Raw genomic sequence first — 72,089 nt, forward strand, 5'->3', positions numbered from 1 at the left:
CAAAATGGAGAAGAAGGCTTTTGGAAGCTTCTCTCCCACTAATTCTACTTTATCAATATTAGAGAAATTATCATTAGGCTAATTAATCTAATTTTTTTCTCCTTCTTAACGGTGGTGATGAATAAATAAGAAAGTTTAGTGGAAATCCATGATGGAAAATCATGTTCATCCACTAAATTTCATATATATATTAATCAAAGCATCATACAACTGAGATTTAAGGTTGAGAAGATTAATGGCAATCCATTGCTATGATCAAGGTGCTCACTAACTTCAATAAGTTTCTAGTCTAATTACACCTTAATCCATAGCATAATTCATTTTCAAGTCTTAAATTCTCATAGCACATTTTCCTTACTCTTACATTAAACTTATCCATTTACTAATATTCACAATCTCGTCCATAGGTCATATAATAAAATTTGAAATTCAATTGAAATTTTTATAATTTTCTCAATATCATATTTAATTAATAATTAATTATGTTAAAACTAACACTCGTATTTGGGAATTTATTTCACACAATCATTGAGACAATGTAAATTCTGACATGAAAAATTTGGGGTGTTATATGGAGAAAGTAATTGCATTATTCAATTATTTAGAAGAGGAATATTCGAGTGTTTTGTATTTTCACATTTGTGTAACCGTTAGTAAGTAAGGTGAGTGGGGGAGAGTTCATATTGGAGATTACAATAGTTTAAACTTAAATCATTGCTTGTATCATGTGATTTCATAGTGGAATATTCTCTTAACAAGGCTCATAAATGTAGGTTAAGTTTGAACTGCGTTAACAACAATATATTATGTTTGCTCATTTTATCTACGCATGCTATGTGACAAAAAAAGTGTATCAACTTCACTTGTCACACCCTACTAATAGACTTTATTTGTTTTTTAAAGACTAACAACAAAATTGTTAATTATGAAAGATTTTATCTTCATATAGAATATAGTGACTATCATTTTGGCCATTCGCATGATAGGACGAACGAAAATGGCGTTATAGGCTATTGAGTGGTCTACTATAAAAAAATTGTACAAATTTGGTGGTCATGTGCTCTCCATCCCCCACAGTAACAACAAGGTTATGCATCCTTTCACCTTTACCGACTGACTCACGAAGCCATACAAAGGGCTCGCCATCTTCAGAGCTTGTTCCTTCAATCCCATCTTACTGTATGCCTCCCACGTTAGCACTTTCAACGGGCTTCTGCTATCAACCAAAAGCCTCTTACATTGAAATCCTACCACTATTACAGAAACAATTATCAGTTCATTTCCTTCTTTATCCTCTATGCCAAACATAATCTTGCACTTCTCTTGCTGATGTGGTTATTTAGGTCTATTAACCGATATTACACTCCTAAGGTGAGCCTTTATCTTAGAGTTAGAAATTGCCCAATCATCATTAGTACCTACAATAACATGGATGGTACCTCTAACATGCTATTTACTTCTATTCATACCTTGCAATCCTGACCCCGAAATTGAAGCATTCTACACTACAAATTACTTTGACTCATTGTTTCTGATAGCTTCTTCGATAACATCTTTTAGGGAAAATAATCCTTCGTCTTGTGTTCCCTATCATTATGAAAGTGGCACCTGTCCTTGGAATTGTACCTTGCTTGTAACACCCCTTACCCAAGTCCAAGACTGAAGCTGGGCACGAGGCATTACCTGACTTAAACATATGCATTCAATCTTTTCTGAAATGTAAAACTAGGTCAAATTAAAACTTTCCTTTCATAGTCCGTTGATTTTTAATATGCGTCTACGAAGCCCAAATCATACTTTGGAAATTGTTTGAGATTAATTCAATTGCTTATGAAAACTTTGAAAAATATTACTTAAAATAAGGCACACGCCTGTGGCTAGAGGCCGTGTCCTCCACACAGCTAAGACACACGGCCGTATCTCTGTTTGTGTGTTTACTACCATGAATTCTGACATGCAAATTTTACGTGCAAGGGACACACAGCCGAACAACACTCCCGTAGGCTGATCGTGTGTCACACACGGCCTAGACACATGCCCATGTGTCTACTCGTGTGGACAATATAAGGCTATCTACCAAGCCTTTGCCACACTGAAACAAAATCTAACATCAACCAACACACCAAAGATTAACTTAATATGATTTCTCAATCAAGCAACCATAACTAAGACCCCTATACATTACATATAATCAACCATGCTAACAAGTTCACATTCATGAAAGGCTAGTTGCATTCACATAATAACTTTCAATGTTAGCCATTTTCCATGGCCTTATACAAAATGAATCAAATGCTAAAGTAAGCCAACATATTTGGCAAGTTAACAATGACACAAAACTCAAAAGTCGAGGTCCTATACATGCCATAATCAAAATAAAAGGTCTAACTATACCAAGTGCTTCGGATAATAGTGTGACTGGTTTCTCCGACGTAAAGATGATCCTCGAGCTACTATGGCAGCACTATAAGAAAATAAAAACGGAAATAGGGTAAGCATAAAGCTTAGTAAGTTGCATAAAAATAAACAAAAACTACTTATCATAAAGCAATATGCTCATAATCTTTCATAGTGGATTCATGATTACCATAAACGTAAGTACAACTTACTCATCACCATTCTATACAACTCATATAGCATACGCTAAGCCCATAACTCATACATTTCAATTAGGTACCTATACAACTCATCACATAATCATAACTTTTCTCATTTCGATATAAATCATAACTCTTTTGTTGAACCATTTGGAATACTATCGGACACTTAGTAACCTTAACATGGGTTAAGATGCTGACGCCATGTCCCAGACATGGTCTTACACTGGCTTTCATATAGTGAGGCCGATGCCATGTCCCGACAGGTCTTACACGGGCTCTCATCTATCAGTGTCAGTGCCATGTCCCAGATAGGTCTTACACTGACACACTACAAGCTAACGCCATGTCCCAGACAGGTCTTACACTAGCTTATGTATCGCGAGCCTGATGCATGTCCCAGACATGTCTTACACTAGCTCTCGTCTTAATGCCAATGCATGTCCCATACATGTCTTACACTGGCTTAAATATCTCAAAGTTGATGCATATCTCAGCCATGTCTTACACTGGCTTAAATATCTCGAAGCTGATGCATGTCTCAGACATGTCTTACACTAGCGCACATATCACCCATTATCATGGTACAAATATCCAAGTCTATTTTAAAGGTTCAATGAAAGTCTTTACTACGTAGGTTTCTCAACATGTATTCTCATATTTCAAAATCAAGACGATTTGGGCCATATCAACTCAAATACACATTATAAAGATATAGTTGCATTATTGACATATAACTTACCTTGGATTACAAAAATGTAGACGGCTAGACGATTTACTCAACTTGCTTAGTCTTCCTCCGGTCCAAGTTCAGTTTTCGTGTTTCTTGATCTAAAATAATAAAAGTTCACTCATTTAACCTCTAAATAAATTTAACCAATCATAATTTCACATTTTTGGCAAAATGACCATTTTTTCCTCAGACTTTCAAAAAATGACCATTTTAGCCTTAGGCTCAAAAATCATTTTTTATCGAATTTATTCAAATATTAAGCCTAGAGAACCCTTATTACTCTTATAGTGACCCAAAATTCCATTTGTTTCACAATATTACCATCCATTTTACAAACTTTACAAAATGGTCATTTTTAGGGTTTTCATAAGAAGTTCTTTCACAAAAGTTGTTCACTACACCCCTAAGATTCATTTTCTTCCAAAAAAACTCAGCAAACATCATAAACCATTTCATGGAAAAACCTTAGACTATTAACCATTTTGCAAAATGGTCCCCTCATTAACTAGCTCATGTTACAATGGTTCCAAAAGTGCAAAAATTATAAAAAATAACCTTCAATTTGACTTACTTGCAAGAGGATAGCTTGGCTAAAATTTTTGGAGCTTAAAAACCCCTCTTTTTCTGGTATGAATGGTGGGAAGAAGATGAGAGAAAATAAAATATCATTCTTTCCTTATTCAATTTTATTTTTAACCAATTTAGTCACCAAAACCTACCTAACTGAGTCAACTTGGTCAAATCTTGTCCCTATGGTCGGCCAAGCTTCTTTTAAAGGTCTATTGCACTTTAAAGGCCTCCAATTATGGCTCTTTAGCTATTTAGTGTATCTATCAAGTAAAATAGAACTTTTACCCTTTATTCGATTTAGTCTTTTTTCAAAATTAAGCTTCCAAACGCTAAAATTAATTCACCATATTTTTAATGCACCTATATAAACATGCTATAACTCTAATATAATAATAAAATAATTTCTCTGATTTCGAATTGGTGGTCTCGAAACTATCACTCCGACTGATCCTAAAATTGGGCTGTTACATCACTTGGCTTGGTCGCATAGGGGATGGGCTCGCCAATATTCCTAGGTTTGTGACCTGGCTCAAGATATAGGCATGCGAAGTATTTAATAGGGTATAAGTTTCAAATCGACCATGAGGGACATACCTTCTTGTAAGCTCGTGTTGGGGCTTCTAAAAAGTTTGCGAGGAACCATTTGGAGAACCTTTGTACTATCCCCCACCCTACACATGTAGCCATGGGAAGAAGGCCCCTGTTGACCCCAAAAATTTTGTCGCGATCTGACTTTCCTTTCCTGTAATAACCTGATAGTCATAGGTGTCGGAAAATACATTTTTGAGACTCTGTTTTCGTAAATTAGACTTGTAAATATTTCTAATAAATATTTACGAAGTTAGTTGTATGGTTAATTAGGTTTTGGTTAGGTGAATTTGCACGAATTAAGAGTAATTAGGTAAAATGACTAAATTGCATAAAGGGTGAAAATTGAATTATAGATTAAAAAAATTTAAAGGGACTAAAGAAGCAATTATGCCATTGGCATTAAATGAGGTGGCATAAGATTTAAAACATGTGAAAATTTATTTTATATATTATAAAATAAACCTTAAGGGTGCGTTTGGTTCGCTGTATTGGATTAGAGGTGTATTGGATTAGAAGTGTATTGGATTAGAGGTGTATTGGATTAGAGGTGTAATAGCAAATCAACTGTTTGGTTGAATGTAATGGAATAGAGGCGTAATAGTAATCTTGTGTTTGGTTGAATGGAATAGAGGTGTAATAGCATAGTGGAAAAAACTAAAATGACTAGAATACCCTTAGCATAAATTTGTTTTGGTAAATGATTATTGTTATTGTTATTTAAATTTTAATAAGATTATTATTATCAATAATAAATATTTTAATCATATTTAAACATAATTATTATTAAATATATTATAATTAAAATATATAATTTAATAAAATTCTTAATAATTAATATTCTTATATGAATTTACTCAAATCATAATATATGATACCATAAAAGATAATTTGAAATAATTAATATTAAATATATTTTAATTAAAATATATGATTTAATAAAATTTAAAATAATTATAACTAATAAATTATCTTACATGAATTTGTATAATTTAAAATAATTATTATTACATATAATTTAATAATAATATATAATTTCATAAAATTCTTGATAATAAATTTTCTTATATGAATTTATACAATTTAAAATAATTAATATTAAAAAGAACTAAAAAGCACGTCCCGATGAATTTGGATAAATGATTGTCTAGATGCACTTGAATCAATAAATTCATTCTTGATGTAAAAACCTTTTTTATATTAATTTATAAAATTTAAAATTTCAAAATACTAATAATATAAATAACCACTTATTAAAAAATACATATAGAATGGATCAAGATAAATAGGTGTCCAAATTCAATTGTATCTAGATAATATTCAAATAATAAACATAAAACAGAATGGAATGAAGAGGGCAGACAGTAAAAATTTTGCCATAAAAGTATGACTGCGGATGCCTGCTAAATAGAATGCATGTCTTACAAGATCCACCTTGTTTCTCAAATGATTGGATAAATTTTTCTCACACAATTATTTTCTTATCATTACAGCCTAATCTTTCCAACCCAGATCACCGCACAAGAGAAAAAGGGGTTAAAACAACAGAAACGGTTCAGAAATTCTAGTCGAGACCAAAAGCTTGGCCATTAAATTCACAAAGATGTCAATAGCCCCAGTAGTCATTCCGGATCTCATCATCGAATTTCTTTTTAAGCTCTGGATGTTTCTCAAAGTACTCGTTTGCGGTCATGGTGCTGATCTTTTGCTGTTCATAAAAAAAGATAAAAAATTCAGCAATTGTGATTTGGAACACAACAACACACATTCCGGCATTGTTTTATTTATTACCTTAAGTTCTTGAACCTCGGCAATTTCTTTCTCCAATCGCTCAGACTCTTTCAAGGATTTCTCCTCTACCTCTTTCAATTCTACAAGCTATAACCACAAATAAATAGCACATCATTCCAGGAAAAAACTTGGAGACAGGGTAAAAGAGAGTCAATTATCCTGTTGATTCTCACCAATTCATCAAATTTTGGTTTGTATTGAGGAGTGACGGTGTCAACAAACTTGGGATCTCTACACCTGCAATGGAAGAGTATATAACATTTGTAACGGTGAATCCCTCAAAACTCCATCCAAACCTTATAACAAGCATGATAAATATGATTACTTCGACTGCTAGAAATTGCAGACAAGTGAGAATTGAGTAGCTAGATGTCTATATTTTCTTCATTCTACTTTGAACATAAGTATAGGAGTATCTCAAGTTTTGGTGTCCAGAAGAATCTGATCACATAATAGCATTATTGAAATGAAACATCTACGGCATTAATCTGAAATTGTTAAATGTTAATAGCATTCAACAAGTGAATTGCACATAAATAAGAATTGTATTTGCAAACAAAATAGCAGCCAATTTAAACAATGTCCTCATTGGCAATTGATTTCCATTGAACTTTCAGTGAAGTATGGGGCATGGAACTGATCTAGGAAAGATCAAGGAGATCTGGAGCTGGAAAATGATCAGAGAAATATAAAGCAATAGCAATATAAAGCAAAGGGCACAGAAATCCTCAGGAATCAGAAAGCTCAATCTGAAACTGCAAATTCCATTCTAAATACTATCACATGCTATGACCAGCAGAAGGGAGAGGAGTATCTTGGCTGAATGAACCATGCAGAAGATCACCTGTACGGTGGAAGCAGACGATAGTTGACAATTTCAAGCACCAGAAGTGTCACCGTAGGCTTGCTCAATAAAGAAGCATTCCTCTGTGCCAAATGCTGCAAAGAAGGCATTTTAAAGAAATCCTATTATTCTATTAGCAAGTGACAATATATTTTTGTAAATCCATAAAGAGAGAATAAGGAAATCAGACTTTAGCTTTGGTCTAAATTGAAAAAATCAGCAGTCAGACAACAACTAAGCCTTCTCCCACTACATGGAGTCATCTATTGATCATAAATCATCATTGGCTCTTATATAAGTTGCCAATGGATGGTTACAATGGGTTTGGAAAGAAATTTCCAAAGTGCAATTTTCTAAATTAAATGATTTAATAAAGGGTGAATTGTTACATTTAGTCAGTTAGTTGGTTTGGATGAAAAGTAGCATGATCTTGAACAGATGTCAGGAAATCTGAAAAACAAATATTATATTGACAGATAAAGTCATTATAAGTCAAAATTTGTTTTTCCAAATTAGTAGGATGATTGACTTACTTTCAGCCAGTAGCAAGAATGAGGTTACAAGTATATTGAAAGTGGCAATTACTTCTTAAGACTTCCATTAAAAATGAGATGGAATAACTTTTCCAATGGACAAAATTTATACCAAAAATCTCGAAAACTGCATGACACTAATCCTTTACTAAGAAATCTTCTAAAAGATAAGAAATAATAACATTAGAAGGGAAGCAAGTTACACTGAAGTGCGAACAAAATAACGAATGAGGTGCAATGAGCAACAATCTGGTGTATGTTTCAACCATAGCAATACTAGGAACAACCTGCGTCAAACGAATCAATACCAAGCATTAGAAATAGTTTGAAAATCAGTAGTGATCCAATTGTCAAAGACCAAATAAAAATTAATTAAGCCTACAAGAAAATAGTGATCAATTTATAAATTAGATTACATTACTCTATTCAGGATAATACCTGCCCAGCAAATAAAGATTCTTCCATTTGAAAGACCAACTTCAAATAAAGATTCATTGAAAAGCCAGATAACAGTGAAATAGGCAATGGACTAACTTCCCGCATCACCATGAATCTCTCATTGGGCTGTACATTTGCTTCAGGTAACAACTCTGTAACTCCACCAGAAGATAACCAATTCATGACCGTTTCACAAGCTGGCTGCGCCATCGTGTAGGAGACAACCCAAAACATCCCAATTGATTTATAGAGAGAATAAAAAAGGAGCTAGGGATTAGAGAGAAGAAAAAGACCTGGCTGAATTTGGTTTGTAAAGTAGAGTTAACTTCATCAAAAGTGCGACGAAGAGTAGCGAACTCTTTGCGAGCCTCATCGGAGACCAAAAGCTTAGCCATCCCTTCCCAATCAATGTTCTTTGATGCTTTGAACGCGACATCGACGACTTTCTTCCCCGGTCTGCTCATTTTTCTCGCACTTTCTCGCTTCCCAAACGCGAGACGGTGGAGATTTGGTTCGAAGAAAACTGCTGTTGATGTTGGGAGGGAGAGGGTGGGGTGGAGCAGCAGATTTTGGCTGGGGAGGGTAAAACAGAAACGATTAGCTAATCCTTACTTTTGAAACGGATTGGCTAATCGTTGTTGAAGCAGAGAAAATGAGGAATACATCCGTGTTGTAATAGGCCTGTAATAGGCAATACATCAAACCAAACACGGGGTTAAGTGGGGATTAGTGGGGCCCACGGATTAGGGGTGTATTGGCTAATCCAATACACCCAACCAAACATGCTGTAAATGTTAAGTAAATATGTTATATTATTATATAATAATATATTATATTATTATAATAAAACAAATAAATAAATAGAAAAAGGAAATAGAAAAAGGAAGAAAGATACAGAGAAAGCCAAACGAAACAAGGAGAAAAAGAAAGAAGAGGAAGAAGGAAGGAAAAATTAGGGTTTCAAAGTTCCAAGCTCAATTGGTTAGTCAATTTAGTCCATTTTCTTTTAATTTTTATGTTTTTGGAATCCCGATATTAAACACTACCCGACCCATGTCAAAATTTTAGAAATTATTGAGTTTTTAATTGTTGTCTATGTTGAATAATTTTAGTATTAGGGATTAAATTGATAGATTTTTAAGTTAGAAATGAAAAAGGATTGAATTGTAGAATAAATTGTAAATTTTGAGTAATAGGGACTAAATTGTGAAAATTTGAAATTTAGGGATTTAAGTGAAATTAAGGAGATAAATTTAGTTTAAATTGGAATTTGTATGAAAATATAGGATTAATTGTAAAGAAATAAAGTTAGTTTAGGTTTAGGAACTAAATTGGAATTTAAGTAAATATTGAGTCAAATTTTAAAATATTAAATATGAGATTAAATTGTGTTGTATTGATGAATTTTAATTGTTTTAATTCAATAGCTAACGTCGTACCGGAACCCTCGACTAAAAAAGAAAAAGATAAAGTCGACGAGGAATAGCTCAGAATTTCTAGTTTGTATTTCTATAATCCGAATTTAGTTATTAATTTTTATAATTCGATTTAATGTATATGGTAAATGTTGAGGTGAGAATTATTGTGTTTTGCAATTGAAATGGATTGATTTAGTTTGGGATGAATTTATTAAATTTATATTGATTGAATTGGTATATATATTGAATATATATTGATTATTTAAATTGAATTGAATATTGGTTGTATTTGAAAAGTGAAATTAAACCCTATTAACTGTATCGGGCTGAGTCGGATATAGATAGCATGATATAGGATTGGAAGAGTTCAGGGATTTATTCAACTTCGAGTTAATGAGACACTAGGTGTCAATTTATTACTTCGAATATATTCGATGAGACACTAGGTGCCAATTTACTTCGGTTTAACCAATGAGACACTGGGTGTCAAATTATTACTTCGAATTATCTAATGAGGCACTGGGTTCCAAATTGGTGTGTTTGGTTGGATCCGTGTATCCGTACGAGTCCGAGTCGTGTTAATAGGGGTAATTAATTGAAATTGCATTATGATTGATGTTAGATGATATTGTATGTGAAATGAAAATGGGACAGTGAATTGAAATATGGATTGAGACACATGAATTGTGAATTCATGAATTGGATATGGAATGAACAAAATTATTGTTTAAATGATATGTGTATTATATTGTGAAAAGCTATTTATATAGCAAATATGAGAATTAAGATATTGTGAAACAAATGAAATGTGATATGGTTATTGAAATATTTAGATTGTATATTCGTGATTTCATATTTTTTTATATTCGGATTATAGAAATACCACTGAGTTTTTACTCAGTGTACGGTTTTATTTTCTGTGTGCAAGTTATGTACTAAATTTTGATCGCCGATTCAGCATCCAACAACGGTCTTGAACTCAAATGTGGTGATGTTTTATCCTTTTGTGTCGACATGTACTTAGGGTGTCTAAATAATAATTATTTTGTGGTTTGATTGTAAAGTAAATGATATTATAAGTTTAATATTGGTTAGTTATATATATATAATATGCGCTAATGTTTGAGGTCATATTATGGCATATTTTAAGTTAACGCTAAAATGAACATAATTTAGGTAAAATAGATTAAATTTGGCATGTTTACAAGTTGGATTTGAATGATGTTCTATTGATATGTTTTATTGATATAATTGTAGTACCTATGAAGGTACATTGGTTAAGCACCTAGGATGATTGTTATGACATGTTTTGGATGCGTTTGATTGTGTTTTGAAATTATGTCTGTTTGATCGGTAATGTTCAGAAACTCTATTCTGACGACGGATGTGGGTTAGGGGTGTTATGTTTTCTCTCTATACAACACATTGCAAGCAGTCCTCTTCACCTCCTCCGCCCCCACGAATCTATGAGCCCTTTCGTACAATTCTGCCAGACTTTACAACCTATTGTCCTTAAACGAATATAGCAAATGCTCATTTATTACCCCTATAATAAAGATGTCAATAGGCTACAAATCTTCTAATTTCTTTGTGTTCAAAGTGGCTGCATAAAAATGTTTGATATATTCCTACAAAAACTCTTTCTCTCTTTGTTTAACCGACATAAGGCCCAATGGAGTACTCATTATTGTCCTATGAGCATGAAACCTTTCCAAAAACATTTGTCCAAGCTATGTGAAACTTCATATAGACCCTTGTAGTAAAGAAAAATCCCAATCCTTTGCACTCCCTCTCAAAGTTGTGGAAAATGCTTTACACTTTGCTGTGTTTGTGGCACCTAAAACATTCATGTAATTGTTGTACTACATCAAATGTGCATGCAAGTCCCTTTTTCCCCTTAAAACTTCATTTAGGACCCTAAACTTTGGAGTTAAGCCTACATCCACAATTTCTTGGGCCAAAGGGTTATTGGAATAGAAAATCCAATCCATACCCTACACGTCCGGATCAAATGCTTGAACATCCTGATGTAAAGTGTTGACTTCCTATTGCCAAGGTCTTCCATGCACACTGTAACATTTCTCTTGCAAAGGTACAATATTATTGTGGTGTTCAGAATGGTCCGATTACATTTTCCTCATCGCCTCTTCATTTTGCCTAAGCTGCTCTTGATGAAAGAGTTGTGTACCTCATATTTTGTTGTAGCATTTGCTCTTTTTAAACCCTAATCTAGTCTTGTAAATTCGTAGGTTGTTGTTGAGAGAACTCTTGGTCGGAAAGGTTGGCAGTTTCTTGATCTGAGGGAAAATTTAGGTTGAAAGATTGGTGGGCATTCTACTGTCTTGATTTACCTAGATTCTTTGGTTAGTTGGCAAACCAACCGACGAACAAATCAAACTCTCACGAGTGGTCTTCAATCTCGTCTCTTGCATTCCAGTGTGGAAATGGTTGGGTTGGGAATCTCTTGTTCAAGTGAGCCATATCGACTTCTGCTCTTCTTTCTGATGGCCAAAAGTATGCCCACGCTCACCGCACCTTGTTGAGTGTTTGCTTATTTATTCATTTCTTAGTGTAGCTCATCCAGATGTATATAAGGCAAGGTCTACTGAGGTGACGTGATAGGGTGACTAGGCATTATGCGTGGTGACACATTACCCCCTAGCAGTTGTACGTGTCCCAGATACCCCCTAGAGGATATGAGCGAATAGGGTAAGACCATGCAAGTGGTGAGCAGACATACTGAGCGAACTATTGGGGAGCTAGCTAGGTTGGTAGTGAGTAAGACCGTAGCTAGTTGAACCATACCTCGCCAACTAGGATGAGTGGCAAGCACATGTATCCGGCGAGCAGAGTTTACGTGGCATTCTCTATATTATTTGTATAACAGAACTCAATTGAAGCACATACGGTTTCAACTTAAAGTTGAAACACACAAAGTAAAACGTATATGATTATTATTGATATTTCAGTAAGACTGTTATTTATTTTCTATGAAATCATGTCTTTTTTAATAAAAGCTAATGTACTTCATAATACTATTAAATGAATTAAAATTAATATATTACTTCATAATATTTAAATGCTAAATTATTAAACAAGACTTATAATCTTTATTCCATCTTAAATAAATATTAATTATTTTTTATTTCATAATTAACATCTGGAAAATATAAAATTATTCCTACATTTATTAACAAATAAAAACAACAAATTTATACATTACACTAATAACATAGTGGGGGAAAATTTTTTTAATAAATAAAAAAGTATAAATAATTCTTTTTTAAAAAGTAATTCGGTTAATAGATATGAGAAAATCATTTTCATAATTAAGATTTGGGAAAATCGACTCTTTAATAGAAAAATGTAATAAAAAATAGTGTGAATAGGTGTGGGAAAATTATTTTCATAAATGAAAAATATATTGCGGGGTGCTGAATATAGTTAGATAAGTGTTTAAATAAAATATAAACAAATTCTTTTTTAAAAAAAAGTTCAATTGCCACATGTTTAGAATGGAAATTGGGAAAATAAAATTTTTAGGTCTACATTACAATCGAGAAAGAAAAAAAAGGCAAAAAGATTGAAAGAGTTTTTTTAGAAAAAAATTAATGACAATTTTTCTTTTTTTAAAAGAAAGTGACAAATTTTAACTATCCAAAATTTTATGGCATATTGACCGGTTAGTCCTTTCGTTTTTCAATTTTTAATATTTTTTCAGAATACTTGACTAACACGTGTTTTTCAACAAATTATTTGTAAGTGTTATGATGTTTAAAAAAACAAAATTAGTGTTGAAATATATTATGTAATTTTCTTGATTATTTACAACTATAATACATATAGCCCAGAATAACATAATTGGAAAATTATATTTTTACATAAAAATTAGATTAACCCTTATTTTTACAAAATTAAATCAATATGAATTTCTTAAATAGATTATTTAGCGCACACAAATGAGTTTAAATTGTAGAAAAGGTGAATGAACTTAAATATAGTATTAGATAAATGAAACAATTACCAAATATTCCTTATGCCTTAATATCACCAACTTCTTACTCATTGTAGCATCGGAACTGCTAAAAAGAAGGCGTCTTTGGTGTTGTTCATTGCCAAAAATAGTTGAAGCAACTACCTCAATCTTCAAAACCACAATTTGATTCCCTACTTTTCCTGTCCTCTCTCCATAATTTATCTTTATATTCCATTCCTCAACTCAATTCACTATCTCTTTGCATCCTTTTTTATTTACTTAACAAGAACAACAACAATAAATTAATCAATCATGAGGGTTTTCCCAGCGCTTTTTCTTGCATCTCTTGCTTTAGTGTTGGGCGCCTCTCGTGCTGATCCTGACTTGCTTCAGGATGTATGTGTTGCCGATCTTTCTTCTGGTATTATCTCACTCTATTTTAATGCTTTCTTTTCTTTTTTTATATCCTTAAAACCACTTATAGCTATTGCTCTTTTAGCTTCACCTAAGTGTTTTTTTATCATGTACTTGTGTATGTTTCAATATAAATAGGAATAAAATTGAATGGGTTCCCCTGCAAGCACCCTTCAACTATAGGAGCAAATGACTTCTTCTTTGCCGGTCTAGCCAATCCAAACTTCCCTAACAACACTTTGGGATCGCTTGTTACGGCAGCTAATGTGGAAAAAATCCCAGGTTTGAACACCCTTGGAGTCTCCATGTCTCGTATCGACTATGCCGTTGGTGGGGTCAACCCTCCCCACACCCATCCACGAGCATCAGAGATTGCATTCGTGTTGGAAGGAGAATTAGAGGTTGGCTTCTTCACTACATCCAATGTGTTAATATCAAAGCATATCAAGAAGGGAGAAATATTTGTGTTCCCTAAAGGATTGATGCATTTCCAAAAGAACATTGGGAAGACACGTGCATCTGCTATTACTGCGTTCGATAGCCAGTTTTCAGGAACACAGTCCATTGCTACTACCCTATTTGCAGCCTCACCAACAATTCCAAATGATGTATTGAGCAAGGCATTCCAGATTCATCCTAGAGAGGTTGAGAGAATCAAGGTCAAATTGACACCTAAAAAATAGATTAAATCAAGTTTAATATGTTGTGTTCTTAATAATAAGAAATAAAAAAAAAAGAAGCAAAGAGTTATGGTTATATCTAAAATAGAAAATAAGTATTTATATGATATTCAAATTTATTATTATTGTGATACATAGAATATATAAACTTAAACTATGTTAAAAATATAAAAGATTAATTTATTAAAAATAATTTTCTTCATTATACTCTTACCACCACATTTTTTAGGTCTTTAGGTCCCAATATTATACTTTAGAAAAAAAAGGGTTATATTTTAGATATCAAAATCAAGCCAAATATAACAATTAAAAATGGAAATATACAAGGCTATATTTGATATAAATTTTTAAAGGGGAATAAATTAGAATGCATAATGTTACAATGTTATATATATTCTAACATACATTGAGGACAACGCACATTTGCAAAAGTGAAAAGCTACCAAATTTAGTTTGGGTTAAAACCTTAATTTAAAAACAGGGATTGGTTTGAAAAGTTTATTGTTTATCATTTTTTTCGTTTGGGTAAAAGTATTTAAAACACAATATTTTGGATTGAATGACATCCTAAAATAATGAAAGGTTGATATTGATGCTGCTAGGTACTAATTCTGAACTTACGCTTCTTGAAGATGTTTCTGATATGTGTTGGTGATTGGAAACTATTTTGATATTGATGATTATTATAACATTCCAAACCTAGTCTAGACATTTTGACCAGATTTGAAGGAATTACATTAACTTGTTTAAAAACTTTTGATTTAATTTAGTTGTGCATTTTGAAAGCATAAAAGTCGACAGAATTCTCACAAATGTTTAGGAAAAACTTAAGTCCGGAATCACTTATTTTAAACCCAGAATTTGAGTTCAAATTTGTTTGCTTTGAAAGATTCAATTTTGGGCAAATCATTTCCTACTAACGCTAACATTTGTTAAAAACTATTATTTATTTACAAGAAAAAAAAAGAACACTTAGGTAATTACTTAATTATGCAGCGGAAAACTTTCAAAGTTTTAGTTTTGAAATTCGAATCTTAGTTTGTTAACTTGTGTGATTTTTTTCTTCAGTTTTTCCGTTTAAAAATATCAAATATTGGCGAATAAAACAAAAACCAAATCAAGGCCCAAAAATGGATTATAGTCTCAAAGGTCTAAAAAAATTACTAATATAAATCACCATATTTAATTAGTCAAGAGAACAATTTAAGCTCCTGCACGCTGTCTAGTCCTCAGTCCAAAGATCACCTGAAATGTATTAAACAAACAAGTGAGCTAGAAGCCCAGTGTGTGACTCGGTCCATAAACATAAGTTTCTTGTAACAAACACAAATATCATATTAAAATGTCACATTACCAGAAACATATATCAAATCAGAATGTCATATTTCCAGAAAAATATACCATATCAGAATGTCATATCAAATCAGAAAAATCCTACCCCATCCGTTACACACCAACTTCGTCCAACCAATCACACCAAATAGGACTACAAGAGTCCATCCATCCAATCACACCGGGTAGTGGTGGTATGTAACTCATAATGGTGCAGCTGAGCTGCCAGGCAGACATTGCGGTTTAACCGTCAGAATTACAATAATACTGCCAAAATACACTTCCCCCATCATATCAAAACCCACCCCAATGCATATGCATAATCACAATAACATACATGCATATCATATGATTGGTACAACATGCACACCTAACCATATCTTACAGATCATAACATATTATATAGCTTATATTAACAGTTATTCCACATATAGGTGTCATGTATGTGACTGCTCTAATTTGACCTTAGTCGGGAATTGGTTTCGGGACCACAAAACTGAGTCACAAAATTATTTAAATGCTCTTTTCTATGTTTATTATATGTGAAGTATCATGTGTGAAAGTATCATGTCTAAATTTTGTCATTTGAATGTGAAATTATGAAAAAGGACTTATGTGATAAAATTGAAGAATGTGTTAGGAAGAAATGAGGAGACCGAATAATGCATGGCTTATTAAAAGGGAGGACTTGCATGTCAAATTATCCAATTTAAAGTTAGTGGTCGGCCATGATGATGATGATTTGTAATATATGAATTTTATATATATAAGAAATATAATTATTAAATGTTTTATAATAAACATAAAAAATTAATAACAGAAAAGAAAGCCATACATCATTGCCTTGTTCTTGCCGAATGTTTGAGAAAGAAAGAAGAAATATGCTTTGACGATTTCGGCAATGTAGCAAGCTAAAAATTTAAGGTAAATTTCATGTAGTTTTTGTTAATTTTTAATGGATGTGTGATCCTTGTTTAATTAGTGTTAAAGCCCATGTTGAAATTTTGATTTCGGTTGAGGTATGTGCATTCGGTCATAGAGGAAATTGAATCAAATTTGGTTGTTTGTCTTAATTAAGGAGAGAAATTTATGAATCTATAATTATAAGTGACTAAATGGTAAAATAATGAGTTGGAGGGACTTGTATGTGAAGAGATGGCATTCGGTTAAGAGTATCTTTGACAAATTTGGTTCTTGTTATTTTGCATGAACTTAGATTAATTTGTAAGGACTTGAAAATACTAAGGAATATTCGGATGAAGTGAAATAGATAGAATGTTGAGTAATTACATGTTAAGGATGTTAAGGCTTAATTGTTAATGTCTGAATTCTATAAAGGGGGCTGTTATGCGAATTAATTTTAAGTTGTGTTATTTTATATATATATAATATATAATCTATGGGGTAATGTTAAGTGGATCAATTGATCGATTAAATAGTTGCTTTACTTTAATTCAAGCTCAAGACCCAAAGAACCGAGATTTGGATCGGGAAAGGCAAAGTTAGCCGAGTAGTCGACACTATTGTACAAAGTTGTCGAGGTAAGTTCTTAAGTAATTTAAATTCAATTCGGTATGCTTAGAATTTAAATAAACATAGTAAGGTAAAATGCTTGATTATATAGATGTATAAATATAATGTGATGGATATATGTTTGGAGAAATGATTAGAGCCGAATGTGGCTAAATTATTAATCCGAAATAGACATAGAAATATAATTTGCTGCATGTGTGTTTGAATAAATAAATTGAGCCGAATGTGGCTATACTTTTTGAATTGAAATAGACATTGAGACAAGGTGCCGAAGGTATTTTCAAATGAAAGGATTGATGAAATTGATGTGTATCAAAGTAGTTGTGTTATGACTCATACTATGTGTAATCTTAGCAATGAGCTAAGTAGTGAATGATTGTAACATCGGGCTAAAATCCTAGCAGGCATATTGCCGGTGATATGATTCAGGTTATAATTCTAGCAGGCTACATGCTAGTATGATTTTTCGTGACTAAGAATTGATGTGTTATTGAACAAGTTAAAAATGAGTGTAAAGCCAAGTATGAGTTAAATTGTTATTAATTCGTAATAAGGTACGCATGTGAATAGTTATGAGAATTTTTGTATGTAATTTATGATTGAATGATGGCTATGATTTAAATGATATTGATTTGGTATATCCAATTGAAGTATAAGTTATGAAAGTATGAAAGAACAGGTGAATTGTTTATCGAAATGTGATATTCGAGCCTCGACCTAGCAAGCTTTAAGCTGGTGAATAATATTATCGGGCTTCGGGCCTAGCAGGCTATAATGCCAGTGAGATAATATCGGGCTTCGGGCCTAGCAGGCGAATGCCGGTGAATGAGTTCAGACTTAAAGTCTAGCAGGCTTCGTGCCGGTAATGAATTCGGGTTTAAAACCTAGCAGGCTAAATGCCAGTGATTTGATGAAAGTCTAAGACTATGAGACCTTGTGTTAAATCAGCAATTGAATTCGTTCAATACATTAAGTTGGCCAGGTATGTGATATATACTTATACATGTTAGATCGATTGGAATTGAATCATGAATGTGAAATGAGAAGCATTGGTGAAGATGTCATATGTGTATGTGTGTATTCGGTCACGGTGAAAGGTTATATGAATTATGTGAAATACCATTTAGATATGAATGACGAAAGTAACTGTGGTTATGAAATGATACAATGGTTGAATTCGGTTGAATTAAAGTTGACATTTAAGTATTTAAATGCCTATGTCATATATGTAAGTAAGGGTAAAACCATCGTAAATTATCGATAAGGGTGGGCTATGTGCGGAACCATCTTATAATTACTAATTTGAACGGTTGTGTGCGAATAATTGAGCATGATGTATTGTATTGAGATTATGCTTAAGTGAAATTATAGATATGTGATGAAATTGATTGGTGATATACATGTTTAAATAATATGAATGCAAAGAATGTGTGAAAGAGTAAATTTGTAATAAATCTGCTTGGGATAGCAGAAGTAATGTGATTTTGAAAAATCACCATAAATTGTGGGAGTTGAGTTAGAAGCTGGATAAATTATGTAATTAAAACTTAATGAGTCTAGTTTCTTATAAAAGAAACCGTGTAAGCAAAAGAATTTCTGATAATGAGATATTTGAAGTGGCGTGGGATAGAGTCAAATGACTTTGGGGTCCCCTATTCTGTATTTAGAAAATCATTGTAATTTGTAAAAAAATAGTTATAAGATAAAATTTATATGATTATACTCCTTAATGAGTCTAGTTTCAAATTAAATCAACGAAAACATATTTTGAATTCTGTACAATGAGAAATTTGATTCGTAGTGAAGAGTGGTCAGATTAGCCAAACAGTGAATCAGGGGAAACTTTAAGAAAAATCTGGTATTGATTGGCCAAACGAAAAATTCTTAAAATTTTCTGGATATAATATATATGAGTCTATTTTCAGGAAAAATTAACGGCAATTGATTTGGAGTTTTGTAGCTACAGTTATAAATAGTTTAGTGACTGTTGCCAGGAAGACAACTTGTAGTGAATTTGTGATTATGTTGTAAACATTGATAAAACTTGTTAATGAGTTGCTTATTGTCTTCTTATGAACTTACTAAGTGTAAATCTTACTTCCCTTTTCTTTCCCATATTCCCTAGGGTTGCCAGGTTAGCTTGGGTTGGAGGCCGTCAGAGATATTATCACATAGTCGAGTCTACGCTATCGGCGTAAGTAAATCCTAGTGTTTCGAGTCTATGGCATGTATAGGGTTGTAAAGTTGAGTATGTAATATTATTATTAAGCCAAAGACTTTGGCTTGCTATTAAGGTAGTTTGATTATTCATATGCTTGTATGTTATTATCTCCTGTGATGTGGTTTATAGCATGTATATTTAGAATTTGAATTGTGATTCATTGTTGAGTAAGTAAATGATACAATACTAAGATATTGGTAAATATTTAATAATACCTCATGAATGTTTTGGGGCCTTGTAAGCCCAATTAAAGGATAATATACGCGTGTAGGAAAAGTTTAAAATTGATCAAAAATTTTTACGGCCTGGTTTTATATAAATGGTTGAGTTTAAATCTGGTAGCACCTCGAACCCTGTTCCGGCAAGGGATACGGGTGAAGGGTGTTACAATGTATGTTTTTACACGTAATTATGCTTGTTATCAGTACACAAATAAGACACAAAAGTTTTTCACCTAACTTAACCATATCACATATTGATAAATGTCACATTTTGAATCTTATTTAAGCCAAATGGACCCCATTTGAGGTCTAATTATGAATTTTTGAGTCAAACAGGCCTAAATAAATTTTTTTGAAAAATAAGCTCACACGGCCTACCTAACCTACTCGTGTGATCCCACACAGCCTACCTAAATTACCCGTGTAATTGCACACGCCCGTTTGCTCCACACGCCCATGTTGTGCACATAGCCTGACACACGACTAGCCACATGGCCATGTGACGTAGAGCAGTTTCAAAAATAGACTCTATTTTTAAGTTTTCCTGAGTTCTAATAAACATTTTGGGTTAGATTAACACAACTGATGTTATTTCTGATTGACCACACAATAACGCACTCTGAATCCTACATATGACACCAAAACACATCGATTAACAAACACAAATTAACCCCAATACTAATACCGAAACTTGTATTCGACAAAAAAAACTTAGCAATATCAGTCCCCAAACTGATATTAACCCCCTTACCACGGAATTCACAGTAACATCAAGCCTTATTTGACCCCTAAAAGAGTTGATGTTTCACGAACTTCACCTAGAGGAACCCAAAACAATTAGCATCGAATGTTTACAAGAACATCTTAAATCCCCTAACGTAACCACAAAATAGAATTAATTCACCTTACCAATGAAGAACACACCTATGAGACTTACAGTAGATCAAAAATATGAATTCCTCACTCAGAACTCGACATCAAAATGATGATCCGCCATAAAAGAACAGTAACAGAGAAACGACAATAGATGAACAACAATTGAACTTGTAAATATGAACCAAAATAAGAGAACAAAAATGAGGCGAAAGGGAGAAAGAATGGAAAAAAGAAATTTATAGGCACAAAAGAAAAATGGCTAAAATAAAAAATGGGAAAAATAATGCAAACAAAAATGGGACGACAGATTAGTGGAAAGAGTGGGGAGAGATTTTTGGGTTAATTTCAAAACTACCCACATCCCACTAAATCACATTAACTAACCACCTATTAGATTTCCTCAGAGTTTGAAAACAAAACAAAAAAATTCAATATGCACACATATGGATTCAAACACAAGACCAAATGGTAAACTAAAGCCTTACCACTAAACTAACAAGTTCATTCTTGTCAACAATTGAGCGAAAATATTATTTATTCCAAATGTTTAAGGATAGGGGTTAAGACAAAAATAACAAAAATTCAAGGGAAATATTTGAATCTAGAACCTCACATACACAAGCACAACATCTATCTGCTGAAACATATCACTTCATTTAACATAATTCACAAACTTAACTCAAAAATCAAAATGTGACCACACTAAGTTTCACTAACTCAATTTCTTCTAACCTAATTTTTGGGATGTGACAATTATGGTACTTTTAAATTGAGTTATTATTTTTGCTATAAGTCTGTATGAAACTTGGTATGATGAAATTGCTATGGAACCATGTTATATGATGGATGATTTTACTTTATTGTATTTTGCCTATCTACAACTTAGATATAATTGAACATTTTGATTGTTGATGTGAATTTTAAACAATGCATTAATAGTTGAATTACTTTGTTATGCTCTAGGAAAAGTATAGTAGGGTGAGGTTTGTGTTGAAGGGGAGTTATGGATGTCTTTGATAATTAGTTTCCTATATCATTTGATTTTGTTGAAAAAAATTGTCAAAGGGGAGACTGTTGAGGCAAATTGTGTGATATGTGCTGAGTAGCAGCCAGCAGTGCCTATTGCAAACTGTCACTGAGGTAGTGAAGATGCTTGTCATATTTGTGTTGATAATTTTATACAGCAAAATCTTTGGACTAGTTATTGTGCTGATATTTTGAAGATACTAAAGTCTATATAAGGAAACTAATTCATGGCTAGTGAAGAATTGGATTGAATTCAAATAAATTAAGACAACCCTTATTTTGTGGAGATTAGGTTGGAAGGTCATATCTTCATCAGATTATGCTTTTATTGGTTGAATTGTAATTTTTATTTTCAAAGAGTTACTTTGTATTCATTTAGATTCTAGGTTAACAAATCGAAATTGATATATGTTATGAGGCTTGTCTAGGTTATATATGAGAGCATATTGAGAGCACTTGTATTCATTCATTGAGGAATTTTTTTGCATGAGAGTGTAAATTGATTTGTAAATTTTGAGTGTTTGTTGCCCAAGTTCTTAGGGGAAAGATTTGGTGGTGAGTATTCTAGTCTTTTAAGTACAAAGGTGAGATCTTTATACTTGTGGAGAGATAGAATGTAATTCACTTGTTCTATTGTGGATTAAAGATAGTGAAATTACTCATTGAGCTAAGCTTCGCAAACGTAAGGAAACCAAACTGCGTAAACAAACTTCGTTGATCTTTGTGTAAATTATTTTGTTCAAAATACAGTTTTCTAGACACTTGGCACTCTATCTGAAGCACATATTTCCAAATTGGGTAAATTATTCTTTTACTCATTACCTTTTAATTTTTTAAAGTTATTTAATGCCTTTTATTTAAATTTATTTTCTTTAGAATTTTTTATACTTTAAATATAAAGTTGGTTTTAATAAATTATCTTTTATTTTAAAATTTTACTTAATTAAATTAACTTTTAATGTTATAATATTAAAATTATTGAATATTAATTAAATTGTTAAGTCTAAAATCTATAATATATATAAAAGTCTGAGATGAAAAAACTTTTGAACTAACGAGAATATCCTTTATTGTTAATTATATTACTAAACTAACATTAAAAATAATTAATTAGTATTATTATGTGATAATAATAAAAGTAATATTAATTAATATGATAACATGTTAATGTAAAATTAATTAATTTGATCATATCTTTTAAAAGTTTTACATAAAATATCATAATATTAATAAAATTATAAAATTATGAAATCATTGAATATAATTAAATAAATTATAATTAATAAAAATCCTAGTTTTCTAATTAAATAAATAGAATACATATGATTTTAATTTAAAAATGATAATAATTAATCATGTTAAAATAAACTTTTTATAATTAGTAAAATTAAATCTATAAATATAGCTTTATTTTAAATATGATAATAATTATTTTTTAATGATATTATATTAAATCTTGAATATAATACTAAGAGATAGATTTTATGTTTATAAAAAATTATTAGTAATTATAATTATTTTATTAATAATGTTTTTATTAGTGTAATAATTTTTTTTTGGCTGAAAACATACTATCTATATTAAACTAACATAATAAAAAATTAGCTATCCTATCAATCTCAATAACAGGTAATAAATCTTCAGAAATTTCTTCAAACACTTGCATAACTGTACTCCTTATTGTAGCCATCTTTACAATACGATCTACGACTTGGTTTCTCTCCTTAGTAATATGCTTTATCTTCCAATGTTGTATAACTTGTAAGCTCATGTGAATCCTTTGTAACAAAGCTGAGGAAGAATCTGCTAATGAACATCTTGAATGGCTTTGCCTACCTTTAGATGATATGCGTGGATCATAACCTTTTGATATCCCTTTCTTTAGATGAGGGACAAATAATCTAGAATATCCCAGAGTTCAACATCAAAAACTGAGCACAGCCCCATATATCGATTAAATCCCAGGATCCATTCCCTTTCTTGTTTATACATCACTTTCCGACAGCAACAACTCCCACATCCATCTTAACAGATCCATTAGTATATAGTTAAATCCAATTACCTATCATAGAAGTTTCATAAGCAGTTTTAAAGTGTTTTAACGAATTACCTCTATGAGCTAAAAAAATATTATTTTACCTAGCTCATAGAAGACTTAATAGTTTCAACGGAGTTCCAAGTTATTCCTTGGAGGATAAAAAGATTCTTGTTCTTCCATATGCGTTAAACAATTATACCAAAAAGACTTGCCCAAAGACTACCCATATTCGGCAGTCAGATCAATGAGCATAAATTCATCTCCATCTACTTATATAGATCACTTGCGAAAAACATGCTTTGAATTTCCACCGGTACGACTTGAAGCCAAACTTCTCTAGCCATCGGACAATCTTGAAATACGTGAATTAAGTCTTCATTGCCAGGCTGACATAATGAACATGAACCATGTTGGTCGATACCCCTCCTTAACCATGTTAGAAAGGCTTGTTTAAAGACTAACCATAAAAATAACTGAATACGTTGAGGTCCCAAAAATTTCCAAATAACCTTCCACCATCTATCTTTAATATGCCAATAAATCTCTCAAAGTGATCTATAAGAACTTTTCATTGATAAAGACCTAGTGGAGGTGCCAATCCAGTTGAATACTAACAATAAAAATATCCTCCGACAACTAGACCCTAAATAAGTCCAAATTCCATGCCTCATCTCTATTTACCATGTCACATAGCAAACAATCTGACATGATATTATTTTGAGAATTTATATAAGTTATCAAATGACCTAAGTTAGGAATCCAATGATCCTTCCAACATCGGACAGAGTTCTAGGTCCCCCCAAACTAAACTAAGTTTTCGCGCAATAAATGCCATACGTTAGCAACGGCTCTCCAAACAGCTGAACAGTTTCCTCGTGCTATACTTTCAGGTACCTTATCCATTATCCTATATTTTTCTTGAAGAACCTGGACCCATAATGCATTATCTTTTGAAACAATATTAAAGGCCAACTTTAGCAAAAAGGAGGAATTTTGATCCTCTAGATGCCGAAATCTTAGACCACCATAAGAACGAGGTTGGAAAATAGATTCCCAATTAACCAATGACATCTTCCTAACACCACTAGAAGAGATATGAACTGTATTGCCAATTGTTCAATTTCATCACATATACCTTTAGAAATTTGTAGACTATATAAAGTAATTAGGGATAGAAGGAAGAACTGACTGAGCAAGAGCGACTCTACTTGCTAGTGATAGCTGTTTAGCCTCTCAGTTATTCAGTTTGCTCCACACCTTCCGACCACAAACCTCAAAGTAGAGCAAGTAACTCTGTTGTGGAATAACGAGACGCCTAGATAGGTGCTAAGAATATGTACCTATTAAAACCTAAGAAGGATACTCAATTTATCACTAAGATCAACATCCACTCCTCTAGAAAAAAAGATAATAGTTTTTTTAGCATTAACCCAATCACTTGAGATACCAAAAAAAATTTTAAGAATGTCCTTGAAGGCCATAGCATGCTTCAAATCCGCCTTAGAGAAAATCACCAAGTTATCTACAAAGAACAAGTGAAATAAATTAGGTCTCGAACGAGATAATCTGATAGAACTTCACTTGCTGCTAGAAATAGCCAACTGAATACCATGTCTCAACCATTCCATACATAGCACAAACAGATAAGGGGATAGCAGACATCTCTGTCTAATGCTTCTTAGAGGCTTGAACTTTGGAGTTGGCACTCCATTCCACAAAATCTGAATGGTAAAGTTCAAAATTGCTGACATGATCACTCTCTAAGGAACTTCGGTATGCCAGCAACCTAAAGGGAACCATTAATAAAATCCCACCGTAACCTATCATAAGCCTTTCCAAGATCAATTTTAACAACCATCCATCTTTTATTCTTAGCCTTCATAGAGTGTATGACCTCCAGGGCTATAAGGATATTATCTGACATATTTCTTCCCACAATAAAATTAGCCTACTCATGAGAAATATTTCTTTTTTTGAAAATTATTCGGAATCAATTAGCTATTACCTTCATAACAAGTTTATATACTACAAAATAAAGGTTAATAGGCCGAAATTGTGAAAACTCCTCTAGATTAGGGACTTTAGGCATAAAAATGATGTAAGTATTATTAAGCTCTTGATCAATAGAGCCTCCATTAAAAACTCTTTTAACCCAATCACAAATAGCCTCTCCAATATTGTCCCATTAATTATAAAAGAAACAAGCATGGAAACCGTCACTACCTAGAGTCTTTAAGAGGGTCATATCAAACAGAGCAGTCTTACTTTCCTCATTAAAAATTGGTCTCCTTAAAAAATCTTTATCACATTGATCAATTTAAGAAAATGAACTAGCAAGTAAAACTTCTCCAAGAATTGACTGTTCCCTATATAGTTTTTGGAAGAAATTGACTGACTCTTGCTGAATATTCTATGGATTGTAAATCCAATTCGCTAGTTGGTTTAGCAAGGCAGTAATATGATTAGCCTTTCTCTTTTAAATTGTGTGAAGATGGAATAATTAATATTTCAATCTCCCAAATTAAGCCAATCTCATTGGGATTTCTGCTTCCATATTAGCTCTTTATGATAAAGAATAGATTCTAACTCCTCCCTAATCTCCATCTCCTTATTAATCAAATAATCCAAATTTGAACATTCCAAAGCCCTCTGTATACTAGATAAGGAGTGGATCTACTTTTTTTTTTGTTCTCCAATAATCCCATAAATAGATTTGTTCCAAACCTTAAGGCTAGCAGACAAATTAGAAAGAGACTCAAACATATCACCATCATACTTCCAAGTTTCTTTGATGAAGTTGGAAAAGTTTGGATGTTCAGCCCATCCCGCCAAATAACAAAAAGACCGCCCCTTAGGCAAACAAAAAGTCGGATTAAAATTAAGAAAGAGAAGTCAATGATCCGATTTGAGCCTTGTGAGATGAGTAACCATACAATTTGGAAAGGCTTGAACCCAAGCATCATTACCCAAAGCACGATCAAGTCTTTTGAAAGTCCTTCCTTTATGCCAAGTAAATAATGGACCCCTAAAACTCAAATCATGTAGACCATTAGAATCAACAACCTCTCCAAAATAAGGACACCTTATCCCATTAGTATTTTCTCCTCCTTTTTTTTTTCTCATTTGAGGATAGACAAAGGCGATAAAAACATGCTGGGAAAGAATGTTGCTACGGTTTTGAACCAAAATGAATTGAGGGTGATTACAGACAATCTCTAAACTGACTGTGTAATAGTTGTTATCACTTAACTATACTTTGAATTCATATTAAATTACATGTAATGTTTTAGACTAATTATCACTTAATTAGTATTACAATTATATATCAATTAAAAAAATATTTAGCATTATAAATATATGTTTTGGCAAGGTATTTTCATTCAAATGACATCTAAAGAATTACTAGAAAAATCATATTTTAGGGTTTTGTTTTCATCACAAAAAAATGTATGACTTTCATTTATTATTTGATAAGTTTAGTTATTATTATTTGATATTCAATAGTTTTACTGTTATTTTATTTTAATAAATACTTATTCAATAGTTAAAGTTGTTTACCATTTTGTTTTTGAAATATTATATTAAAGACAATGAAGTATTAAAGTAATAGTTCTTTATAGGTATAATTTTTACTCATATTATAATCATAATTTATTTTATCTAATTACTTAATATTATATTATTGGTTACTTTCCATTTTTTTATTACTTTAAAATGTTATTTTATCATCTCAATTATTTTTCAAAATTAATAATCTTTTGGTTATTAAATTAATAAAATTAGATTATTTAATTTAATTAGTAAATATGTTTTTGAATTATACAAATATATTATTTAATAGATTAAAAACACATAAAAATTACATATAATACACATGACATTGGAACTAGTATAGTTAAAAAAAGGCACATACTAATAATATTTATGAAATTGAATTTATATATTTTTTTCAAATATAATAAGAGTTAATTACATTCATTTATTAAAGTAGAGAAAAAGTAATTATAAAATTATAAAAAATAGATTATTAACAATTTTAATATTAAAGCAAATTAATTTAACATTATGTATAAAAATATAACTTATAAAATATTTTAATAACATTATTTAAATCATTAAAAATTAAAATTAATATTCAAAACATGATGATTTTTTTTTGTTTTTTTAATATTAAATATTTTTAAGATTAAATAATATTAATATAACCAATTTTAAATTAGTTAAATATTTTGTAAGTCCATTACTTTTTAAATTTATTAATGATTTTAAACAAAAACTAATGTTGTAAAAAGAGGTAAAGTACACCTTCACTAAACTATTAGTAATTTTATGTTTTAGCATTCAACTTTAATAAATTACAAAATAGTCATTGAATTATTTGAAAATTTTCATTTAAGTCATTAAACTATTCAAAAGTTTTTATTTAAGTCATTAGGCTATTAATTTTTTTTTAAAAAAAAAAGCTTGACTGGAGATATCCAAGCAATGATTCGACGATTGGTACGGTGGAAGAATACCCATTGACGAATAGAAGAACATACCTTAGACCCAAGTCAATCTGATAGTCAGTGTTGGAGATTAGATAAAAAAGTTATTTGGATTTTGGTTCGTAGATTCTTAATACTCAAAGTTGTTTCATAAAAAAATTTGAAATGTAAAAGAGAAAAGAAAGAATTTTAATTGGTACAGGTGGTGCGAATAAAGAAGGTCATACAAAAATAATTTTAATAGCCTAGTGATGTAAATGAAAATTTTCAAATAGTTCGGTGATCATTTTGTAACTTTTTGAAGTTAAATGACCAAAACATAAACTTATTTATTGTTTAATGACCTTGGATGTAATTTGCTCAATAGAAACTAGACAAATATACAAAATTCAAAGTTATCCATATCTTGTATCATATTCACGGGAATTTCGGCTTCGGTAGTTGCTATACAAAGAAAAGGAAAGAACGGATATAGAGTGGAGGGCCTACGGCTGGGCGTCGAAAGAAGAAAAGGCTTTCTTGTTTGTGAGCGGATTTTCAAAATAAACTTTACAAATGATTTCTTTTTTTGGTAATAAAAGGAAATAAAGATTGGAAGAGTTGAGATAATTGAATTTTTAGAGTTTAGGCTGGTGCCTTCCACACGGCTTGGCTTCGTACCTGGACTAGCCACGCTATTTGTGGTGTATACATAAAAAGAAGGCGGACAAAGTGTTGCTTTTGTTGCTCTCGTAGCAAAACGATAATGGCCGTGAATAACGATGATACCAGAATGCAATATGCATGACCGATCCATCCATTCACGTTGAAAGTTAAAAGAGAGAGAAAATGATGGTGGCATTTCTTTTTTCTACAGCATGTGCTGCTTCTTCAAAAAGTTTAAGTGAAAAGTCATGCAAGACACGCTTCCCCAGTGGGCAGTGGACTTTCTCATTTTCCTTTCCGTTCAAACTTGGATCTTGAGGGGGGGGGGGGAATCAATCGTTTTGACTTTTGTTGAATGCCTATCTCCACTCCTGTTCTGATGTTCTCCCCTGTCTCGGAGAGAAGAGAAGCAAATTTCTTTCCTTTTTCCGTCTTGAAATTGCATTGCTTTGCACCACTCAAGTATAATAATAGAACAGATAGATCAAATCACAAATATAAAATTGAAAACTGTAAAAAATTTAATTCAAATTATAGTTACAAAATTATAATAGAAAAACTACAGATTTGAAATGAGACCAAGTCCTGCTCTAGGCCTACCATAAGCATGAGTTGTGAGTGTGGCGGAAATGATTGTTCTTGAGACGAATATATCTCCTCTTGCGCCCGCGACACAAGAAGGCAAATCGGAGTCTGGACAAGACCAACCTTTTGAGTTTACGGGCAGACCGTAGCCTAAGCCACATGACCCTCTTAACCCCCACCAAGGATCTCTTGATTCTCTCAGTCAGGGTCCTTTTCCTGCAGAACTGGTAGCTCCTCAGGAACAGCTGTCTCTTCTCCATCATCACCATCATGTTCTTGTGCTCCATATACCCATATGAGATGCCGCTAACTGATGATATAACATGATCATTATCACCACTTAGTAGAGCCATTTAACCCAGACCAAAGCTACTAGAGCTAGCTGTAGAGCAGAGCCAGAATCCGGCTCAAAACAAAGATGAGAAACAAAGCATACGCATTGAGGTTCGACGGAAGGTAGATAGAATATTGAATTCGAGGTAAGGTCTGCTCTGGTGGGTATTTAAAATGTGTAGAAATTTGGTCGCTTGCTTTGAATTTGGTTAAGCCTGGGAGAGCAGAGCGCCACCGCAGGAGCCAGCCAACTGTCAAATATCTGTCGACAAGGGCAGGCACTGACCCAACTTTTTTTTTTTTTTATTCTTCTTTGCTTTCTTCGCTTAAATACTGCAGCCGACGTTTACGGTCTGTTTCTGAGTGGAGTTGGTGTCTTATTGAGGTAATCTCATACGATCCAGGCCGCCTAGGTCTAGACTAATATCTTATAAGCACCCTATAAACAGTTAAAAGATAGATTCAGATCCACCTTTTGTCGCGAAGTAAACCGATTATCAAATACGTGTTTGGAAACTGTAAAATGATGGTGAAGAAGTCTAAATATTAGTATACTATTTACAATTGGATTTTAATTTCACAAACATGTTTGTTTTGCAGGATATAATTAAATCTTTAAATTTAAAAAATATATATATATACTAAAACTATGAACTTTCAAATTTTAGGGAGTAATTCTGGTCCTCAACAAATCTAGTAATAATTAATTAAACATGCCACACATATGAAATTATAATTATTATTTGACTTTCTAAACACATAGTAAAAGTTGAATTTCTTTAAAATTTAAGGTTAAAAGGCAAAATTGTCATTATATTATTGGTGAATATTAAAATTCGTTACTATACTTTATTTCCATTGATATTTACCATTATATTTTGAAATTATGAATAAATTTATCTTTCAACTTTTATGAAATTGAATTTTATCACTAAGCTTTGAATTTTTATTAAAATTTGTCACCAATTTTAATTTTTTAAAATTAAATTTTACCACTCAATATTAATTTTGATGATTTGAAAACATAATTTAATAAAAAAATACTTGAAAATATTTTATTTTAATAGCTAATGGTAATTTAACTTATAAATATTTAAAATTAGTAAACTAAATTAGAATTTCTATTTAATGAAATAAAAACTTGAAAAATAAAAATAGATATATGGTAAAAGAAAAAAACAGAATTTTTTATTTAATTTTAATATTATATATTAAAGTAAAAAATATATAAACTTTGCCTTAAAATTATTTTAAAATAAAAATGAGTAGTAAAATTAAACCTTGGCAAAATTGAATAAAATAAAAGTAAATCTATGGATAACAGGATTAGTTAAAATCTAAGGCATCTAAATTGAAGATGATTCATGAATATTTATTAAAAGAAGAGGTTGATAAAAAAGTGGGAAAGACCTAATACATTTTGAAGTTAATACGAATTAGGATGTAAGGTCTAATATTAGCACTATGTTTTGCATTGCAAGTTTAACCAAAAGCAAACATGGCCTGACCCGCCAGGATATGGTTATTCTACATCTTACCACCACTGGCCTTAACTTGCGCAGCAAGATAATTGGTACTAAACAATTTATTCTCAACTGTGTAACCAAAACCAGAAGAAAAGGAAAAGCTAAACTAAACTCTAATCACTCCACAACGAAATAGTTCAACAATGAAAAAAATTGGATTTGATTGAAATTTGAAGAATGATTTATATTTATATTTATATTTATATATATATAAATGAGGTTTTTTCATTGCTTTCACAACCAATGTTTGAACAAATGAAAAAAAAAGGTTGAAAGTGGAGGAACTTAAAATTTAATAATCCCTTAATTCAAGTCCATATTAAAGAAGGTTTTTTTTTTTAAAAAAAACAAATATTCATTGAATCTTTATTTTATTTTCATATATTTCAAATTCATGCATAGTTTACGAATCAATCCCACAATTTTTATTTTATTTTGATAAACAAGAAGCTGATAATTATTTTCTTTGATTACTTTGTGTTTATCCATTTTAATTTTATCTGATTATATTAGTCAAACTATTATTTATCTAAAATTTATATTTTAAATTAATTACTATTACTAATTATTTCTCGACCTTTCCATTATAAAATGGTAGCTATCAAATATGTTTTAGTATTTTTATTTTTCTACACCTTTCAGTTAACAAATCTTTTTTTTCAACAAAGAAAAACAATTGTATTTGTGGGATGTACCTCGCATTTATTGAACTTTTTTGCAAGCACTTAGAAAGACGACTAGCGAGCAACTCAAGAAGGACAAAAAAAGCCCGAAACAACAAGAAGAGTCGAGATGACGTGATGAAACCCCAAGATGAATGTGGCATCAACTTCGTGACAAGTAGAGCATGGATGTCATGATGTGACAACATTTTCCCAACTTATGCAGTTGCGTTTTGACAGTTCAACATGACTTCTTTTTCCTAGTTAAACTCTGATCACTCTAGAAATATTTTAGTCATATTAGGACTTTAATATTAGCCTATTTAAAGGGTCATTGTAACCCTGTTTTAGTGAGTTAATAGAATATCTCTTATGTGAGATTTGATGAAGAGTTTTGAGAGAGCTTTGTATTCGAGTTTTGGATTTTGCTCTTTTACGTTTATTTTCTCCATATTGTACTCTCGTTTGTTTACTAATTTAGTGAAAAGTCGAAGCCTCCTTTACTATTGGTTTTTATCCTCTTTGAAGGAGTTTTTCACATAAAATTTGTGTTTGATCTTCTCTACCTTTTCTATTTCGTTATTTATACGGGCCTATCCCCAAAAAATTAGTATCAAATCTTGGTTCAAATTCTGCAACCGACTCGTTTAGGATGGCAATAATGAGATTCAATATCGAGAAGTTCAATGGGAACACAAGTTTCAGTTTATGGCAAGTTCAGATGATAGCAATTCTAGTTCAGAACGGTCCGAAAAAGGTCGTTATAGGGCAAAAACCCACGAATACGAATCAGTTAGAATGAGATGAGCTTCATGAGAAGGCTTTATCAACAATTTAGTTGTGCCTCACAAACAGTTTAGAGAAAACGACAACCTTATGGAGAAAACTAGAAACCCTATAAATGACAAAGTCTTTAGCTAATTGATTGGTGTTGAAACAATGCCTATACTCGTTCCATATAGAAAAAAATGTGAGTACCTTAGGGGTCACATCATTCAATTTGTTATTATCTTGAACGATTTGAAGAATGTTGAGGTTAATATAGATGATGAAGATCATGCTATGCTATTATTGTGCTCTTTGCCTCTTTCATATAAGTCTTTCAGGTAGACTCTGATTTATGGTAGAAATAAACTCTCGCTTGAAGACATGAAGGGAAACTTGTTGAGCAAGGAAAAACTCGAATAATGAGTTAGGTTCGGGTAGCAAGTCTAGTAGTCAAGCTTCGATTTTTGTTACTAGAGGTAGGCAACAGTCTAAGGATTTAGGTCAGAACAAAAATAGGTCAAGACTAAAGTCGAGGAATCGTGACGAGGCATATAACTATTGCAAGAAGTTGGGTCACATAACGGCATAATGTTATAGGTTGAATGATCTGCCATAAATCATATTATTATTTTACATCCCTTTTTAGACATAATTATAGCTTGTTTAATAGTAAATCAAAGCATTTTAGTAAATATTTAGGTTGTCATACTTAAAGTAGTAATTTGTGTTTTCTAGTAGTTTTTATTACATTTTATATATCTAAATAAGGTTACATGGTCTTGTAGGACAAGTTGGGCGCTAAAGATGCTTATTTGGGCCAAAACTGATGCCTATGTCACGACACCAAGATACTGATGTCTCAACGTCAAAAATAGAAGCTAAGAACAAGTTCTAGAGCAAAATTGCCTTCGATGTCGCGACATCGGACTCTGATGTTGCAACACTGCAGGCATGTGTTACAACCAACTCCCTGCGCAACCTAAAAATTCCTACATGCTTTAATTACATTTTGGAAGGAAATTAGGTGTATTTGTCCCAGTTGAACTCTAAGGACTTCAAGGATAATTTAGGCACTTTAATATTCCGAGTTTAGCCTATATAAAAGCCATTGTAATTATTTTAAACATATAATTTTAGGGTTTTGATTCTTAGATTTTTCTTTCATTCTTAATTTTTACTTAGGTTATTTTTTTGTTCTTGTAATCGGAAGATCCTATTTTGAAGTGAGACTTCCGCGAGCGGAGATTGTTTCGAAACCACGCTTTCATCGATAAATCCATGAGTATATCTTTTCCTTATTCTCTTCTTTATATTTCTTTGTTTAACATTGTTAGATGAATGTTTGTGTAAAGATTAGAATCAATTTGTGCTTTCTACATATTTTGCATGCTTCAATTGCTTTAATTTAATTAATTGCTTGAATAGAGTTTCTTAGTGGATCATCTATTTGGGAAAGGAAGAACATAAAACAAACCCTAAGCCTAACAGCCCTAGGAAGTCATTTAGGTGGGAATTAACCCAAAATTGGTATGGCCTACCCGTGAACACCTTAACCCCGACTGGTCTGGACTATGAGGTTGGCAGATAAGTAGTTCTCGCTGACTCATTATTCTAGATGACGATCGGAAGATCCTGCTAGGTATCGACTAGTTGATTGATTAGAACTCTATTTCAATAATTAATTAGGTAAAACAATTGGATCTAGGCTAAAAGGAAATCGCATAGTCAAAACAAGGAATAGGAAAAGCCGATACATGAGCCTAGGAGTAGATTAAGGTTTAGTTAAATTTATTTAGTTTATTATTATTATCGTCTTGCTTCTTGATTAACACTGCTAATTTGTGACTCGAGTAAATTAGTAATTATTTCCCTTAATTGGCTTGATAACAATTTTCCCCAAATTACAATCCATTGAGTACGATCCTCAGAATACTTACCAACTATTTTGTTGCAAACAAACTATTTTACAACCTAACCCATATACTTATGAACACCACCTCGAATCTATATTTTTAATTTTAGTATTCACACTCTGGACGTTGGTATGTCCGGTGGCGGTCATTAAGAAATAAAAACAAGAAGGCTGCTGAGAGCGATGAGGAACAGAATGTCACACTCAAATTTCCAAAAATACTTGAACTCAAGAAGGAGTTTGGGAGCTAATTGAACAGTAATGGAAAGTTAGGACCACTAGCGAGAATTTTAGAGAATATGGTGGCGGGTTGGGAGAAAGTTAGACTCTTAATCCTGTTTGGTTAGATTAGGACTGACTAGTTACATAGTGGGGAAGATAATAATATTGTATATATGAAATATATACATTATTAAAATGAAAAATAGATTAAAATTTGAGTAAAACAAAATTTAAACACATAAATATATTAGGTTAATAATACTAAATACATTATAATTTTTTATCATGGTTTTCTCATCAATTGTGCATTAGTGTCGAGTTGACTTCTGATATCAACTCAATCAACAACATTATTAATAAAACTTTATCTCACGCGTTTGCGTATGGAAACCACGTATTTTAAATACAAATGTGTATTTGGAAATAACATATAATAAATAACGAAATATATTATTTAAATGTAATTAATAATTGTGACAGAATGACTCTTATTTTGACCCAAATTTATTTTAGTTTTTCTTCTCCTAGTTAAACTTTGTTTTTAGTTTCTCACTTAAACTCTAATTAACCTAGAATTGTTGGTCATATATGCTACGAATTTCAACCCAGAAATAGTCCTTAGTTACTCTAGGTTTTACATAACAAAAATATTTAGATTGAGAGAATTTTGTTCTTTGTTTTAAAGAGTTTTTCTTGTGAGGCTTCGGGTTTTCTTTTAATTCTCTCCATCTTTTGTACTCTCATTTATTATAGTGAAATCTCCTTTTACCCGTGATTTTTTTATCTTTTTTTTGAGAAGTTTTCCCACGTAAAATTTTCGTGCTCAATCTTTTAGATTCTTATTTATTCACTTTGTTCGTTGCTTAACTGGGTTTATCCCCAACAAAATGGTATACGAGATAGTTCGATTTCTACAGTCAACCTGTTCAGAGATGGCAGCATCAAGGTTCGATATTGAGAAGTTCAATAGAATTCTAAATTTCAATTTGTGGCAAGTTCGAATGATTGCAATCCTAGTTCAAAACGGTATGAAAAGGGTCATTATAGGGAAGAGGCCCGCAGATATGGATCAGTTAGGATGGGAAGAACTCGATGAAAATGCTCTATCCACTGTTCAATTATGCCTCACAAATAATGTGTTACAGGAGGTTTTGAAGGAGAAAATAGCGTCTGCGTTATGGAAGAAACTAGAAGCGTTATATATGACGAAATCTCCAGTTAACAGATTAGTATTAAAATGTCTCTACACGTTCAGAATGGTTGAAGGTGAGTCCATCAGAACTCATATTTGTGAATTTGTTACCCTTCTTGAATGGCTCGTCCAGCTGGACACGCTTTCCTTGATATGTCAGTAGAAAGCTCGCCCAGATGGACAAGTTTTCCTGCTAACTATATAGAAAGCGCACACAGCTGTTTTCACACTCTTTTCAAAAACAGTCTATTTCCCTAATTTTTTTTCTAAAAAAAAACCAGCCTATTTGGTCAATTAACTTTTTTTTTCCGACATATATGGCCAAGTTAGCCAATTATACTAGCTCATTTACTTGCATCAAATAAGTCAAAACTACAAAATAGCGACAGTATGGCTGCGTTTAGACCGTTATGTAGGTTCTTGGATTCCACTGCATCATCGGAAAAGTTGATGGATAACTTCTCATACGTTTCAAATTTTTTTATATAAAATAAATTCCGTAATACATGAATTGTGAGCATTCAGATTTTAATTGCCTTGTAACTGTAAAGAGCACAAACATTCTCTGATGAAACCTGACGGCTAATTTATTGATGTTGTTAAGCTAGAGCTGCTGAAGTTGTTGGAGTGAAGGGTGACAGCAAAGGCCACCAAGTTCTATTTTCATTTCAATGTTTACTTAACTATGCTTACTCGTTTTGCATATGGTCTACGCTAAAAGTTTGACATCTTGATAAGTGTGAATGTGGTCTCCTATGAAAAGCTCGAAACATTTGAAAAACTAAGAGACCTCAATTATCTTGCACCCGTCTGTCATGCTATAAGCTTGACCTACTCAAGGATGATTCAGTGATTCTAAATGTCATTGGGCCTACCAGGAATAAAACGCAAACAAGCTGATATTTTCTTGGCTCACAATCACAATTGCTTCACATCTACACCCCTCCCAATAAACTGAAATAGAAGGTATATAGCAGAAGCAGCAGGTTTAGGTTACATACAACCGGCGTTCCCTCTCCATTTGAGGGATTGGGAATAGATCCATATATATACATAAATTCAAGTACAATAATTACTTCAAAGCATGCAAGAAGGTACTGTTGTCTTTGATTTGATGGGATTAATATTTTGCAGGTACGGAAAGAAAGTTAGGTAGCTCTAACAGTATCGATGGCCGCAACTAAGTCATCATATTTTGCTCCTGTCACCTCCTTTACTATCTTGTTGTGCTTCAGAATCTTGAACGTTGGAACCACTCTTATGCCAAGCTCCTTCGCCAATGGCTGCCAAAATGTTTCACATATATACATATATATTTTATGGGTTAGATAATTCAGAACAAAATCGCTTTAGGGCTTCTGCTGATAACACAAAAAGTATTGTCCTCTTTGAATATCAATGAAAAGAGACATCATCAAGATTTTGTCCCTCACTTTGGAGATAGCTAAGGGACGCCTCTTTAATGTCTGAACAAGCGAAATTCAAGACCTCTATGAATATAAGAGGTCCATGACTGCTTGAAGCATGACCTCTATGAGTATAAAGGCACTTTCGACAATCATGGTACCACTTTGACTAAGAGGTGGTCCTTAGCTTTTTTTTTTTTCAAAACTAAAGACAACCTCGAATTGTGTTGCTCTTCAGCAACATCTAAAGAAGACAATAGCTTATCGACACGATGTTCTAACGCTAATCATAAAAATTACCTTATTTTCTTGATTGCAATCGAGCTTTAGAAAGACAACGTCAAGGTATTTTTCAGATAATTCTTGAAACTTGGGAGCTATAACTTTGCATGGACCACACCTAAAACATTAAAAAAAGTCATGTAGATGCAAAACTAGTGAAGGCCAATAAAGTTATAACTATATGTATTCCAAAACTTCATCCAATTCCGAGCTTGTTATTAGATCTTAGAACTCCCTCAGTTTACTGAAAGCACATCTGACATAAATTTCCAAGTTATATTTAATTCATGAAATAGTCTATTAAACTAAAAGGCTGAGTGAAAAAGGATTTATATTCAAATGTTCTATCTGTCTCGGACCCGATTCCTAAGAACCTCTCCTCTATACCCTTAATAAAAAAAAATTAATGCATGAAACTTATTCTTAGATTCAGCAAAGCAGGCTATCACTGAATTCGGTTTGGGTTGAATTATATATGAATATCCTTAATTTGCTTTGAGATCAAGAGCCAAAGAAAAGGAAACAATGCACGACAGCTGTCAAGCTTCTAGAAGAGTGCGGCCATCAGATGACCCACAGGAAAATTCTAGCCATTGAATTAGTGGGGCGGGCAAATTAATGGCTTATAGAACCAAGGCCGAGTGGAGGAGCATCACTCTAAATACTACCAGTTACCAAAGTGAGAAACACTAGTCTGCAAATACAATTAAGATAATTGATATAATTTAATTTAAATTAAAGCATTGAGTAAATAGATTTCCGGACATTTAGAATTAATTAGGAAAAAAGTAAGAACAAACAGCAAACACAACCTTAACTAAATTCTGGCATCAACTAATTAACAGAATACGAAGAAACAAAAGAATGGGTACACGTATACATTCATATACGTACCATTGAGTGTACATATCGAGGACGACGGTTTTATCCCCCGCGGCGTTAACGATGGGCCAGAAGGTGTCCTTTGTAACCTCCGTCACCTGCCCCACAGTTGCTCCCGCTGTCTCCAGGCTCGACCTCACCTTTCCGACAACGCCTTTCCTTCTGTTGTTCTTAGCGCTCGAAATAGAGTTAACGGTCTTTAACGATGACGATTCTAACGCGACGAAGGAATTCGAAGTGGAAGGAACTCTATGGGAGGAAGCGATCGGGTGTGCCGCTGTGCATGACAGTGACGGCGAAGAACGAAGTGTTGACGGAGGATAGACGGAGGATTGGAGGAGCGACATTTTTGAGAAAATAAAATTTAGGGGAAAAAAGAACGAAAAAGAATGAAATCAATTAGTTGGACTTGCTGTGGGAAAACAAGAGAGTGGCTAAATTTTATTATAGAAAAATTGGGAGATGGTTTCCATATAAGCACTATTTTACCCTTGCGGATCATGAGGGTTAGAGGAATGTTAGAGGACATTTCGGTCAGCTGGAGGAATTTTTCTGAGAATAATGAGAGGTTCAGGATTAGGGACATTGAAAGAGGGGAAGATTTCATTTTTGGGATTTGAAAAGACGATACTAGACTTGGGATATTTGATGACAACTTCTTGAACGGTGCATGGGTAGGGGTGCTTTTGTCCCTTAACTGATTTTATGGGCCCAAAGCTTACTTCTGCCACATAAATGATAAATGTGATATCAGAAAATGAATAAATAATGAGGAGGATGTACCCAAACAAGAATAGTCTTTCAAGAAAAAATAAAAAATTGTTCCCAAAGGATATGCCTATACGTGTCAAACAGAGTAATCCCCAAATAACTATCTAAATAACTAAATGGCACATTATTTATTTTGAGTTGGTAAATAATTAACTTTTTTTCTACTTAACTTGATTCACAAATTTGACATAAATGAGTTTGGATTTTCATATTCCAAGTTAAGCAGCCCAAAGTTAGATAAAATTTATGAGGGCACAAGTACACCTGCTCATGGGTCTGGGCTATTCGGCCCGGCCCGAAAGCCATCTCGAAATGTGAAAGGATTTGGGTAAAAATATAGACTTGAAAAAATGGGCTTAGACAAAAAATGAGGCCCGTTTAAAAAATAGGCCGGGCCTCAGGTAAGGTATTTTTGGCCCGGGCCCGACCTGGCCCGGCCCAAATTCACTAAATGACAGAAATTCTACTTTTTTTTTTATTTTTGAATGTTATTTTCTTGTTGTTTTCTCCTTATTTTGCTACCATATTTCTATTAGTTGCTCCTATTTTGTTGTTATTATTTGGATATTGTATAAAACTTATTTTATTATTAATTTTATTATTATTTTAAAGGCATTTGTTAATTTTATTATTATTTTAGAGGTATTTTCTTGTTAAATTGCATCTATCTTAGTGCTATTTAAGTCTACATATTTTTTAAAATTTATTTTCAATTTGTTGGAAAATATTAATTTTGATTTTTTTAGTTTTTTGATGTATTATATATATTTAAAAATTATATAAAATAATATAAAAATAAATACGGGCCGGGCCCAGGTTTTAGTATTTTTATTTGGGTTGGGCTTGGGCAAAATTTTAGGCCCATTTTTTGGGCCTGGCCCGGCTCGAGCCCAATGAATGAGCCTAAATTTTTAGTTGAGCCCGGCCCGAACCCAACTAGCCCGGCCCATGAGCACCTCTAGGCACAAGTAATTAACAACGCAGTCGCCAGCTATTATAATAAGAAAACAACATTCGCCTTAACAAATAGAGGTAATTCTAGAAAAATGTTGAAGAGTCTCATGCTTGAGTAAAAATGTCTTAAAGGTATTCTTTCAAACTATATTAACTATTTCACACACTATATTCTCCCTTGTTTCCATCTTTCATCTTCCCTCGTCATTGCTCTTTTTGTTGGATTTGGGTTTTTTATTCGGGGTAAGGTTCCATATTTTTCAATTTCTTTTGCTTCGTTTTCTTATATCTTTAATAGTTGGAAATAATCGTGGAAGAGAGGTTGAAACCTTTGAAGTAGTTGAGAGGAAGATGGGGAAGCCTCCAAGGTTGAAGAGGGAACCCTTGGTGGTTGGCACATTTAAATGCTCCACCACCGAAAGGGAAGTAAGGTGATTGCTTCGCTGTCATGAAGTTTTAATCAACCATCATAAGTATGATTTCAACCTCCCGAAGGAGTCTTATCCCCTAAGTGTCATTTATGAGCCTAAACATGGTGGCGAAGGTTAGGTTTCTTTTTGCCTCTTTATGTGTTAGAGGTGAGGTTAGGTTTCATCTTCCCCCCAACTGTTCGTAAGCGAGCTATTGAACTACTTCAGGCTTGCCCTAAAACAACTGGTTGGCGCCTATTGTGGATCATAATACGAGGATTCATCATCTTATGTCACGAGCAGAGAATATGGTCGTAGTTAAGGGTGTTTCAAAACATGTTCTAATTGAATGAGGGAACGAATGCCACCCATTTGGGTTTGTTGTACTTCTGTAAACGTCAGGGGAACCATCTGGTAGGGAATTTTCTCTGCGGGATGATCGATAACATGAGCCTTGATTTCCACAAATACATACTCATCGAATTGAAGTCTGGCAACATGTTCGACTTTCTTAATTGAATAGAGTCTGCCTCCCACTGAACTATGCAGCATGAGGCCTCCACTAAAAGGTTTTGAGGGACCAAGAGGAAGTTCAAGATAATAAGTAAGAGGAATCTCCTCGTCCTTCCCCAATACATTACCTTCGGGAAAATCTTTAAACACTATATGTTAGATATAGGCTAGAACGGTTACATATAGAGTGGCTTTAGGTTGGGCTTTATGAATGATGGGACGTTCAAGCCCTGTGACTAGTCCTGGCCCTTTGACTTCTATGACACTGTAACACCCCTTACCCGTACCCGAGACCAAGACAAGGTACGAGGCATTACCATACACAAACAGAACACTTCCGAAAAATAAGGGCTATAAAATTTCTTTTTAAATTTAAAACCGATCAAACAAAATCATATTGTCCCCATTATGGACCTACGAAGTCCAAATCATACGTTAACTTAAGAAAATTTTATAAAAATTCTTAGGGTTAAGCCTCACACGCCCGTGTGGAGGCAATACACACGCTCGTATGCTTTGGAACACGCCCGTGTTGAATTATTAGAATTTATTTTCTATTTCGAACCTACAGGGGTTTTCACACGGCTGAGCACACGCCCATGTCCCTGACCCGTGTCCCTCACACGGCCTGGACACGCCTATGTCATAGCCCGTGTCTAAAACCCAGACATTCTGTTTATGATATCATTATTCATCTAGGGGCACACGGTTAAGGCACACGCCCGTGTGCTAGGCCGTGTCCTCCACACAGTTGAGACACACAGCCGTGTCTCTGCCCGTGTGTTTACTACCATGCAAACTGACCTAAAAATTCTAAGTATAGGGGACACACGGCTGAGCGACACGCCCAAGGGGCTGGCCGTGTGTCACAAATGGCCTAGACACATGCCCGTGTGTCTACCCATATGGACCATTTTAAAGGCTATTTGTTTAAGCCTTTGGTCACCCTCAAACATCCATTCACACTCACATGTTGTTTAAACAACTAACATGACATAAGTGTGCCCTTAAAACCTTCTTGGCCAAGGTCATACATGTTACTACATATCTCATTTTATCCTATGATAATATTACCCTCTTTGTGTTAGGGTTACCATTTCAACAATCACATATTTTTGTACTTGGCACATTTTACAACTTATATCCATTATGACCTAAACCATCTCCAAGTGATGGCCACATTTCACATGTCTATTCATGATAAACCACATTTAACCATCACATGAAACATTCAAGCATAACCATGCACAAATAGTAGGTTTACAATCTACATCAAAATGAGCCATATCTCATGGCCATATACAAAATGAATAAGTATATCATTCAAGCCCTTACATTGGCTAGCCAAATGACACATATAACAAAATGACCAAGTATCCTATACATGCCATTATAAAAAAAAAGTTTCTATATACAAAGCAAGACAAGAAATTAGTGTTGACAATGCTCCAACCGTCTTCCAATCTTCACGAGTTTGCGAACTCTGTAAGACAAGGGAAAAGAGATGGGGTAAGCATTTATGTAACACTCCTAACCTGTATACGTTGCCGGAATAAGGTTATGAGGTATTACTTGACTAAACAAAACTTCTATAAGGTCAAAGATACTTACTAGACATAAATTATCAACAATGCAAACATGTCTCATTGATTTTCCATAAGAGCTCTTATAAATTTCCAAAATGACTCACTATCAAAACATAACCGAATATCTAATAACAAATTAACTACTATCAAGTTATAACTAAAACATTTCACCACATTAGTTCAATTATAAGACTTCTCTAAACAAAATGAGCAAGCCATCTTCGCATGGCTATAATGTATACAAAGTCGAAATATCATTCTACGTTTAGTCTATCCTATACATGCCTTAAACCATGATGATATACAATCTTCTCAACTCACATAATGACTCGATAGTGTGATGATATCTCCGGCCATTCCAACTCGAGCTAAAGTATATACCTATAAGAAATGGAAAAGAGAACACGGAGTAAGCTTCAATGCTTAGTAAGTTTTAAGCAATGCAAACAATTAATTTACTTATAGATCGATTATTCAAATTTTCAAGAAATCATTCCTAGATAATTGTCATTTTGGCCAAGTATCCATGAACATAATGCATATTTAGCAAATTCACCTCACTTGAATCTAAACTCAATTAAAACCAAATATTGAAATTACAGATAAGATCATAAGAACTCGAAAAGCATCTCATTAACAAGTTTTAACCATGTTTGCAACAAAATCACAAATTCACTACAAGCTGTCTTCCTAAGCAATAGTCACTAAATTATTTATAACTGGAGTTAAGAAACTCCAAATCAAGTGCCATTAATTTTACCTGAAAATAGACTCATATATCTTCCATCCATCAAATTTTTAGAATTTTTGGTTTGACCAATCAATACCAGATTTTTATTGAAGTTTCCCCTGTTTCACTATTTGACTAATCTGACCACTCTTCAGTACGAATCAAATTTCTCATTATACAGAACTTGAAATATGTTATTGTTTATTTAATTTGAAACTAGACTCATTGAGGAGTCTAAGAATATAAATTTTATCTTATAACCATTTTTGTACCATTTATAATGATTTTCTGAATACAGAACAGGGGACCTCGAAGTCATTTTGACTCTGTTCCACGCCACTTCAAATATCTCATTATTGGAAATTCTTTTGCTTACACGGTTTCTTTTATAAGAAACTAGACTCATTAAGATTTCATGACATAATTTATTCAGCCTCTAACTCAAATTTCACAATTTATGGTGATTTTTTGAAATCACATTACTGCTGCTGTCCCAAGTAGATTTATTACCCATTCTTTGGATTCATATTATTTAACATGTATATCACCAAATCAATCTCATATAACCTTTCACCATAACCGAATACACACATACACATATGAGATTTTCACATATACTTCTCATTTCGTATTCATGATTCAATTCCGATCAATCTAACATATAAAAGTATATAATACATACCTGACCAACTTAATGTATTGAACATATTCAATGGTAGTTTACTACGAACATTCGAAATCATAATCTTACTCCAATCATCGGCATTAAGTCTGCTAGGTTTAAAACCCAAATCCAATCACCACCACAAAGCATGTGGGACTTTAAGCCCAGATATAAAACCAGCACAAAGCCTGCAGGACTTTAGCCCGGATATAACACCAACACGAATGCCTTCGGGACTTAGCCCGGATATAACACCAGCACGAATGCCTTCGGGACTTAGCCCGGATATAACACCAGCACGAATGCCTTCGGGACTTAGCCCGGATATAATTCTCCATTATCATGCACACATATATATATCATAACACATTAGCATTTCATTTACATTACTTGAACACAAGCACAACATGCTTATCAACCATTCCACTTTCGGCTCAATAGCCACATACAAAGAACACGATTTCGTTTCGCTATCCAACATGATTTCTATAACCATTCGGCTACAAGTCATATGCACAAATTATTTATCCCACTACGTAATTCAAGTAGAACCAATAGGTCACAATTTATTTATTATGCTTATATACCATGATTTTATCAAATCATAAGCTAAGTTTCATTACTCAAAGACTTACCTTGACTGTCTTCGAATGACTACGGATATGCTATTCGGTTAGTTTAGCTTTTTCCCTTATCCGAATTAGGCTCCTTAAGCTCTTGAGCTAGATTAAACAAATTCACTTGTCACTAATTCATTAATCATGCCTTTTATTCGGTTATATTATAATTCACTCATAACAAGAATTTCAACTGTTACTTAAAAATGCATTCGGCAGCACATACATTTCAAAACCAATATAATTCTTTCATTCATGAACACATTCGGCTATGTTAAAATAAATTTTTAACAATTTAAGCATCCTCTTCTATCAACTAATATGAGATTTCGTACATTAACATTTCACTCAATTGACATATGACATATTTTAACCCTCCTTCACTACATGACAACAAAACCTAAACTATTTAACATATAACAACAATTTTCCTCAATTCATCTCCTAAGTTCACTTTCGGCTCTTACACAACAAATAAATAATTAACTTTTAATTTCAATACTTAGCAAACTCAAACATTATCTTTCATCCATTACTAATTCAAAACATTAAAATATTCAAGATCCAACACATAGTAGCCAAAACCGAATATCATAAGCTAATGACTTCACCTTAAACTAACTTATTAAGCCTTTAAATCAACTTCTAACCATCTAACATTTAAAATTATCCATCATCTAATCTTCATGCTTACATGCCATAACCGTATGGTTCTTATCACACTTGGACCACAAAATGCAAAAATTTCACAAATTCTAATTACTATCATAAGCTCAATTTCGGCTAACACTCAATTAAATACTTACAATTTATCACTAATTTAGCATTTCAACATATTGTCATTAAACAATTAAGACACAAATATTAAATTTTATCAAACTCAACCAATTCAAGAATTAACAAGCTCAAACCTTATCCTTCTACCATATCTATTTCAAAACATTAACACACTATCCATGAAGTAGAAAACTTCCATGGCCGAATATACATGACAACACCAAACTTAAAATTTACACATGGGCTAAGTAAAAGACTTAGCAACTATCTCAAATTCACTAAAATTTTAAAAGCAAACTCATGGAACATACCTTAATTCAAGATATCTAAAGGACCGAATGCTTAGCTTCAACCTTTCTTTCACTTACGGCAATGGAAGAAGGAATATGGAAACCATTGTTTTTTTTTGTCACCCTTTTTCCTTTTATTTAATTTTGTTTTCATGTTTTAAATTCATTTCATTTAATAATGTATATATATAAAATACATATATTTAACTCAAGCAATCAACATGGTCGGCCACTAATTTGGAAATGGCAAAATTGACATGCAAATCCTCATCTATTAAATCATATAATGTTTGGCCATTAAAAAAAAATTAGCCAAGCACATTTTCTAAGTTTCCAACTTAAGTCCTATTTAATGATTTCACATTCAAATGATAAAAATCATTGCATCAAACTTTCACACATGCATTATCTCATATAATAGACATGAAATTTAACATTTAATTATTTTCATGACTTGGTTTTGTGGTCCCGAAACCACTTCCCGACTAGGGTCAAATTAGGGCTATTACAATTTACATGCTTAGGAAGTTCGGATAACGGGAAGGTAAACTTACCGATTATTTAGCATACATCCATAATGGATATTCATACCAAACATGCATAGTATAATTTCCCTATCACATACACTCAGCCTTCAAGTTAGTCTTGTACAAGTACATTATAGCATCATTTCAAGCATTTTTATTTTTGTTCCTCATTTTAATCCCATTGAACTTCTTTGAATCTCAATGGATATCTCATTCACCGTCAAATCGTGTGAGTGATCATTTTAAATACGCACTCCTGTGAACCTCGCTCTTACAGTGGGATTACCAGTCCAAGCTAAATCCCCCGTATTGTAAACTCATAGAGTAATGTCGGGATTACCAGTCCAGGCTAAATCCCTTACAATGACATATACTCCTATGAGTTCGGATCTGAATTATCAGTCCAGGCTAAATTTAGATCTTAAATAGGATTACCCGTCTGATCTAAATCCACTACCACACATATTCTTCGGGAGGCTCGATCACTAAAGGAACACTCATCTGGGCTAAATCCTTTTACTGTCAATTCATTTCGAGAAATCCATCAGACATCATTTCTATTCAACCAGGACATTTATTGAACACAATATTTATCATACATTGTTCCACAACAATTTCCAATATCATAATGCATACATGAATATACATTTTTAAGTATATTAAGAGTCTACTTCGAGTTACATGAACTTACCTGGTAATTGCTTCGGGTTCGTATTTTGGTTATTCCGAAACCTTTCGTTTTCCACGGTCGAACTCCGAAATTGGTTCCTTGGGGTCTATATCAGTAAAAATAAATTATTAATACCTCACATTGTTCATTTTCGGCTTAAGACTCATCCCCGGTCAAAATGACCAATTTGCCCCTAACCTTTCACATCTTTTTACAATTTAGTCCTAAGGCTCGTATAATGAAATGCATGAAATTTCTAAGTTACCCAAGTCTAGCCGAATATTTTTCTTACTTATAGCAGCTCACATTTTCTTTTATTTCACATTTTTCTATCCATTTTCACAACTTTTACAAAATGGTCCCTTAAGCCATTTCCATGAAAAACTACTTAGTAAAAGTTGTTTACTATCCTTTAAACTCTCATATTCCTCCATAAATTATCAAAACACAAGCATCTCATGCATGAGTAAATTTCTAAACATGAAATCTAGCTTGAAATATGGGTAGAAATAGAGAGAGCATGTTACGGGGATCTCAAAAATACTAAGAACGTAAAAAACGGGGATAGGGAACACTTACTATTGAGCTTAAAAATGTTGAAAACCCTAGCTATGGAGATCTTTTAATTTTCGGCAGCCATGAAGAAGAAATGGCTGAATTTTGCTTCCTTTTTCCCTTTTTATTAATTTTATTAACAAATGACCGAAATGCCCTTCTTTACTAAACTTTCAAATTTCTCAATGCATGCCCATTTCTGTCCAAAAACTTAGAAATTGGACAAATTTCTATTTAAGGCCTCCTAATTAATGATCCATGGAAATTTCATACTAATTGATTCTAGAACCAAAGTTTTTTAATTTATTCAATTTGGTCTCTAATTTCCAATTGGACACCTTATACTTAGAATTTCTTAATGAAACTTTAACACATGCTTATTTTCATATCTTAGACCTCATAATAATCATAAAACAAATATTTTAATGTCGAATTTGTGGTCTCGAAACCACTATTCTGACTAGGCCCAATTTTGAGATGTTACATTTCTCCCCTTTAGGGACTTTCGTCCTCTAAAGTCTTACCAGTAAATAGGTTCGGATATTGACTTCTCATGGCTTCTTCAGGTTCCCATGTGGCTTCTTTCACTCCATGTCTATGCCATAAAACTTTCACCAATGCTATATTCTTGTTTTTCAACTTTTTGACTTCTCTAGCCAAAATCTTAACCGGTTCTTCACCATAAGTCATATTCGGTCTAATCTCAACTTCAGTTGATAAAATCACATATGAGGGGTCTGACCTATATCTACGCAACATGGACACATGGAATACATCATGAATCTTTTCCAATTCAGAAGGCAATGCTAATTGATAGGCTAGCGGTCTAACTCTTTCGGTAATCTCATATGGTCCGATAAACCTTGGACTCAGTTTACCCTTTCGACCAAATCTCAAGACTTTTTTCCATAGAAAAATTTTCAAGAATACTTTGTCTCTGACGTGAAACTTAATCTCTTTTCTCTTCAAGTCAACATTTGACTTTTGCCTATCCGATGCAACTTTTAAACAGTCCTGTATCATTTTAACCTTTTCTTCAGTTTCCTTGACTAAATCAACTCCGTGAATCTTGTGTTCTTTGAGTTCTGTCCAGTACAATGGCGTCCGGCACTTTTGGCCATACAATGCCTTATAAGGTGCCATTTTTAAACTCATCTGGAAACTGTTGTTGTAAGCGAATTCCACCAATGGCAATTATTTTTCCCAACTACCCTGAAATTCAAGAACACAGCACCGTAACATGTCTTCGAGAGTCTGAATCGTTCGCTTTGACTGACCATCAGTCTGTGGGTGGAATGCCGTACTAAAACTCAACTTTGTACCCAAGGCTTCTTGTAGTTTCTTCTAAAATCTCAAAGTGAATCTTGGGTCCCTATCTGAAATAATCGATAACGGTACCACGTGTAATCTCACAATTTATAAAATATACAAGTCGGACAGTTTATCAAGAGAGTAATCAGTCTATACCGGATGAAGTGAGCCGACTTCGTTAGTCTATCAACCACAACCCAAACAACATCTTTCTTTTTCAGGGTCAACAGCAATCCAATCACAAAATCCATGGCAATTCTATCCCATTTCCATTCGAGGACTATCACAGGCTGTAATAAACCCGAAGGTACTTGGCGTTCAGCTTTAACCTGTTGACATATCAAGCATTTTGATACAAATTCAAAGATATCTCTTTTCATACCATTCCACCAGTACATTGTTTTTAAATCATTATACATCTTGGTACTTCCCGGATTAATAGACAAACGACTAACATGTGCCTCTTGCAAAATCTTCCGAATAAGTTCATTGTCTTTGGGTACATAGACCCTATCTTGAAGCATCAAACAATCATTGGAATCAACCCGAAAATCTGACTCAATACCCGTCTCACATTGTGCTCTCTTGACTTGCAAGTCACTATCATTACTTTGAGCTGTACAAATTTCTTGGAGAAATGTCGGTCTGGCTCTTAACTCTGCAAAAACTAAACCATCAACGGACAATGCCAATCGTGTATTCAAAGCCTTCAATGCAAACAAGGACTTCCTACTCAAAGCATCGGTGACCATGTTCGACTTTCCCGGATGATAATCAATTATCAGCTCATAATCTTTAATTGACTCTAACCATCTTTGTTGTCTCAGATTCAATTCCTTTTGAGTCATCAAAAACTTCAAACTCTTGTGATCTGTGAATACACGGCAAGTTTCACTATACAAATGGTGTCTCCAAATCTTCAAGGCAAATACAATGGCAGCTAGCTCCAAGTCATGTGTTGGATAATTTTTCTCGTGTAGCTTCAGTTGCCTTGAAGCATAGGCTATTACTTTGCCCTCTTGCATAAGCACACAACCCAATCCATTCAAGGACGCATCACTGTAAACCACAAATTCCTTTCCCGGCTCGGGTTGAACTGGATCTTCAGTTAGTAACATCTTCAATTTCTCAAAACTCTGCTAACACTTTTCTGACCATTCAAATTTAACATCTTTTTGCAGCAACCTCATTAAAGAAGTTGCAATCATCGAAAATCCTTTTACGAAGCATCGATAGTAACCGGCTAAGCCTAAAAAGCTTCTAACCTCGGTTACGTTCTTTGGCGACTTCCACTCGATAATAGCAGATATCTTATTTGTATCAACTCAGATGCCTTCACCTGAAACAATGTGACCCAAGAATCTTACCTCTCGAAGCCAAAACTCGCTCTTGCTAAATTTAGCATAAGGTTGCTTGTCTCGCAAACTCTGTAAAACAGTCTTCAAATGCTCAGCATGTTCGTTCTCATCCTTGGAATAAATCAGGATATCATCAATAAATACAACAACAAATTTGTCTAAGTATGACCGAAATATCCTATTCATCAAGTCCATAAACACGGCCGGTGCATTTGTCAACCCAAAAGGCATCATAAGAAATTCATAATAGCCATACCTCGTTCTGAAAGCGATCTTAGGCACGTTCGACTCTTTAACCCGCAGCTGGTAATAGCCGGATCTCAGATTTATTTTAGAAAACATAGTGGCTCCCCTCAACTGATCAAACAAGTTGTCAATCCAAGGCAATGGGTACTTGTTCTTGATGGTTACCTTGTTGAGTTGTCAGTAGTCTATACATAATCTCAATGAACCATCTTTCTTTTTCAAGAATAATATAGGAGCACCCCAAGGCGAAAAACTTGGTCTTCCGAAACCCTTATCCGTCAGTTCTTGCAACTGTGCTTTTAACTTTTTCAACTCGGTTGGTGCCGTCCTATACGGAGCAATAGAAATAGGTGTTGTTCCTGGAACTAGCTCAATACCAAACTCTACTTCTCTAACAGGAGGCAAACTAAACAACTCTTCCGGAAATATATCCGGATATTCACACACTATTGGTATCGACTCAATCTTTAACTTTATTCTTTAATATTTAGTACAAAAGCAAGGTAGGCTTCATACCCTTTTCTCATATACTTTTAAGCCCTCATTGAGGTAATCACAATCGGTGGTGTATTCAACTCACTTGAAGTAACTCGAAGAATTTCGCCATCTGAACATTTCAATTCAATATATTTTCTACCACAATTTACTATCACATCATGAATGGCCAACCAATCCATGCCAAGTATTACATCAAATTCATCGAAAGGTAAAAGCATAAGGTTAGCTGGAAAATAATGACCTTGAATCGTCAAAGGATAATTCTTACAAACTTTATCTACTAATATAGACTTGCCTAGAGGGTTCGACACCTTAATCACAAATTCTGTTGGTTCCACAGACATGTTCAGGCTAGATGCTAATTTTGTGCAAATGTATGAATGGGTCGATCCTGGGTCAACAATAACATGAGTATCATAGATAGAAAATATACCCGTAATGACATCAGGAGCTGATGCCTCCTCTTTAGCGCGTATGGCATAGGTTTTTGCTGGAGCTCGAGCCTTTGATTTTGTTGTAGAATCCTTGGCAACAATTCAACTGCCACTTACACTTTCGGGATGTCTCAGAGGTCTACCTCAAGAAATAAGAGCGTTCGGCTTCGGGGATAATTCAACCTCTTTATCAGCTCGCTCCGAGTAATCTCTAAGAAAGTGGTCAAGAGAACCACACCTAAAACATGCTCCACTCTTCATTCGGCACTCTCCGAAATGAAATTTATCGCAACTTTTACATCTCGGCTTTTGATCATCGGCGCTTCCTACACTAGTTACTATAGGGGAAGAAGACTTCGGGTTGTGACGTTTGGAACTTCTTGCTCTACCTGAATATCCCACTGACAAAGTAGAACTTTCTTGGTGACTCCACGATTTCTTTGTGGGAAATGAGTGCGTCTTACCACTGGATCTCTTACTTGAAATTCAAGCTTCTCTCATCGCTTGTTTTCTTTCATTATTAAACTCTTCAGCCTTCTTGGCCCGATCAGCTAATGCAGTAAATTATCGTATCTCGAGGATCCCAATTGGCAACTTAATTTCCTCATTCAGACCTTCCTCGAAGCGCTTACACATTTCTGCCTCTGATTGAACCCATTCATTCGCATACTGACTGAACCTTACGAATTCTCTTTCATATTCTGACACGATTCTATTTCTTTGTTTGAGTTCTAGGAACTCCTTTCGCTTCTAACCTAAGAACCTCTGACTAATGTGCTTCTTTTTAAACTCAGATTGGAGAAATTCCCACGTGATACTCTTTGTCGGTGCCACTGAGGATACAGTCTTCCATCAGTGGTATGCAGTGTCCTTCAGTAACGATACTGTGCATTTCAAACTCTCCTCAGGAGGTACATGACAGTTCATTGAGAACCTGCATCGTATTCTCAAGCCAAAATTCAGCACGTTCCGGGTCGTCATCAATTGTGGCCTTAAACTCTTTGGCTCTGTAATTCCTAAGTTTATCCATTGAGGCCTTACCAATTCCTACAGGTGCCATACCTTGTGGTACTTCTTCTTCGGGTCGAGCAGGGGGCGGAGGAGGTCATGGTATATTGGGACGATTTCTCAAGTAATCCCCAAACCACTCATCCATCATTTAAAAAAAGTGGCTTTCGCCTCTTCTCAGCCATTAGACAGAGGTCTTCTACTACTACTAGAAGTAGATCGCTGTACGGAAGCAGGAGCATGGCTCTCGGCTCCCTCAGACTCATCTTGGGCTTGATCGAAAGACATTTACTATATTCAAATACAATTAAAAGGGTTAGGAGATGTCACACTATCATAACGTGTATAATGGCATGTATAGCTAGAATCGATACATGCTACGTTAGTCCGAGAATCGACTAAACTGTAGCTCTAGTACCACTAAATGTAACACCCCTTACCCTACTCGAGACCAGGACAAGGTGCAAGGCATTACCATACACAAACGAGACACTTCTAGAAAATACAGGCTATAAAATTTCTTTTCAAATTTAAAACCGATGAAACAAAATCATATTGTCCCCATTATGGACCTACGAGGTCCAAACCATACATTAAAAGCAATTCGGGACAAAGTCGAGAACTTAAGAAGATTTTATAAAAATCCTTAGGGTTAAGCCTCACACGCCCAAATAGAGGCAATGCACATGCCCGTGTGCTTTGGAACACACCCGTGTTGAATTATTGGAATTTATTTTCCATTTCGAAACAACAGGGGTTTTTATACGACCAAGCACACGCCCATGTCCTTGACCTGTGTCCCTCACACGGCCTAGACATGACCGTGTAATAACCTGTGTCCAAAAACTCGAACATTCTGTTTATGACATCATCATTTATCTAGGGGCACACGGCTAAGGCACACGCCCGTGTGCTAGGCCGTGTCCTCTACACAATTGAGACACACGACCGTGTCTCTGCCCGTGTGTTTACTACAATGCAAACTGACCTAAAAATTCTAGGTATAGGGGACACACGGCTGAGCAACACGCCCAAGGGGCTGACACACGACCTAGACACATGCCCGTGTGTCTACCCATGTGGACCATTTTAAAGACTATTTTTTAAGCCTTTGGTCACCCTCAAACATCCATTCACACTCACATGTTGCTTAAATAACTAACATGACATAAGTATGCCCTTAAAACCTTCTTGGCCAAGGTCATACATGTTACTAAATGTCTCATTTTATCCTATGATAATATTACCCTCTTTGTGTTAGGGTTACCATTTCAACAATCACATATTTTTGTACTTGGCACATTTTATAACTCATATCCATTATGACCTAAACCATATCCAAGTGATTTGGCCACATTTCACATGTCCATTCATGATAAACCACATTTAACCATCACATGAAACATTTAAGCATAACCATGCACAAATAGAGGTTTACAACCTACATCAAAATAAGCCATATCTCATGGCCATATACAAAATGAATAAGTATATCATTCAAGCCCTTACATTGGCTAGCTAAATGACACATATAACAAAATGACCAAGTATCCTATACATGCCATTATAACAAAAAAAAAGTTTCTATATGCCAAAGAAAGACAAGTTGATAGTGTTGACAATACTCCAGCCGTCTTCCAATCTTCATGAGTTCGCGAGCTCTATAAGACAAGGGAAAAAAGAGGGGGTAAGCATTTACATGCTTAGTAAGTTCGGAAAACAGGAAGGTAAACTTACCGGTTATGTAGCATATATTCATAATGGATATTCATACCAAACATGCATAGTATAATTTCCCTATCACATACACTCAACCATCAAGTTAGTCTTGTACAAGTACATTATAGCATTAGTCTTAGATGAGCTCATCATTTCAAGCATTTCTATTTTCATCCCTCATTTTAATCCCATTGAACTTCTCGAAATCTCGATGGATATCTTATTCACCGTCAAATCGTGTGAGTGATCATTTTAAATACGCACTCTCGTGAGCCTCACTCTTACAGTGGGATTACTAGTCCAGGCTAAATCCCTCGTATTGTAAACTCATAGAGTAATGTTGGGATTACGAGTCCAGGCTAAATCCCTTACAATGACATATACTCCTATGAGTTCGGATCTAAATTATCAGTCTAGGCTAAATTCAGATCCTAAATCGGATTACCCATCCGGGCTAAATCCATTGCCACACATATTCTTCAGGAGGCTCGATCACTAAAGGAACACCCGTCCGGGCTAGATCCTTTTACCGTCAATTCATTTCGAGAAATCCGTTAGACATCATTTTTATTCAATCGGGACATTTATCGACATAATATTTATTATACCTTGTTTCACAACAATTTCCAATATCATAATGCATACATGAATATACATTTTTAAGTATATTAAGAGTCTACTTCGAGTTACACGAACTTACCTGGTAATTACTTCGGGTTCGTATTTCGGTTATTCCGAAACCTTTCGTTTTCTACGGTCGACCTCCGGAATTGGTTCCTCAGGGTCTATATCAGTAAAAATAAATTATTAATACCTCACATTATTCATTTTCGACTTAAAACTCACCCTTAGGTAAAATGACCAATTTGCCCTTAACCTTTCACATCTTTTTACAGTTTAGTCCTAAGGCTCGTATAATGAAATGCATGAAATTTTTAAGTTACCGAAGCCTAGCCGAATATTTTTCTTGCTTATAGCATCCCACATTTTTCTACCCATTTTCACAGCTTTTACAAAATGGTCCCGTAAGTCATTTCCATGAAAAGCTACTTGGTAAAAGTTGTTTACTATTCTTTAAACTCTCATATTCCTCCATAAATCATCAAAACACAAGCATCTTATGCATGGGTAAATTTCTAAACATGAACTCTAGCTAGAAATATGGGTAGAAATAGAGAGAGCATGTTACGAGGATCTCAAAAATATGAAGAACGTTAAAAACGGGGCCAGTGAGCACTTACTATTGAGCTTGAAAATGTTGAAAACCCTAGCTAAGGAGACCCTTTAATTTTCAGCGGCCATGGAGAAGAAATGGCTGAATTTTTCTTCCTTTTCCCTTTTTACTAATTTTATTGCCAAATGACTAAAATGCCCTTCCTTACTAAACTTTCAAATTTCTCCATGCATGCCCATTTTTGTCCAAAAACTTAGAAATTAGGCAAATTTCTATTTAAGACCTCCTAATTAATAATCCAGAGCAATTTCATACTAATTGCTTCTAGAACCCAAGTTTTTATAATTTATTCAATTTGGTCCCTAATTTCCAATTGGACACCTTATACTTAGAATTTTTTCTTGAAACTTTAAACATGCTTATTTTCATAATCTTAGACCTCATAATAATTATAAAACAAATATTTTAATGTCATATTTTTGGTCTCAAAGCCACTATTCCGACTAGGCCTAATTTTGGGATGTTACAGACACAATAGCCATAATCCTTTACAAGTTGATGGAAGAACCTTGACAGCACACTGTGAAGTATGGAAAGTGTTGATATCATTTAAAGGGGATCCTAGGTGACCTATCTTGTTCATTTCCCATCATTCCCTCAGAGGGTATACAGGCTTTGAGTGTTATGGAGATTGACACAACTATTGCTGCAGATGCAGAAATTGATCAACCATCCATGTCACATAGCCAAGCTCAAGCTCTAAGTGAGGAAATGTCTTCTAACTATTCAATGTATAAGTATACATTGTCAACTTGTAATATAATTTTATTTACAATGAAACACTAGAGCATTCTAAGGACCGAACCCAAGGGATTGATAAGGGAAAATGCAATAATAAAGTTGTTATATCAAGCATTATTTGATAATATGTTTTGATGTAACAAATTAAAATATTTTTGAACAAAATTGGCAAAATTGTATCTTCAAATGAAGTCTAAGAGATATAATTTTGAACCTACTCTTTGAACTCTTAGAAAAGTTTTTGAATCAATATTTAAATCAAGTTGAGATGGTTTCAATCAAGTTAAAACTTTTTAATCAAATTTAAATTGTCTTAATACAAGTCAGTATGGCTTTAGGCCAAAAAGTATTGATACTTTTTAGCCAAGTTTTGATAGTTTCCAAATAGTTTCCAAAATATCGATACCCCTTAAAAAATTGGTAGCAAAGTGACATTCTAATTTTCAAATAATTCAGCTAAGTATTGACCCAATATCAATATTTTTTATATGGCAATATACGGTACATTAAGAATAAAGAACGTACCCGTGATGATGTCCAGAGCATCTCCATCCTCTCGGTGATGAGCAGCATAAACTAAGGCCGGCTGTCTCATCTCATCCTATTCAGCACCTCTGCTCGATGCTCTCTACCCACGACCCATACCATTACCACCTTTGGCTTGTCCACAGCCCCTCGGTGGCTATTGCATTACCCTCTGTGGCTGTGCCGTACCAGTATCTGGAGCTTGCCTCTAATTAGCCCTCAACGGACACTCCCTAATTGTAACACCCCTAACCCGTATTCGTCGCCGGAGGGGTAAGGAATATTACCAAATAAGTAGAAAATTCATTTGACAATACTCAGGTAATTTCCGATAGCATACCATTGAATTCGAATTTCATTTATACACTATGCAAAGCAATCTTCTCAATTTAAATAGTACCTTAATTCATTCCTAAGTTTAATTCACATCAAAACATTTAAAACATTAATCGATTATCATCCACACATACACATTAATTTTGTGGAGCGCATATAATAACTTAACAAGCCATTTTCGCATGGCTATACATATATACATCACCAAAAAGATACGTAATTAACATCAAAAGTCAATCCTATACAAGCCATTATCAAGGTTCATTTACAATAGTACCGAAAGGTTTAGATAGTGTGGACGACTTCGACTTTGGATCTCCCGAGTCCGATAGTTCACAAACAAAATCTATAAAACAGGGAATAAAGGCAAAAAGAGTAAGCATTTCAATGCTTGGTAAGTCTTAAGTAATGAAATCATTTATAACTAAAGCATAGCATTCATAAGGCTCATCATCTTTCTGACTAAATGTAGTCATGATTAAATATACTCCTATTGTTCATACATGTCATCTTAAATTTTTCCTTAAACACGAGTTCGTATGTAGATAATCTCTTTTTACCCAACTAACCTCATAATTATGCCAAATACATCTAATTCGATTACAAGGCTAAATAAATGCAAATACGCAAAAATCACATACTTATGTTACTTCACACTTCAACCCATATACTTACATGCTCATAGTCAATCTTAACTTAATTTCAATGTATATAAGGTGCATACCTGATCATATTAGGGTTGCAAGCCCATCAATAGAAATTATTACAACAAGATCGCACATTTCCAACCCAATTACCTTCGGGATTTAGCCCGGATGTAACAACCAGCACAAATGCCTTTGGGACTTAACCCGAAAATAGCAACCAGCATGAATGCCTTCGGGACTTAACTCGGAAATAAAAACCAGCACGAATGCCTTCGGGACTTAACCCGGGAATAACAACCAGCACAAATGCCTTCGGGACTTAACCCGGAAATAACAACCAGCATGAATGCCTTGGGGACTTAACCCGGATATAATCCTCAATTGTCATGCACAAAATATATTTATATTATAAATCATTAACAATTTATTTACATTATTAGATCACAAACACAACATAATTATCCATCATTCCATTTTCGGCTCAACAGCTCATACAAATAACACGATTCCGTTTCGCTACTCCACATGATTTTCTATAACCATTCAACTATAAGCCGATGCACTACCCATTTATTTCAATATGTAAATCAAGAGAAACCATCAGGTCACAATTTATTTATTGTGCTATATATATAAATATATAACATTGTTTAATAAAATCATAAGCTAAGTTCCATTACTCAAAGACTTACCTCGGATTTATTTGAACAACTGCGGATAGGCTACTCGATTGCTTTCTCTTTTCCCTTATTCGAAATTGCCCCCTATGCTCTTGAGCTTTAATTCAACAAATTTTAAACTAATCATTAATCGACTATTCAAATATTATTTTCAGAATATAATACATATATATTCGACTTTCACACATACAGATTATAGTAAGCTTATAAGAAAACATTAAGCAACTCCTTAACAAATTTTTATCAATGATTACCTTATAACACAAATTCACAATAAGCTGTCTTCCTAAGCAACATTCACTAAATTATTTATAACTAGAGCTAAGAAACTCCAAATCAATTGCCATAAAATTTCCCTAAAAATAGACTCATATATATTTTATCCATAAAAGTTTCATAATTTTTAGTTTGGCAAATCAATACCAGATTTTTCTTAAAGTTTCCCTTGTTTCATTGTTTGACTAATCTGACCACTCTTCACTACAAAATAAATTTCTCATTGTACAGAATTCAAAACATGTCCTTGTTTATTTCATTTGAAACTAGACTCATTAAGGAGTCTAAGAATATAAATTTCATCATTTTAATATTTTTATACTTTTTATAGTGATTTTATAAAAACAGAACAGGGGATCTAGAAGTCATTTTGACTCTGTCCTACATTACTTCAATTATCTCATTATAGGAAATTATTTTTCTTTTATAGTTTCTTTTATAAGAAACTAGACTCATCAAGCTTTAATTACATAATTTATTCAGCTTCTAACTCAACTCCCACAATTTATAGTGATTTTTCCAAAATCACTTTACTGCTGCTGTCCTAAAGAGATTATTGCCAATTCACTCTTTCACACATTCTTCGTATACATATTATTTAATTATTTATCACCCTAGATATTATTAGCTAAATAGATCAATTGAACATATATACCGCCAAGACTGTACCTAATAATTTTACTTATACATAACATTACTCAAATTCTTCGAAATCATACTAACAAAAATATCATGTACTATGCCGAACCTTTAGGAAATCAAGCACCTAATTTATCCATTTCAAAACACCTAATCGGCATTTGTTCAAGACATTAAGCAAAGTCTATGTTCGGCTATTACACATATGAGTATTAGAAATTATAGTTTTTAACAAGATCAACTTCTTTCATCAACAATTTCTTCATCAAAACTTAAAGATAAAAATCAAATTCCTTCCTTATCTACCATAACCGAATGTTCAATTCAACCATCCAAATTCAAAGTTTTGGCATGGGCTAAGTAAGTAGCATGATGAGTAACCTAAAACAAACTACAATTTCAAAAATCTAACTTGATTTACTAACCTTCCTTAGGTTTCAAATGGCCGAATGTTTGCTCCCCTTTTTCTCCCTTTTGGTTCGGCTAAGAAGAACAAAGTTAAGACTTTGTTTTCTTCCCATTCTTTCTATTATTCTTTATTTTATTCATCTATACTATAACATATAAAGCCATTAACTAATAATTAATACATATTTTTATATATCACTTCATCATGGCCGGCCACTAATTGTCAAAAATGGATATTTGACATGCAAACCCATCCTTTTTCTAACATGCATTATTACACCACTTTAAGTTTAACCTATTATCTTTCACATTTATTTCACATGAGTCCTATTTAATCTATTTCACATCCAAATGATAAAATTAAAACATGAAACTTTTGCACGTGCATGTACACATACAGTAAGCATAGATTATAACGGTTAATTATTTTTATGACTCGGTTTTGTGGTCCCAAAACCACTTTCCGACTAGGGCCAAATTAGGGTTGTCACAACTCTCCCCCTCTTAAGGAATTTTCGTCCCCGAAAATCTTACCAGTGAATACATTTGGGTATCGTTCTTTCATAGATTTCTCGATTTCCCATGTAGCTTCTTCGATCCCGTGTTTGAACCATAACACCTTTACTAACGGAACCTTTTTGTTTCGCAACTCTTTCACCTCGCGAGCTAGGATACGAATCGGTTCTTCTTCATAACTCAAATCAGATTGAATTTCAACCTCTGATGGGTTAATTATGTGCGATGGATCGGATCTATAATGTCGAAGCGTCGAGACATGAAAAACGTTGTGAATCTTTTCAAGTTCAGGGGGTAAAATCAATCTGTATGCGACTGGCCCAATTCGTTCGGATATCTCATACGGCCCGATGAACCTCGGACTCAATTTGCCTTTACGGCCAAATCTGAGCACCTTTTCCAAGGTGAAACTCTAAGAAATACTTTGTCTCCAACCTGATATTCAATGTCTTTTCGTTTTAAATCCGCATACGACTTCTGACGATTCGAAGCTGCCTTCAGACTTTCACGGATTACTTTTACTTTTTGCTCAGCATCTTTAATCAAATCAACCCCGAAGATTTTACTTTCACTAAGCTCAGTCCAAAACAACGGTGTATGGCATTTACGACCGTACAAAGCCTCGTAAGGTGCCATTTTAATGCTTGATTGAAAACTATTGTTGTATGCAAATTCAACCAAAGGTAAATATCGTTCCCATGAACCACTAAACTCAAGGATGCAACATCTCAACATATCCTTGAGTATCAGAATTATCCGCTCAGATTGACCATCAGTCTGGGGATGAAAAGCAGTGCTAAAATGCAACTTGGTACCCAAAGCTTCTTGCAATTTCTTCCAAAATCGTGATGTGAATCTCGGATCTCTATCCGACACAATAGAAATAGGTACCGCATGTAACCTTACGATCTGAGAAATGTACAATTCAGCTAGTTTTTCCAGTGAATAATCTGTACGTACAGGAATAAAATGAGCCGACTTTGTCAATCTATCAACAACGACCCAAATCGCTTCTTTCTTACTTGGCGATAATGGCAACCCAGATACAAAATCCATTGTAATTCGATCCCATTTCCATTCAGGTATCAAGATTGGCTGAAGTAACCCCGAAGGCACTTGGTGTTCTGCTTTCACTTGTTGACATATCAAACACTTCAAAACAAAATCAGAAATGTCTCGTTTCATACTAGGCCACCAAAACTGACGTCTCAGATCATTGTACATTTTTGTACTCCCCGGGTGAACTGACATTCGGCTACTATGAGCCTCGCTCAAAATTACTGAAATAAGTTCCGACTTTCTTGGAATACACAATCGACTTCTGAACCTCAGGCAATCATTGTCGTCGATTTGAAACTCTGATTCAACATTTGAGACACATTTGGTTCATTTAATAACCAATTCTTCATTGACTTTCTGAGCTTCACAAATTTGATGAATCAATAATGGTTTAGCCTTTAATTCTGCTACTAACACATTATCGGATGTCACGGACAGATGTACATTCATCGCTCGCAAAGTAAACAGTGATTTACGACTTAAAGCATCAGCAACTACATTAGCCTTTCTCGGGTGATAATCAATGACAAGCTCGTAGTCTTTCAACAACTCAAGCCAACGTCTTTGTCGTAGATTCAAATCTCTTTGAGTCATCAAATATTTAAGGCTTTTGTGATCCGAATACACATGACACTTCTTTCCAAACAAGTAATGTCACCAGATCTTTAAAGCGAATACGATGGCAGCTAATTCGAGATCATGGGTCGGATAGTTTTTCTCATGTGGCTTTAATTGCCTCGACGCGTAAGCTACAACTCGACCTTCTTGCATCAACACACAACCCAGCCCAAGTAAGGATGCATCACTGTAAATGACAAACTCTTTACCGGATTCGGGCTGCACTAGCACTAGAGCTTCAGTCAGATAGGTTCTTAGTTGGTCGAAACTTTTCTGGCACTTTTCTGACCATTCAAACTTAACATCTTTCTGAAGTAGCTTCGTCATTGGTGTAGCTATCATCGAAAAACCTTTTACAAACCGTCTGTAGTAACCGGCAAGTCCCAAAAAGCTCCGAACTTCAGTAACATTTCTAAGAGGCTTCCAATCAAGTATGGCTGATATTTTACTTGGATCAACCCTAATACCCGATGCGGATACTACATGCCCCAAAAAGCTAACTTCTTTCAACCAGAATTCACACTTACTAAACTTAGCATATAACTGCTTGTCCCGTAAAATCTGCAATACTAATCTCAGGTGCTCGACATGTTCGGTTTCATCTCGTGAATAAATCAAGATGTCATCTATAAACACAACTACGAACCGGTCCAAATATTGTCTGAAAATTCGATTCATCAAGTCCATAAATACCGCAGGGGCATTAGTGAGCCCAAACGACATCACTAAGAACTCGTAGTGACCGTATCTCGTTCTGAAAGCAGTTTTGGGTATATCTGATTCTCGAACTCGCAACTGATAGTAGCCCGATCTCAATTCTATCTTTGAAAACACTGAGGCTCCCTTCAGCTGATCAAACAAATCATCAATACGTGGTAATGGATTTTTATTCTTTATGGTCACTTTATTCAATTGACGATAGTCGATGCACATTCTCATGGTTCCGTCTTTCTTTTTCATAAACAATACTGGTGCACCCCATGGTGAAAAACTCGGTCGAGCGAAACCTCTATCCATCAGCTCTTGCAACTGAGCTTTCAATTCCTTTAATTCGGTTGGTGCCTTACGATACGAAGCTATTGAAATCGGTGTAGTCCCAGATACAAGTTCAATGCCAAACTCTACTTCCCGAACAGGTGGCAACTCCGGTAATTCTTCGGGAAAAACATCTGGATATTCACAAACCACTGGCACTAATTCAATCTTCCTTTCTAATTCCTTACTATCAAGTACGTAAGCAAGATACACTTCACACCACTTTCTTACATATTTTTGAGCCGACATCGAGGATATTATTATTGATGACAATCCGTTCAAATCAGTAGACTCAACTCAGATTACCTCCTTATTTGTACATCTCAAATCAATGGTCTTACTTTTGCAATTCACCACTGCACCATGTACGGTCAACCAATCCATACCGAGGATAACATCAAATTCATCAAACGGTAAAAGCATCAAATCAGCCGGAAAACAGGAACCTCGGATTATTAAGGGGCATTTCTTACACACCTTATCGACAAGCACATATTGACCCAAGGGATTTGACACCCTAATAACAAATTCAGTAGACTCAACAGGTAAAGTCTTACTGGATGCAAAAGTCTCACATATATAAGAATGAGTAGAACCAGGGTCAATCAAAGCAATCACATCAGTATCAAAGAGAGTGAAAGTACCGGTAATAACATTAGGTGAAGAAGCATCCTCGCGTACACGTGTAGCATAAGCTCTAGCAGGAGCACGAGCCTCAGATCTGGTCGTAGCATCTCTAGACCCTCTCTGACCGCTACTAGCATTCCCCGCATTCCTCAATGGTCTACCTCGAGCTATAGCAGTACCCGGTTTTCCACTCTGATTCACATTTTGTTCTGACAGCTTTGGGCAGTCTTTGATGAAATGATCGGGTGATCCGTATCTATAGCAAGAATGATCATGAAATCTACAACTCCCCGAATGCCATTTTCCACAAAATCTGCACTCGGTCCTATCTCTTCGGTCATTTCCAACACTGGCAACTGAGGTGACTCGCGTACTCATAGGAGGTCGATCATGGTCTCGTCTGGAAAAACCTGTAATGTTCTTAGATCGTCAAAAATCATCTCGAAATTTCTTCGATGATTGCTGAAAAGGCTTTCCCGAAGATCTTATATGAAACTCTCTAGTTCCAACATCAGCTTTCCTTTTTTCATTACTAAGCTCCTCGGCTTTGCAAGCTCGCTCAACTAGTACCACGAACTCTCTGATTTCAAGAATACCAACAAACATTTTAATATCTTCATTTAACCCGTCTTCAAAGCGCTTACACATAATAGCCTCAGACGATACACATTCCCGAGCATATCTGCTAAGTCGGGCGAACTTCCGTTCATATTCAGTAACTAACATGGAACCTTGTTTAAGTTCAAGAAATTCTTTCCGCTTCTGATCGATGAACCTCTGAGTAATATATATTTTTCGAAATTCAGTTTGGAAGAACTCCCACGTCACCCGCTCTCTGGGTAAAACAAAAACCAATGTATTCCACTAATAATAGGCGGAATTACGTAGCAAAGATATAGTACACTTTAGGCATTCATCGGGTGTGCAAGATAGTGCATCAAGTACTCGAATAGTATTTTCCAACCAAAATTCAGCTTGGTCGGCATCATCACAGTCTGTAGCTTTAAATTTAGTAGCCCTGTGCTTTCGAATCCTGTCAACCGGGGGCTTGTTCAACTTCATCTGATCAATTACAGGAGGTATTGTGGGTGCAGGGGGTGTATTTGTTGGAAATGGGGGTTGTGGAGCAGCCGTATTAGTTCTAATGTATTGGTTAAACCAATCATTCATCACGTTATAAAAGGCTTGTCTAGCCTCGTCATTTTGATTGCTTGCTATAGGTTGAGAGTCTATCGGCGCGGTCCCGCGTGCAGGAGCAGGCGCTACACTCTCAACATCATCAGCTATCACTCGATCGGGATCTATTACTATACAAAATAAAACATTTTTAATTGTCAGAAATCGCCACACTATCATATTAACACATAATGGCATGTATAGCTACACCCCAAATATTTTACGGTAGTTCTAGAATCGATTAAACCGTGGCTATGATACCAATAAAATGTAACACCCCTAACCCATATCCGTCGCCGGAGGGGTAAGAAATATTACCAAATAAGTACGAAAATTCATTTGACAATACTCAGTTAATTTCCGATAGCATACTATTGAATTCGAATTTCGTTTATACACTATGCAAAGCAATCTTCTCAATTTAAATAGTACCTTAATTCATTCCTAAGTTTAATTCACATCAAAACATTTAAAACATTATTCGATTATCATCCACACATACACATTAATTTTGTGGAGCGCATATAATAACTTAACAAGCCATTTTCGCATGGCTATTCATATATACATCACCAAAAAGATACGTAATTAACATCAAAAGTCAATCCTATACATGCCATTATCAAGGTTCATTTACAAGAGTACCGAAAGGTTTAGATAGTGTGGACGACTTCGACTTTGGATCTCCCGAGTCCGATAGTTCACGAACAAAATCTATAAAACAAGGAATGTAGGCAAGAAGAGTAAGCATTTCGATGCTTGGTAAGTCTTAAGTAATGAAATCATTTATAACTAAAGCATAGCATTCATAAGGCTCATCATCTTTCTGACTAAATGTAGTCATGATTAAATATACCCCTATTGTTCATACATGTCATCTTAAAATTTTCCTTAAACACGAGTTCGTATGTAGATAATCTCTTTTTACCCAACTAACCTTATAATTATGCCGAATACATCTAATTCGATTACAAGGCTAAATAAATGCAAATACGCAAAAATCACATACTTATGTTACTTCACACTTCAACCCATATACTTACATGCTCATAGTCAATCTTAACTTAATTTCAATGTATATACGGTGCATACCTGATCATCTTAGGGTTGTAAGCCCATCAATAGAAATTATTACGACAAGATCGCACATTTCCAACCCAATTACCTTCGGGATTTAGCCCGGATGTAACAACCAGCACAAATGCCTTCGGGACTTAACCCGGAAATAGCAACCAGCATGAATGCCTTCGGGACTTAACCCGGGAATAACAACTAGCATGAATGCCTTCGGAACTTAACCCGAAAATAACAACCAGCATGAATGCCTTCGGGACTTAACCTGGATATAATCTTCAATTGTCATGCACAAAATATATTTATATTGTAAATCATTAACAATTTATTTACATTATAATATCACAAACACAACATAATTATCCATCATTCCATTTTCGGCTCAACAGCTCATACAAATAACACGATTCCGTTTCGCTACGCTACACGATTTTCTATAACCATTCGACTACAAACCGATGCACTACCCATTTATTTCAATATGTAAATCAAGAGAAACCATCAGGTCACAATTTATTTATTGTGCTATATATATAAATATATAACATTGATTAATAAAATCATAAGCTAAGTTCCATTACTCAAAGACTTACCTCGGATTTTGTGACAGCCCAAAATTGACCCTAGTCAGAAAGTGGTTTCGGGACCGCTAAACCGAGTCACCGAAATGTTTGAATGTGATATTTATTGTCTAGAATATGTAATTATGAATGTGTGAAAATTTCAAGCTTCGATTTAGTCGATTGCATGTGAATTTAGTCAATAGGACTTATGTGCGACATTTTTGAAATGTGATAGGTCGAAGCATAAGGACCTATTAGTGCATGAAATAAAAAGGGGGGACTTGCATGTCAAATTCCCCCCTAATTAGTAGTGGCCGGCCATGACAAGCATGGTAGACCAAGTGTGATGGGCAAGACATGTCATAGACATGTTGTGTTGGTGCATCATGGGTGGAAAAAAATAAAATAAGGAGAATGGGCATAAAATAATGAAAGGGAATATGATGGAAACAAAAAAAAGTGTGTGGTTGTCTCCCCCCCCATTTTGCCGAAACTAGAAAGAAAAACAAAAAAAAAGTGCTCATCCTTTGGTTCATCTTTGGCCAAAAATTTTAAGGAGGAAGGAAGAAGAAAGGTTGAAGAGGTTCGGCCATGCATGTAACTAGGCTAAGGTATGTTTGATGATGTTCCATGAGATGCATGCATGTTTTAGTTGTTAGCTTGAGTTCTACCTAGCCCATGGTCTAAATCTTGCTATGTGATGGAAATGACACTCGGCCATGGATGCATCATTCTTGCTTGGTGTTGATGTTGTGTCAGTAAGATACCAAGTTATTTTTGTGACCAAGTTGAGATTTGAATTTTTGGAATAAGTAAGGTTTTCGGCTATGGAGATTAATAAGGGTGATGGTTGTGTTTCATGCTAAATCTAGATGAAAAATGGTAGTTACTTACATCTTGATGATTATGAGTTTCTTTCTTGGTTCTACCTTAGATCCATGAAGTATATTTTTATTTGGTGTTGATGGAAGTATCAGCCATGGTATATCCATGAGTGTGATTTATGCTTATTGCATGGTAGGTAAGATTTATGTTTTGGATATATGTTTAAATTTGGTTATAATCAAAATTTGGGATTCGGCTCTTGCACATATATATATGATTGCACATGATGGTGCTTCGATTATGGATTAAATGATGGATGCGTATTGAGTATAATATGGAATGCATTAGTTAGTAAAATGTATGTCATTTATGTGTGGTATTAAGTATATAATCGGCCTCAACATAGACATGCATATTCGGCCATAGGAAGAAGATTGGTGTTGCATGTATTCGGTTAGAGGCAAGCATATTGATGCTTTTGTCTTGGCTTAGAAAATTCGGCCAAGGGGGAAAATTAGCTAAAATGTTGGGTTTGATTCATGATTCCGTACATATGTGACTTTAATGTCTAATGTATAAATATGGGCTAAGTGCCTTGTGTTCCTCTTTTCGATGCTCAAATGATTAAATCAATTTATTTGTTTAATTAAGCTCAAGAGCAAAGGGGAACTAAATCCGATAAAGGGAAGGAAAAAGTGGTCGAATAGCTATCGGAATCGTTCGACAACACCCGAGGTAAGTTCTTGAGTAAAAGAGCTTAAATTATGATTTGATTAGATCATGTTTTAAGCAAATCAAAATCATGCTCTTTGTGTGGCTATTGAGCCGAAATTGCAAGAATGATAAGTGTCTTGTGTTTGAGTTTTGCTAACGAAAACGAAATACGAATGTGCCATGATTTATTGTTAAATGTGCATGGTTATTTGAATGATGTCCGGGCTAAGTCTCGAAGGCTTTGTGCTAAGTGACCATATCCGGACTAAGATCCGAAGGCATTTGTGCGAGATACTAATTCCGGGCTAAGCCCGAAGGCATTTGTGCGAGTTACTAAATCCGGGTTAAGTCCCGAAGGCAATTGTGCGAGTTACTATAACCGGGCTATGTCCCGAAGGCATTTGAACGAGTAGCTATATCCGGTTAAATTCCGAAGGTATGTGATTTGGGAATGAATGATCTTGCTGTAAAAATTTCAGTAAATACTCTAGAAACATCCCAACATTGAGGTATGTTTCGTATGTGCTTGAATTTAGTTGAGCCCTTACAAATAAGTATTCGCTCAGTTGATAAACGAGCTACCGGCCTTTGGCTAAGTTGATCTTTTGTGTATGTACATAAGGGTTGGTAATGTGAAGCAAGTATGATATTGAAAAATTGTGCATATGAAATTATCCGTTTAGCTACATGAATGCTATACTTTTGTTGTGCTGGAATTCCTTGCTCAAAACTTACTAAGCATAAATTGCTTACTCCGTTTCTTTGATCCTCTGTTTTATAGATTTTGGTTCTCCAGCTATCGGACTCGGGATTTTGAAGTCGAAGTCGCCCACACTATCAAAGCCCCCCCTTTTGGTACAATTTTGGTTGAACTTCGAAATGGCATGTATAGGACTACCCGTTTGTTGTGGGTCATGGACCCTTTGGACTTGTATAATTTTGGATAGCCATGCGAAAATGGCTTATATATGTTTGAGTATAATGTTATAATCATTTGGTGTGGATATGCTTGACAAGGATTGGCCATGGGAATGGTTAATCACTATCATAAATTGTGCTATTTATGCAAAAAGGGCTAGTTGAATCATGGAAACTATGAAATAGGTAAAGTCTACCTTAAAGGCAGATGCTGACAGCAACAGTGATGTAGATTTGGAAAATCACTAAAAATAGTAGGAATGGAATTAAATAGTGAATAAATTATGTAAACGAACCTTGATGAATCTATTTTCATAGGAAAGTAACGAAACAATCATACGGACAGTATGTTAAGAGATATTCAGGTTCTCGTGAGACAGGGCCAGAACGGTTTCTGGATTTCCTGTACCGACTTTGGAAATTCATTACAAATTAACCAGAGACAATTAGGAGTCAAGCCATATATGTATAGATTCCTCTCTGAGTCTAGTTTCTACAGAAACAAACGGCATCAGTATTGAAGCCCTGTACAGGGAGATATCCAAGTCGTAATGCGAAAAGGTCAGTGTAGTCAATCCCTGTAACATGGGAGACTTTGACTAATAAACTGTACTAATTGGCCTAACCAAAAATTCTAGAAAAAAATGTGTAGATGGGCATATGAGTCTAGTTTCAGGGAAAATTTATGGAACTGGATTCCGAGTTTCTGAACTCAAGATATGATTTTTAAAGTGACTAGTACGCAGATTGGCAGTGTCTGGGAAATTTTTTTTAAGTCTGTTAACACTTCGTGTTCGACTCCAGTGACGGTCTCGGGTTCGGGGTGTTACAGATTTATTTGAAAAACTACGGATAGGCTACTCGATTGCTTTCTTTTCCCTTATTCGAAATTGCCCCCCTATGCTCTTGAGCTTTAATTCAACAAATTTTAAACTAATCATTAATCGACTATTCAAATATTATTTTCAGAATATAATACATATATATTCGACTTTCACACATACAGATTATAGTAAGCTTATAAGAAAACATTAAGCAACTCCTTAACAAATTTTTATCAATGATTACCTCATAATCACAAATTCACAATAAGCTGTCTTCCTGAGCAACAGTCACTAAATTATTTATAACTGGAGCTACGAAACTCAAAATAAATTGCCATAAAATTTCCCTGAAAATAAACTCATATATCTTTTATCCATAAAATTTTTAGAATTTTTAGTTTGGCTAATCAATACCAGATTTTTATTAAAGTTTCCCTTGTTTCACTGTTTGACTAATCTGACCACTCTTCACTACGAAATAAATTTCTCATTGTACAGAATTCAAAACATGTCCTTGTTTATTTCATTTGAAACTAGACTCATTAATGAGTCTAAGCATATAAATTTCATCATTTTAATATTTTTATACGTTTTATAGTGATTTTATAAAAACAGAACAGGGGATCTAGAAGTCATTTTGACTCTGTCCCACATTACTTCAATTATCTCATTATCAGAAATTCTTTTGCTTTTATAGTTTCTTTTATAAGAAACTAGACTCATCAAGCTTTAATTACATAATTTATTCAGCTTCTAACTCAACTCCCACAATTTATAGTGATTTTTCCAAAATCACTTTACTGCTGCTGTCCTAAAGAGATTATTGCCAATTCACTCTTTCACACATTCTTTGTATACATATTATTTAATTATTTATCACCCTAGATATTATTAGCTAAATAGATCAATTGTACATATATACCGCCAAGACCGTACCTAATAATTTTACTTATACATAACATTACTCAAATTCTTCGAAATCATACTAACAAAAATATCATGTACTATGCCGAATCTTTAGGAAATCAAGCACCTAATTTATCCATTTCAAAACACCTAATCGGCATTTGTTCAAGACATTAAGCAAAGTCTATGTTCGGCTATTACACATATGAGTATTAGAAATTATAGTTTTTAACAAGATCAACTTCTTTCATCAACAATTTCTTCATCAAAACTTAAAGATAAAAATCAAATTCCTTCCTTATCTACCATAACCGAATGTTCAATTCAACCATCCAAATTCAAAGTTTTGGCATGGGCTAAGTAAGTAGCATGATGAGTAACCTAAAAAAAACTAGAATTTCAAAAATCTAACTTGATTTACTAACCTTCCTTAGGTTTCAAATGGCCGAATGTTTGCTCCCCTTTTTCTCCCTTTTGGTTCGGCTAAGAAGAACAAAGTTAAACTTTGTTTTCTTCCCATTCTTTCTATTATTCTTTTCATTTTATTCATCTATACTATAACATATAAAGCCATTAAGTAATAATTAATACATATTTTTATATATCATTTCATCATGGCCGGCCACTAATTGTCAAAAATGGATATTTGACATGCAAACCCATCCTTTTTCTAACATGCATTATTACACCACTTTGAGTTTAACCTATCATCTTTCACATTTATTTCACATGAGTCCTATTTAATCTATTTCACATACAAATGATAAAATTAAAACATGAAACTTTCGCACGTGCATGTACACATACAGTAAGCATAGATTATAACGATTAATTATTTTTATGACTCGGTTTTGTGGTCCCGAAACCACTTTCCGTCTAGGGCCAAATTAGGGCTGTCACACTAATACGGTGCTCCAATGACCCACACCGCAAGAACGCCCCAGTGCTTGTCTAACATTCGCCCTGATGGCGTCTACCACAATCAGTACATGGCTGCAGTCCAGTAACAGTAATAGGGGGCCCAGCTCTAACCGGCCCATCAGCTCTGGCCTTTTTCTTAGGCCTCTATGTAGAACTCAAGGGCTCCGAATCCCTCTTGTTCTTACCCCTCTCACGGTCATGGTTCTGGCGTTCAGCGCATTTAACCTCCTCGGCGATCTCCGCCTTCTCCACTAGTGCAGAAACATTACGCTCCCTCTGTGGAGTTATCAGGACTATCAAATTATCTCTGAGCCTATCCTCAAAACGAATACATCGCTCATACTCAGAGGCTACCATACCTAGCGTATAGTGGCTCAGTTGCAGGAACTCAGCTTCATACTCAGCCACTGATCGATCTCCCGGAGTTAGATTTAAGAATTCCTTCCTATGGGCATCCA

General features: G+C 34.2%; 3 protein-coding genes and 1 long non-coding RNA gene across 4 annotated transcripts; 1 reads left to right on the top strand and 3 right to left on the bottom strand.

The window, feature by feature from the left end:
- Positions 1–5,767: 5,767 nt before the first annotated feature.
- On the bottom strand, positions 5,768–6,366 carry LOC107895055 (uncharacterized). The gene is made up of 2 exons (XR_005908041.1): positions 6,280–6,366; positions 5,768–6,196 (listed from the first exon to the last, which is right to left on the bottom strand). It is a non-coding gene; the product is annotated as an uncharacterized lncRNA (long non-coding RNA).
- Positions 6,367–6,892: 526 nt separating this feature from the next.
- LOC107894340 (mediator of RNA polymerase II transcription subunit 23-like) lies at positions 6,893–8,769 on the bottom strand. The gene is made up of 4 exons (XM_041084780.1): positions 8,095–8,769; positions 7,806–7,943; positions 7,124–7,218; positions 6,893–7,034 (listed from the first exon to the last, which is right to left on the bottom strand). Exons 1-4 carry the CDS (start codon positions 8,326–8,328, stop codon positions 6,893–6,895), a joined length of 609 nt encoding a protein of 202 aa, XP_040940714.1. The 5' UTR covers positions 8,329–8,769.
- A 4,968-nt stretch (positions 8,770–13,737) lies between these two features.
- Positions 13,738–14,658, top strand: LOC107894723 (germin-like protein subfamily 2 member 1). Its single transcript, XM_016819965.2, has 2 exons — positions 13,738–13,909; positions 14,041–14,658. The coding sequence occupies exons 1-2, from the start codon at positions 13,801–13,803 to the stop codon at positions 14,583–14,585; spliced, it is 654 nt and encodes a 217-aa protein (XP_016675454.1). The 5' UTR covers positions 13,738–13,800; the 3' UTR covers positions 14,586–14,658.
- A 22,384-nt stretch (positions 14,659–37,042) lies between these two features.
- Positions 37,043–39,312, bottom strand: LOC107895054 (thioredoxin F-type, chloroplastic). Its single transcript, XM_016820253.2, has 3 exons — positions 38,744–39,312; positions 37,868–37,967; positions 37,043–37,444 (listed from the first exon to the last, which is right to left on the bottom strand). Exons 1-3 carry the CDS (start codon positions 39,076–39,078, stop codon positions 37,310–37,312), a joined length of 570 nt encoding a protein of 189 aa, XP_016675742.1. The 5' UTR covers positions 39,079–39,312; the 3' UTR covers positions 37,043–37,309.
- Positions 39,313–72,089: the final 32,777 nt, after the last annotated feature.

This window comes from Gossypium hirsutum, chromosome A13 (assembly GCF_007990345.1).
Source record: "Gossypium hirsutum isolate 1008001.06 chromosome A13, Gossypium_hirsutum_v2.1, whole genome shotgun sequence".
Taxonomy (NCBI): domain Eukaryota; kingdom Viridiplantae; phylum Streptophyta; class Magnoliopsida; order Malvales; family Malvaceae; genus Gossypium; species Gossypium hirsutum.

Bases quoted from the DNA above. Each gene is read 5' to 3' on its own strand.
- LOC107894723 (XM_016819965.2), top strand. From the start codon at position 13,801: ATGAGGGTTTTCCCAGCGCTTTTTCTTGCATCTCTTGCTTTAGTGTTG. The intron at 13,910-14,040 runs GTATTATCTCAC...CAATATAAATAG, and splicing joins TGTTGCCGATCTTTCTTCTG to GAATAAAATTGAATGGGTTC.
- LOC107895054 (XM_016820253.2), bottom strand. From the start codon at position 39,078: ATGTCGCTCCTCCAATCCTCCGTCTATCCTCCGTCAACACTTCGTTCT. The intron at 37,968-38,743 runs GTACGTATATGA...TTAATGTTTTAG, and splicing joins CTCGATATGTACACTCAATG to GTGTGGTCCATGCAAAGTTA. The intron at 37,445-37,867 runs GTAATTTTTATG...ACATTTTGGCAG, and splicing joins ATTGCAATCAAGAAAATAAG to CCATTGGCGAAGGAGCTTGG.
- LOC107894340 (XM_041084780.1), bottom strand. From the start codon at position 8,328: ATGTTTTGGGTTGTCTCCTACACGATGGCGCAGCCAGCTTGTGAAACG. The intron at 7,944-8,094 runs GTATTATCCTGA...CGTTTGACGCAG, and splicing joins AATCTTTATTTGCTGGGCAG to GTTGTTCCTAGTATTGCTAT. The intron at 7,035-7,123 runs GTGATCTTCTGC...TGGAATTTGCAG, and splicing joins CGTCTGCTTCCACCGTACAG to TTTCAGATTGAGCTTTCTGA.